This window comes from Cryptomeria japonica, chromosome 4, assembly GCF_030272615.1.
Source record: "Cryptomeria japonica chromosome 4, Sugi_1.0, whole genome shotgun sequence".
NCBI classification, from domain to species: domain Eukaryota; kingdom Viridiplantae; phylum Streptophyta; class Pinopsida; order Cupressales; family Cupressaceae; genus Cryptomeria; species Cryptomeria japonica.
The window spans coordinates 325939135-326011223 of NC_081408.1; the positions used below are offsets into that span (position 1 = coordinate 325939135).

General features: G+C 35.4%; 1 protein-coding gene across 2 annotated transcripts; it reads right to left on the reverse strand.

Moving 5' to 3' along the window:
• Window positions 1-11217: 11217 nt before the first annotated feature.
• Window positions 11218-35133, reverse strand: LOC131063563 (phosphoenolpyruvate/phosphate translocator 1, chloroplastic). Of its 2 annotated transcripts, XM_059219811.1 has the most exons (10): window positions 34928-35116; window positions 34449-34844; window positions 22450-22572; window positions 22214-22366; window positions 12893-12978; window positions 12551-12635; window positions 12231-12350; window positions 12048-12116; window positions 11709-11838; window positions 11218-11583 (listed from the first exon to the last, which is right to left on the reverse strand). In XM_059219811.1, the coding sequence occupies exons 2-10, from the start codon at window positions 34761-34763 to the stop codon at window positions 11501-11503; spliced, it is 1164 nt and encodes a 387-aa protein (XP_059075794.1). In that variant the 5' UTR covers window positions 34764-34844; window positions 34928-35116; the 3' UTR covers window positions 11218-11500. The 2 variants fall into 2 exon arrangements, with proteins under 2 accessions (XP_059075794.1, XP_057853395.2); XM_057997412.2 differs by having other exon boundaries at window positions 34449-35133.
• Window positions 35134-72089: the final 36956 nt, after the last annotated feature.

Below are 72089 nucleotides of genomic sequence, written 5' to 3' on the forward strand. Positions count from 1 at the left end.
CGGATAGATTCCTCACTCGAGGAAATCATCCCTCCTAACCCCAAACACACATGATTACACCTATATACACAATGAGCGGTATAAACACTACACAAAGTAATACAGCTTCATGGCACTTTTTACACATTTTCTTAACAATAATTTGCAATCACAATGCACATCCAACTTAAGGAGGAATGAACAGCCTACCTCAAGAGTCCTCCCTATTTTTAGATGGAGAATGAATTTGTACCAGCTCTTTCCAACCTTGTCTTCTCAATTCTTTCCTTTTTTCTTCCCAAAATTCTCCCTTTCAATTTTTCTCTCAAGAATAATAATCTAGAACCACAATTTTTTTCTCCTTTCTTCTTTCCTAGCCTCCCTCCTATTCTCTTTTCAAACTACATATATTCCCCTTCTATCTTCCTTCTTTCTCTTATGTGTGAGTAACCTTCCACTAACACACACCAACTACATGATACCCTCAAGAGCTATCATGTGTCCCACAACTCCCATGCCTCATCAACTGAACTTTGATCACATGACAAAATTCGTCACTTATGAAAAAGAGGCTAGAAAAGCAGTTAAAACTCTCATAAAACTAGGCTTGAAGTTTCTAAAAGACTTTCAGCCCATAGTGCTAAGACTTGGGGATTTAATTTATGCATGAAATGATGAAAATATTTCATTGAATCCATTCCAATATTGGAAAACATGAAACTTTAAAATGATACATAAATTGACACATGGGGAACTTGGTTTGTCCATTGTTACATAACACAAAATTGCACATAAATTCATGTCATAACACAAGGATACAACTCACTTTACATAACAATTTCACATTACAACAATTAACAATGAACAAAGGATCTTAGCCTTTCCAATTAGGCTAGATCGACTCACTAGTATAATACATAAGGTCATCCCATTAACTCCTTGCCCCATTGGTCACAACAAAACCTGCATACTAGATACAATGTTAGCTTGACATAATAACTCATTTAATCAAAATGATCAAGTAATACAGATGATAATCACATAATTGTATTCATCTAGTGTCGTCATGCACTATCATCCATAATTAACTTTAATTAAAGATTATTGTTGACATAAGGCATACATTCATATATATCCACAAGTGATCATAACAATTGTTCATGAAAAAAAAAACACACGCACCATAATAATAACCAAATCATATTCACCATCATAAGTCTCTCAAAACAATAGCCTCATAAAAGGAAGAGTTCTCGCACGTCATGTCACAATGATCAAAACATCAATAAGAGTAGTCTTCCTCTAGCAGTTAACGTCACAATCTTGTCTCCTTATTTCTTTGTTGTTCTTGTGCTTTCTATTTGCCCTCTAGATCTTGGGTGGCTACCTTCATAGCCAATTCTTATAGGGTATATCAAATCATCCATGTCATTAACTTGGAGGAAGGATACTACAAGTCCTAGAATGATGGCATTTTGAAGAAATTTTGATGGATTTACTCTTTTGCCACATATATATGAACTTGTTCCTAAACCAAGTACTTGTCGACTAAAATTTGGAGGAAATACAAATAATTATTTGTTAGGGTTAATTGGTCTTAGTGTTGGTGACCACACATTGAATGCCTTCACACTCTTTCAACCACACCATGAAAAACGTATGGATATCCCATTAAACCTCTATTCTTAGATGATCTTTCTATGAACATGCTTCTTTTCCTTGATGATTCTGAAGATCCTTTTTATGAAAGTTATTTTGAAGAGGAATTTTTTTTATTGGGAAATTTTCAAACATTCTAATGACACATACCTCTCTTATTGCTTCTCCTCCTCCACCACCTCCAACACTAGCAATTATGGATCTTGACATTATGATTGAGGAGACATCTATTTTCTTTGATGATAAATCACGTAAAGGGATAAAAGTTCAAACTTGTATCATAGTTTTCAAAAGGAAATGGCCAAACATAACAAAAAATTGTCAACTTCAATTGCATAAAAGTGGAAACTACTAAAATGTAGAAATATTTATAAGGTTTGTGCTTGTAATTTTTTAAAAATTAAAATTTTCATTTGATGTGTTTTTTTATAAATTTAAGAGAAAAAATTGAATTGCTAATTTTTTATAGAAAAACTAAGGTCTAGTAACATCACAAAAGAAATATCAAAAAATGTTGGTTTTTCTTGTTTTTTTGTTGTCAAAAATAGATAACTTAAAAAGCTAGTGTCTGGAAAAACAATTGATGAATATTTTTTTTAATAACATTTCAAAGTCAAACTTATTAGAATTTGATGGTTTTCATTTAACGTCACCTTTGCCTAATTTTTTTTATTATTTAAATAAAAAAATAAATTATTTCCTTTTGGAGAGAGATCTCTCTTATAATGAAATATATATTTTTCAAAAAAACTGAATATGTTTTAATATTTTAAATTTATTTTCAAATCAGTATCATCTTTTATTATAACAAACTACTTGCAATATTTTAAAAAAATACATATTAAAAATAATCAAAATATAAAACAGATATATATATTTGGATTGTAGACTCCAATTGATACAAAAGGGTATTTTTAAATTTTTTAAAAAAACATTTTGACTAAAAAAAAAATCAATTAAAGTGGAAAGGTTTAGAAAAATCTGAAAAATGATGAGATGACTGCCAACTAGGCACCCACATAGATAGTTTTGGGTGAAAGGTTTTCAGAAACTAGTTTTGACAGAAAAAATTTCACCTAAAACTAGACAAGCAAATTTTTCATTGAACCAAATTTTGTAATAAAAAAAAAAATTGACTTTGAGTTTCAGTTGAAACCCTTTCACCCAAAACCTGGTGGGCCATATACATGCCACACGGTTTTGATCAAAATCCTTTTGACTGAAACCTTTTCAACTGAAAATGTTTGCCTAAAGTGCGACACAGGTTTGTGCTTTTACCCAAAGTTGTATTTTCTATTTTGGATACTTTTATTCTCCCTCTGCCACATCATGCTCCTATCTTGATACATTTTGATTCCTATTAGTTCATGTCTCACTCTTCCATGATCACTATTCCCAAATTTGGTATTGGCACAACCATATTTTAACATCAACATTGAGACATATGAGCACTCCCAAAACCATACATCCTAATTCCTTCCTATATTCCACCATTTGAGTGGGAACTCAATAGTTTGACTGGTCTATGATCCTTTCTTTTGAACAAAGATGCACCATTTGTTGCAAATGGACCACCTACAACATTCACCATATGACATTTTGCATTGACTTTATCTCTATTCTTTGTAGAGGCATACATGGACCTTACCTTGCAAGAAATTCAAAACTAACACTTCTAAGGGGGAGATAATATCCTCATTTTCATACATTAAATAGGATGGAATTGTCTTACAAGTTTTCTCTTTTCTACTTTGTGGATTTACACTCACTTTGTACATTGGATTTTTTTATATTGTAGATGGGTAACTATTATGACTAATTTTACCAAGGCCTATTTCTTTATTACAGCAGTTGTATTTAAGGGGGTGGTAGTGTAATTAATTATTGTACTTTTGTAGCGTCGTAAATTGTACGCACTTGCTAAAGCAGTACAATTTCACACCTAGTTTAGCACCCGCCTTGGCGCATTTTGCATTTTGCATTGCATTTCCCCTTTAGCACTTAATTAATCAAATTAATTAGGTCTAAGGTCCTATTTCATCATCTTCCAATTGGGCCCTTTCATTAAAGTGTGCCCCTTTCCTTTTATTCCTCTAATACATCATTTAATCAAAAACCCTAATTAGGTCCTATTTTGAACTTGGGGGCTTGATTTCAGGGGTCAAAACATCTCGAAATCACCTGTAACTTTGAGATTCTCTCTAAAATCATCATATCCGACGGCTCTGAAAATTTGGTGAAAAGTTGTCGGGACCAGGGCGCCCGGAGTGCACACGGTCCCGGACATTTTTCCCGAAATTTTAGGAGCGCGATCCAATCATTAAATAAAGCTTAACCCCAAGAAATTGGCAGGAGATTCAATCTCTAGGTCGGCCAAAAGTTGAAATTAAGACCTAGGGTTTCATATATAAGAGCTCTCTTTCTTCATTTGAAAGGATCCGAATTTTGGTTTCAAGGGACCTTCTATGCAGCGAAAGAGAAGATCTTTGAAGACTTCAACAACATTCGACATCCACCCATCAAGAATTCATCAATTTCATTCATCCATTTAGGGCTTTGAAGACATTGAAGAGCAATAGGGGATCACCGACTGAAGATTGGCTTGTACCCCTCCCTTGGGGTTGGGTATGATTTCATGTTATTTTCATGTCTTTGCATAAGCCTCATTATATCATTTGTATTCATGCTTTAGATCACTTTGCATCTTGATTTGGAGCATTTACATTATCATTTACAAGCAATTAGGGTTTACTTTCTAGGTTGCTCTAGTTTGCTTACTTGCATTTTAGGATCTTGCACACACACAAGGTCTGCACACACACTACTTTTACAATACAACTTGGCTATTCGTGGAGGTGGAAATCACCAAAGCGGGGGTTTGACTAAGCAAAACCCTATATAGCCGCCCACCATACCTTTTCAGATATAAGTGCAAGTTTCGGGATTCGAACAACGCCGCAAGTTGCAGATCCGACGGAAGCGGACCGAGACAGAACTTCACACCAAATTTCAGGGCAAAAGACCAGGACAGGGGCGTGGGGCACCCTAGTCCTGCCAGGACAGAGGCGCTAGGCGCCCTGGTCCCTGGGACAAGGGCGCTGGGCGCCCTGGTCCTTCTGTCAGACAGCAAGTTTCAGATAACTTTTCAGGTTACCAAACAGTAGTTTCAGAAGCAAAATCAGGACAGTGGCGCCTGCGCCCCCGTCCCGAACATTTTCACTCAGATTTTAACTCCGGGTACGCATCTGCATTCTTGTCTTGCCCTTGTGTTTACAGCTTTCCATTGTTTAACTTCAATTTTGCAATCTTATTATTAGTTCATACTTGCACTTTGGAATTGAACTTGCATCATTTTATCTTTCAATTACAACAAAGGAATAGAAACCCTAATAGGTAGCCCGTGGCTCTCTCTTCCACAAAAAGAAGTAGCCAATTGTGTGATACCTCTAGGCTCTTTCGTATTCCACAATGTGTGTCAAATGGTAGGATTAGAGTATGTTAGCCTAGTCTCGCTTTTTCCCCTACACAACTTCATATTAAATTTACTAGGTAATTAATATTATCCACTTGAATAAATTAATAAATAAGAGCATGTGTCATCTCCTTGATTGATGGGAGCGTATACCACCTCTATCTCACTTAACTTCTTGGATGATGGGGGCATATGAGACACATTCCTCATTAAGATTGATCATCTTTAATCCTATTGTTGATTCATCTCTAGTTTATTGCTCTCCTCCAAGATACTTAATCACCTTGATTTGTGCAACCTAGAGCTAATATATTGTAGATATAGATATTGAAACTCTATCAAATTCTTGTCTTTTATTTGTTAAAAATTTATATCATTATTAAAAAATAAAATTAAGAAAAATTAATTTTATAAATCCTTACTCATTAAATATAACACATAAAATTCCTTTGAAAACAAAACATTTATCTATCTCACAATAATAAGATGTTCTTATCTCATTTTGTTTAATTTCCTCCTAATCGTCCCTTGAAAATTGGGATGTCTTTTATGATTAAAAACAAGATTACCAAACACAAGCTATGTATATTAGCATTAAACCTAAGCAATTAACAAACTTCGTAGTGTATGATGAAATAGAGAAAAATCTTTCACTCTCGCTCATTTCAAAGGCACTCCTACTTTGTTTGTTCCCATCTGGCACAAGCATCTATGTATTCACTCACTCAGGCCTCTAGAGGTTGTGTTTCTCACGTCGTCTTTTTTCTTACAAGTGTTGACGCCCTCGGTGCTTTTGGGCAATGCCCCTATTGGCCACAAATATGGTGTTTACAATCCTAATCTTTCTATGGGTCATTTTTTGTCGGGTGCTAATACAAATATTTTCCAATTCTTATCGCAAGCGTATGCCTTATTGTAGATTCGCCTCTACTTTGGATTCTAACACACTATCATTTGCCCCCTATTTGTGTCGATAGGCATCAACCTCAAGTTTGACCTCCTTGCTAGTGTTGGTTTGGATTCTAGGGGCAATATAGGTGCCACGACTATAGGATTCTCATATTCATTATTTTGTTGATGTGAAGTTAGCAGCTTCAAATTCATATAGTCAACAATCCTATACAACCATTGTGGGTTCTAAGGTTGATGCACACCTTCTATAAGATAATTACAATACCTCCCCTATGCACTATCTTCCCATGCGATGATTTGAGGATAGGACATGCTTGAAAATAAAGATTTTCATCTTCATAGGGGCTTGGTTTGTAGATTCGGTAATTTCTAGCATTCTCTTTTTAACTTATACAATTGGTGGCTTCGGTTCCTACTTTTGCTTCCTTACAACAAGTCATTTTAGTTTCTCATGGGGTTCAAATAGATGATGAAAAAAAAATAGACAGGGTGTTATTTTCTAGAGGTTTACCCTATAGATGAGCTTATTGGTTGTCTCCATAATTGATTTGGTGAATTTGTGAAAGTATTGGCAAATTAGAGCTTTTGGATTCATGGAAGCATCCCATTGAGGGTAAGATCAAGCTTTTTCCTTATACCAAAGGCTTCTTCGTAGCATTGTTTTCCTTTTTGAAGGACAAGGATTTGGTGCTTGAAGATAGGTTATGGATATGGGGAGAGTACTCTCTCAATAAAGCCTTGGTCAATCTCCTTCAATCCCCTCATTGAATCTCTCAATGATAGACATGTTTGGTTCAACTTCTAAATCTCCCTCTCTAGTTCTAGGAATATTCTTGCTATAAGGTCATTGGCAATGCAATTGGTCATTTTTTGGAGGTTGACTCTACCAGTTTCGACATGGGTCACTCTACGTTTCCTTATATTTTGGTGGACATTGATATCTCTAAGGCTCTTCACAAGGATGTTGTTTTGATGGTGGAGGATAGGCCTTGGACACAAATGCTTGAATATGAGAATCTCCCCTCTAGATGGAGCTATTTTTCATCAACCATTTGGCTTCTAATTGTCCACTCTCTCAATGTAGAAGCATGACTATATGGTAGAGGAATGCCCATGAAGATCAACTACTAGTGCTTCCAACTCTATTGTTGATGGTCCCTCACAAGATGGCAAATCTTCTCAAGATGCTATATTTTCTCTTCCCATTCCTCGTGTAGTTCTTGAGAGGATTTCTCACATGGTTTGTAGACTTTAGTGAGTCCTACTCCTTCAACTCCTATTGGGGAATCCCACCCACCTTCTACTTCTATTTCTTAACTAATGCTCCATTGATTTTGATGTTTCTTTTTTCAGCTCTTGATGTGATTGTTCAAGATTTGGCTACTCCACCTATATGTTCCTTTGTTTTTGTTGTGCCCTTGGATGGGTCCTTTAAGGTGAAACTTCACCCCTTCTCCCAAGTCTAAGGATTTGGAAGATAAAATTTTATAAATGATTGTGCAAAGGCAAAAGAAAGGTCTTTCCAAATTTGTCTCTCAATCTCACACAAGAGTGAAGTCCATGTAAGATTGACTAAGGTGGATTCAACATTATTTAGGTTGGCTCCTTAGGTACTCTTTTTGCGTTGTGCATCTTGAATGTAATTTTTTTATATCTTACAATGACATTAATAACATATTTTTCTCATTTTATCTCTTTAGTAACTTCTATTAACAAAATAAATTTGAAATGTCTCTCCCACCCACTATAAACACCCTCACATCAAATTTTCCTATGCTCTCTCCAATGCAAGCCCCTAGTGGTCACATTGTCTCTATTAACATTTTCCCTTCTAGTCCTACTAATGGCAACATGTTTGCTTGCACTATGACAACTACATTTGGTTTGAACGGTAACTTGTACAACTATGTCAATGGTGATTGTGAGGCTACTATTGTTGCCTCACTCATTGTCAATCTCTTTGATCTTATATATTTAGGTTGTGTTAATGGTGAGGTTGCAATATTGGTCATGTTCTAGTGGTTGTTGACACACGAGAAAATCTTGTACAATCCTATATAACCATGGCTACTTCAATGGCTCCTAAAGATTCTTCTTGCCTTTGTCAATGTGGAAAAGCTTGTCCCCTCTCTTGTTCACATTCTTCTCCTATCATGATATGTGGGTAAGATGTGATTGATAAAGACATTTTTTATGCTTGTTAGATTTAATCGCCTTTAGCCTTCCCTCTTGAGCTTGCATAAGTGAATTTTGGATTCCTAGAGGTCTTGAATTGGTGACACAATCAAGCTAAAATCCTTATGTTAAGGGTTTCTGTATCATAGCCCACAATCTCTAATAGGTTTGGAGTTTGTGTTGAATGGTAGGCTGTGGTTATAGGGCAAGCAATTCCTCTCTCAAATTGTGGTTAGCTTCTTTCAACCATATGACAAAATATTTTAATATTAATATAATTTTGATGATGTTGCCTACCCTACCTCTTCATTTGGGGAAGTTTCTTGTTTTGAGGATATGAGCAATGCTATTGGCAGTTTTTTGAAGGTTGATATAACATCTAATATCTGCCTTCTAGTTTTTTCCATGTTTGGAGGACATAGTCATCTACAAGACTCTTCAAGGAGATGTTGTCTTGATGATTGAGGATAGGACGTGGATTTTGTTGATGGAATATGAGAGCCTACCATTCAATGCAAATAGTGGTTCACTATTGGCTATCTTTCTTTTAAGTGTCCCCATTCTTAGCATAGAACTACAAGCTAAGCTACTTGGTAGAAAAATGCCCTTCCTAATCATTTGATTGTGAATGATTTTGTTGAGTCTAACTCTCAAGTCAAATTCTTATCTCGTCTTGCCTCCTCAATAGTGGATCATGTTGTTATCTTGAAGGTTCCTCCTAGGGTTGGTATAACCAAAGCAACTTTGTCATTTCCTACTAGGACTTGTCCTCCATAGCCAATTTAACCATCTCGTGTCTCTAAATCTAAAAACTTGACAATGGACTATGTGAGGATTCATGCTCGTGCTCAATTTGCAAATTCAATGTAGCATACAACAATTTTGGTTATACATTCAATGTGAGTCACGCCTCTACTCAATCTGCAAATTTGATGTTGCTTAGGACAACTTTGGTTGGACATTCTTCCTCATCATGAAAAGTGACAATAGATGAGGTGACAATGGAAGACTCCCTCCTCTCTCTCCATGTTCAGTGGAGTTTGAAAATGATGTCTTGGACGATTCTTCAAAGAAGGAAGCGAGGTTTTCCAAAATCTATTTCAAATTCTCATCCCAAGTTGAGGGTTTCTAGATTGCAAGTATGCAATATCACATTGTGTAAGTAAGGTGAATTGTAAAAGGTTTCAAGCCCTTCCAAAACTTGTTGGAGTCATTAGTTGTTTGGTTTAGAAATTTATCTTGACAAATTGATATAAATAGATTTTAGAAGCCCCATTAAACCTATTTACTCTTCAATCAAAAACATTTTTTCTCATTTCATAATTTTATAAATATATAAAAAGACTATCCATTGGCAAAACTTGTAGAACACCCTGTCTCACAATTCTTGCCAATATGAAACTAACACTATAAAATCCAAAAAAAAAAAACTTAATGTACTTAATGTCACAAAATGGAAATCCTCATTTATGTTTATAATAGTTAACCAGAAAATTGAAACTTCTTGTGAAGCAAATTTCCTGAAAACGTTATACTAAAATTTCAATAGTGTATTAAGTTTCCCTACAAGATTATAAGAATCTCAATTACACTTGCACTCGTATCAACCATCGTGACGTATTTCCTCAATTATGTTGGTGATAATTAACAAAGCAATTGAAACTAGTTGTACATTTTGAGATTTGGTACAACCTTAAATAGATTTTTATTTATTTGCAAGCCTTTGAACCTAATTTCCTTACCATTGAGTCTCAATACCAGTTAATCTAAGATATGTCCGAATCAACTTTTACTCCACCTCAATTATGTGTAAATTACCTATCATTTCCTGCAGATTATAAAGATCCCGGTTGCACTTGTATCAACCATCATAAACACATGGTAAATACACCAAGTTCATCACAGACTGCAAGCTCTGGAAATTTACCCAAATACAAGATTGGTGCTAAGCAATACCCAAATACAGTATTGCAACTTCTGAATGATTTGGCATAGGAAAGATATTGACCATTTTCAACTCTCGTCAAAAGTTTTCTGTCAACGGCCTTAACTAAAAAGAGGAGATAACAAGGTTAACTTGATAACATATTCAAACTACGGCTCGGCAATGCAATTCTTCAATATTTCCAGCAAAAACAAAAATCAACTAATGATGATACAACTAGAGTTATTCCTGCTGGCCCAATAGGTGAAAATTAGGATTGAATCATCATTAAAATAAACTGTTTGCCCAATTATTGCAATTTTATGTGCCATGTTAAAATTGTCGTAATAAGATTATGATACACTTTGCAGGACGACGGCCACTGATGTTATCTTTTCTCTACCCTACCTTTATTTAGTTAAACTACAGGGTAGAATAACGAATCACTAATAAATAAATACTTGTGATCCACACCTGCAAGAATTTTTTCACACGTTGGCAACACCAGAAACAGTTTTAGTAGTTATTTTAGTGAATAGTTTACTCATGCATTTCCCTCAATTCTGTCATTATTATTTTTTGTTTTTCATTAATTAGTAAATACCATATTAAAATGATGGCCATTGATGCAGGATTGCCAAATTTAGAAAAAAAAATTAGGAAGATGTTGAAAAATGGTTCTAATGTATGATGTAACGGGAAAATCCAAGTTTGTGAAACAATTCTAAAAATTCACTGCAGATGTATTCGACCAATTAGGCATTTCAAAAAATATTTTGACTACAATAGGATTTGGAACTCATGACATCATTTCAATAAAAGAAATTGTAGACAAAGTGCTGCTAACATTTGGTGGAAACTGGAAATCAAAATTTTAGTTCCCATCTGTGCAGTGAGATTTTATTTAGTTTGTATTGTCTGCACAAATGCCAGTCAATCTTATTGAGTGTCAAGGTTTTACATATTATATATAATTTGTTTTTAACTTTCGCAACAACCAATACTTACAGCTTAAAAACCAATGAATTAAATGCTCACTCTTAGCCATTCCCAAGGTACTTGCTACAAGGATGAAAAAAAAACATGTAGTCACAACTCGTGAAAACACTCTTAATCTTATTCATTATTGTGACAACATGGCTCTCAAATTTGACGAAATAATGAATCCTCTGCATAAACAAAACATCAGGAAGAGTCTACAAGAAAGAGTGAAATGGGTATGCAGTTATTTGCTAAAATGTGAACACCAGAAATTATTCATTGATTTCAAAAGCAACATCAATTTGAATTCCAGAGATAGTGTACAAAACTCATGGCAACTGTCACCATGCTCAACCTATCACATCAAAAACCAAGCTCACTACCAGTTTCAACAAACCTTACTCTGCCTTCAGTTTAGGCTTTGGTTTCAGTTGCTTTATCCTTGAATATGCAAAAACTCCAGCCAGAGCAATACTAGTTCCTGCAGTTTGTAATAAAATTAAGCTTTCGAAATGGAATCACACTGATATAAATAGTTCCAGCATCTCCAATGAATTTCTTAATGTTCCACTTTCACGGGCTAAATGTTCGTCAGAAAATGCTTACCAAGTGCATTTAATGAAGAAACGGGTGTCCTGAAGAAAAGAACTGAGGTCACTATGACAACCACTCGCTTAACACAGTTACCCACAGAATGTGTAACTGGAGATACTTTCTGAAGTATCATGTAGGATACCTATTATAGATACATATGTAGTAGAGCATTTTTCAGTAGTCATGTCCATTGGTAACTCAAAATACTATAAGCACCAAAAGTAGTTTAAACAAAAATGATTTTACTATTAGTTCACGCCAATATCAAGTAGTCATCCAGTTACTCAATCTGTGATTAGAAGAATTCAATGAATAATCAAACAAATAGGAATCGGAGTTCAGAAGCATGACCTGCTGATATGAATGAAAGCACACCCCTGCCAGCAAAGCTCTTAAAGCTATCACCTTTACATCTAAACCCTGCCGTGTTGACAAATTCAATCAAATAGCCACTACAACATTACCAACTAGATTAGGTTTGGCATGTGATCTCGAAGATAATATATTACACAAGTTAATAAAATAAATACTCACCACAGACTGTATGTAAGAAGGTGTAAACTTTACACCTTCAAAGAAAAGAGTTACTGGAGCAAGCAAGAACAATGACATGATTGTTATTATTGAGAATAAATTTATATTGTCGAGAGATTCCTGAAATGGAAAAGGTCTGAAACATCAATATATTTGTCTTGCTGCACCAATCTCATTAAATAAGTAAAAAAATATCAAAGATGGGACCAAATTATTAAAACAAGGGAGATGATTTAACGCATATCATAGAAAATCATATCAAATAAAATAGAATTCAGTACACCTTATAATTTATAACAAGAAACAGGAGGAAAAATCACCTCTTTCTTCACCATCAATTTCTTGCTAAGAACATTACGAGATTGAAATGTCACATTTGAAGCCATTGCACTCCAAAATCCCGCCCTGTAATTCCAAAATAGAGAAGTGGCTAAATGAATTGAACCACAGGGTGCCTAATTATGCTATAGTTTTATGAATCAAAACATTGTCCTACACAAATAATTGGATCTAAGGTACAAGTCTATTTATTATTTATTTTTCCTTGGATATCTGATTCATCAGCTTTGGCCATTTTGGGCTTCAAGGATAAAGCTATATCATAAAATCTCAAATTACTAAGCAGGAATACAATATGAATTTAACGGTGTACATTCACTTACCAGTTAAAAGAAGCCTCTGTCATAGATGCCAGTGCTACTCCACCAACAATAGGTGCAAGAGATGCCACGACCAATGGATTTGGTACCTGCAACTCCATGTAGACCTTGTTAGGTAACTGAATTTTCACTCAAAAGACAGAATATTTGCTTGACAGACATATATCATAAATGGAAAAAAATTGTATAAATCATGTATTCTGGAATGAGGAAAGAAATCTGCAAAGCTTTTAAGTCATACATTGCACTTCAAATAGACAAACAAACATAGAAATTTTTAATTTAAGGCGGTGATTGTGTATTGTAATCTTGTAATTCTGATGCAGGAGCATCTGAGTTCACATGTGATCCTGCTTGCCTAACAACAGTAATCATTCAAATTTTGGTTTTACTTCAATTTTGTGGTGTGTTCCAGGTTGGTTGCTTGTCTTTTCCTGTTCGCTGCTATTTGGCTTGGAAGATCATATGGGGTCCACATAAGACCTGGCTGGATGGATTCCTGCTGATTTCTTGGGACCCACCTCACCACCTTAATTATTTTAAACTCCTTCATTCTGCTTGTACCTGTTGACGTGTTTTTTCTGACTACATCGAACACTAAATAAAGTTACCAATGGTCACCTTACTCTATCTTGATCAAAGTGTGATTGTGTGCTAAGATTGTGGAAAGTTCAGACAATCGACTCCAAGGTTCCTTAATGCAACGGATGTGACTCAGTTGGCAGATGTGATATACTGGTAATCCAAGGGGCCTTACATATCCTCAAAGAAGATTAGACAATTTTGCAATTTCAAGGAATAGACTCGCGAATGATTTAGCTTTGAATGGCTTGTTTTTAGGATTTTTTGGGTTTAAAAATTTGCCGAAAGTAAATAGGGAAGGGTTTAGAAAGCTAAGCTAACTGAATCTAGAGCTAAGAACAAGGAGACAAGGATTGCTCAAGTAAAACCAAACCACATTCTGCTTCGCCACTAGGAGACAACTACACAGAGGCAGTGCAATCTTCAAAGGCTGAGCAAAATATTTTCAAACCACCAATGAACACCATCAAAGAACAATGTCCACCGATGATTGAAGTTAAGTTTCCACGTAGAAAAAGCTCAGACTAACCTTGCACAATTAATAACAATCAGTTACCAACCAAAGGTATGAGCGAGGGTCTACACTATGAACAATCTCATCAAATCCTGTTCGTCTAACAACTTCAAAGCAAATCTAATCTAAGTGAAGAGAGTGAGACCAGGCAAGTCACAAAACAGCACAAGAATACACCAACAAATTGAACAATGTATTAAGTTATCTACTTCAAAACTTATAGCAACAATCTCAAAATCAATCTCTCCTCTACTTACAAATGAGGGGGGTCGCCCCTTTATATAGGCTTCAAGCATCGGCTACATGCAAAACCCTAATTAGGGTTTCTCCCTAAAAGATTCCCCACACATGATGCAACAAGGTGGGAATTGTTGTTTGTAACTAGGTAAGATGGGTTCAGATTGCCTTAAGGCAACATCTGAACCCATATAGGACTGGGTCCTATCCTAAAGGGGTAACGTGCCCCCAAGTTGAGCCCAGCCCTATACCTACACGCCACCCTAAAACACTCCACGCCACAATAAATAAATTGGCGCCAAAAGGAGGAAGGCCGACTTGGAGTTAATAAAGGTTAAGGACTCATATAAATTAAGTGAACTTGCAAATACAATTCAGTCATCCATGAGATCAGCGAATTAGCTCTGCAAACAAGAGGTGCGAAATCACCAAAGAAGATTGTGCGAACTTGTCCAAGGATTGGGTGAACTTTTCAAGAGGATATAGGGCATTTTGGTGCAGACTTGAAGTATGCAAAAGGGCAGATCTGATACATAAAGATCAGATTCAGAAAAGCAAGCTAAGTATTGTATGTGTGCAATAAGAGTGAATACATAATCTCACCTGTGGGTCTTTAATGCTGGGTTTTTCCTCCTTGGAGGTTTTCCCAGGGTATTTGTGTTTGTCTCTTGATTCCTTGTTTCATTCTTGAATCTACTTGATTATAGTTGATTGAATGTTACAAATCTGATTACTGTTCTAGGGCACGAATTACAATTACTTACATTCCTGCCAAAAATGGCATCCATTGTGCATTAAATGCACCACTTCTTTCAAATTTGCCCAATGTGCATTGAATGCACCATTACTTCCAAATCGGTTACATGCAAAAGATGCTCCACTATTGCATTAGTACGACAGTTGCCATGCGAAAGGAATCTGTCATAATGCCTTAAATGTGATGACTACATGCAAAAAGGTGTTCCATTAATTCAACATGCGCTAACATGGCTGCCACTTGGTGAGAAACCCCTGGAAAGAAAAAATTTCATTTGGGATGAATTTTCTTTGAAGTTTCGAATTTTCCTTGTTTTAGAGAAGATTTTTCATCAATTTTGCACATTTCCTATTTTTTAAGAATATTTTCAAATTAGGGTTCTAGGGTCTAGGAGAGAGAAAACTATCTCATGAATCCAAACCTCATTTTGAAATTCGGATGATTTTTGTTGCTCGAAAATGGATTTTTAGAAAATTTTGCCGAGGGGAATTTCTTGTTCAGTTCATCCTTGAATCCTTCCTTGCCTTAAAAATTTTATCTTCAATTCATCCTTGGGTGTGATTTATTCCTTTCTTGGAATACCGTCTTGAAGGAAGGAATTTCCAACACTTAGTCAATTTTTCACCTTTCCTGTAATTTTGACCTGAAGGAAGAAATTTCCAACACAGCCAAATTTTCACCTTTCCTATTTTTAGGAAATTTTTCCATTTTTAGCTCCAAGATTCAAGTTAGAAAACTTCACTCACTTGGCCAATTTTTCTTCTCATCTTGAAATTTCTTTATTCTTTGACAAATTTCCATGCCAAGGAGGGGAATTTTGAATTCTTCCTTAAGGGGATTTTCCTTCTCTCAATTTCTTCCTTGCTCCTCAGTTTTCTTTGCCTTGGAAAATTTCTTCAATCTTTGACTTGGGTGTGGAATCCTCATCATGGAGGAAATTTCAACTTTTCAATTTTTTTCCTTGATGCACTCCTTTTGGCGCCTTCAATCTTGCTTGGGTGCTAATTCACCTCTGCGAAGGAATTCTCAATTCTCTAAGTTTTCCATGACTTTTTGATTTTGGTGCCCTACCTGGTTCTTGGGCGCTATTTCTACTTGGTCAAGGAATTTGGCATTTTAAACTTTTTCCATGCTCACCTCACTTTGGCTCCCTCTCCTTGACCTGGGCTTCAAATTGCCATGTAGGAGGAATTTCTACATTTCCAAGTTTTCCATGGCATCTCGACTTGGGTGCCATTTGGGCATGAGGAAGGAATTTGAACATGATTTCATTTTCCATGACTTAGTCATTTTGGCACTCTTCTTTGTCCATGGACACTAATTTCACTTTGTGGTGGAACTTTGGCTTTTCCTTGAGGACCTTTGTTTGGCGCCCAACCCCTGACTTGGGCGCCAAAATCACTTCATGGAGGATCTTTACAATTTCACTCTTTTCCAAGGCACTATGGATTTGGTGCCTGCCTGACCCCTTGGGCGCTAAAATCACTTGGGCAAGGAATTTTCACTTTTTGGACTTTTCCATGCCTTATCTACTTTGGCGCCCTGTCCAAGACTTGGGTGCCATTTTACCTATGCCAGGGAATTTGCATATTCTGGATTTTTCTTGATCATCTCAATTTGGCACCTTGACTTCTTCTTGAGCACCATTTTACTTGGATGAAGGAATTTTGACTTGCTTTTTCCGGACTTGATGAGTTTCAAACTTTTTCCACAATCAGGATAACATTTTGGGGAGTTGAAGCGATTTTCCGAACTTAGAAGATTTCTCCAACGTTTTCCACTTCTAGAATGGATGCTCACACTTAGCCATTTTATTATCAGTTTAGCCTGCTTTTTGACTTTTCCGGATTTAGAAATGTTCAGGAATGCTCAGTCTTCAGTGTCTGCCTGTGAGGAACCTATCAGAATAGACTTTCCAAAAATATAAAGTGTTTCAAAATGTCATAGTTAGGGCAAAACAAGACGCAGAGACACTAAAAATAGAAACTTACTAAAAAATAGAAATTACTAAAAATAGTAAGTTTGATTTTTGGCAAAATTAGACCAATCCGGGAGGCAGTGAAATCCCTTAAAAATAGGAACTTTCTAAAAATATAAAGTTGCTCAGAATTCACTCAAATTTCACATGCAGGTTCCTTAAAGGGCCTTGGTTCCAATGCAACATTTAGTTTTTGCAAAACCCTAAAGGAAAGGCCTCAAATTCGACTCTGAAGGTGAAAACCCTAAAACAAACAAAACAGGCTCCAGACTTAGCCAAGTTTGCTCAAAGGAGTTGCAGACATGATCAAACTGACCCCCAAACACTTGCAAACTCAGAGGACTGATGAAATGGCTGCGAAAAGACCCAAAAACCAAAACCAAAAGACCGAGAGGGCCTAAAAAGTAGGGGGTCTCCATTTGCAAAGGGGTGATGTGTGAAAACGTCACAACAGTACCCTCCAAGTATGTTAGGCATGAGGACAAAAAATAAAAGAGTTAATTTCTTCCGCTGAATGGGACCTGCAACTCTTTTTGTCTTGGCTTAATCCTCAAAACCTGGGGCCTGCCATATCTGTTTGCTAGCAATAGAATTCAATTCCTAGAGCTACATAAGAAACATCTAGAAATTAACTGCTGCTGAAGCCCACACACTCACTGACTTGGTTGGATTCTTTTTGCTGTGATTCTTGATTGCTGCTGGGACACACCAGAGTTCTTTGCGCGTTGAAATCGTTTATATCCCTCACTGCTCACTGCTGACATGGCTCATATATGATGACAAAAATTTTGGCGGTTTCTGCTATTCTGGAGGTGTCTGTTCTAGCAATTACATTTGCTGGCAGCACTCGGAACATTTTTGAACATGGTACCTCAAAACTGGCGAACATCTGACTGATGTCGTCAAGCAATTATTATAGCAGTTACAAAAACTTAATAGCACCCACTTCCCTGAATACTTTGCCAGTTATTGTAGTCATGGGCAATTGTTGGGCACTTAATCTTTAGTGGTTATTTATTTCCTGACTGATGGCTGTTGGCAGTTACATTGTTGCCTCCTTTTACAGCTACTGCTCCTTCTGTCAGGCCTTATTTCTGGCACTTATACCTGAACATACCAATTAAGTGAGATGACAGCTACCTTGGCTGGTGGTTTTTCCTATTCTAGCGTCTGATGCTTTTAATCATAGAGGCCTGTATCTGTAGAAAGCTAGTTAGGGGTGTAGTAGTGACTCAAAAGAATACCTACCTCCTCAGACAGAAGATAACAGATGAAGATATAAAAGAATGTTTGCAGATTTCATGAGAGGTTGCAGTAGAATAAAGCAGAGGTTTTCCTTTCGTTGACTATGTTGAAATCCTGTTAGTGCTTATATATGAGGTACAAAAGAAGGTTGTAGGTCCTTTTTACTGGACTATGTGACTGCAAGACAGTAGGTGATCTGATTTTGATACTAAAAAAGGTGTTTACCGTTATTGCTTCCATCATGTGTGTTTAAACTGGGTACAAGTTCTTGTCATGCTTGGATTAACTGGTGGCTCCAAGTAAGTGGATGCATGTTCCTGCCAGGAATAACTGGCCTTGACTGGGTGTCACATCCTGTAACTAAATCAAATTTACATCATGAAGAAATATTGTTTTTTAATAAGTTAACCTGAGAACAAGAAATAGGCAGCAGCATAATGTGCCTCACTGCGAAGACATGCTAAAGAAATCAGGAGTAGAAGGTAACCAACGTGATTGCTGATATGAGGTGAGAGCACTGTATTGTATTTCTAGATTTTATGTGTGCATTATAGATTATGAGTAGCTATTTAATAGTTGTCACCTAATTTCATTTCATGGTATCCTAGTTATATGGAGAGTCTAGTTGAGTGCTTAGCCCTGCATATTTGTGCTTTACAAAGTACAATTTTTTCTGTGTGTGAAAGCTCTTAGTCTGTAATATAATACTACAAACACAAACAAGAAACCACAAACCACGATTTATGCATTGGCAATGTCTGGATTGTTCCTAAGATTTTTTATGTCCAAAATTAAACCATTATATGGGTAGAATGGAACTAAAAGTCCACTAGACTACACGAGGGGTTCCATATGCATACTTAGGATGCTTGCTAAAACTTAATCTTATAAATCTCCTCTTCCTTTTCCCTACAAGTCTCTATGCAATCCTACACAGTCTGAAGTTAGCAAACATTACATAATGGTGCATCACATGCAGCCTGGCTTATGAACAAGAATTGAATTGATGCGACCTTGTAAATATTGCAAACTCAAATACAATAATTTACATAGAAGTGACATGTCAACATAAAGCCAAATTAGTCTATCTGATACTACTAGATAATATGGTTGAGGAGAAAAGAGACCACATTAGTAGTCACATTGGTACTCACATAGCCACACAAGCAACCAGATAGTAAACACCTCTGTATACTTCTGACAACACAGGAACTAATACAAGAAGTTGCCTTCAAAGAGCTGTTACCAACAATATCAGCACAGCCTTTGACCATATCATTCCCCAATCAATAATGATAAATAAATATGGTTGGGCCATATAAGAAGAAGAAAGGATGTAAAGCATTCATGAAAGCAATCCCCGTCATCAGTCATCATCTTATGCTTCTAAACTTAAAGTAGTATAACAAATAATTAGAAATCTAGAATTTAATTCTGCAAGGAAAGCTACTTTCTGTGTCTTAAATACACCAGATGATTTTGTATACCGAATTTGATCTATCATAACTTGGTCCATTTCACAACCAAATGCTCACAATTTTGAGGCCCACAAGCATTAATAAGGGAAATCCTCTGATCTTCAAGGCATTCAGATTATAAAGTCCTTTTACTCTACAATGGCGTTAATTCCATGACTTCCTCAAACTTGTTAGTTCTGATTTGATTAATTTAGAGGGTCCCCAGAGACACTGGTTTAGTGAAGTCCCGAAGCCTCTCTGAGCATTGTGATTGTTGTACAGTTTATTTAATATACTTGATTTGGGATAGATGGCTGAGAAAATTTGGTTCGAGACCCAACTAGTGATGCCTTAATGGCAATGAATGTCAAAAAGCATCCACCTTTGGATGCAGTTTGGTGATATTCTCGCTCCATAATACAGTGTATGCATTGGATTTTGGTTTACTAATGTCTGTGAATTGTGTGCAAGTCTCTTTTGGGTTCCTGAATACTAAAAGGAACATACCGTTATGGCTGAGAAAGTAAAAGTCTGAAACTTACATAGGACAAGTTGAGACTCTTCAAGCAAGAGTTAGCTCTTACTAAAGTAACTAGCAAAGGCTCTTTGTCCGTCAAGTTGCAGACAAAAGTGATTTTTTCCCTAGATTTTATATGGACAAATTTTCCTGGAACTCCTCTGTTCAATTACAGAAATTTTCTTGTTTTTCATGATATAAGATACATAATTTTTTTTAACCAGAGAGCTATAAAAATCACATGACAATGTAATGTCTGAAACCTGACATCTAAAACTTAATACATGACTGAAATATGACTGTTGGAAATCAGAATATGTAACGTCTGAAAAACTGAAATTTAAACTGCTGATAAATAAACTGCACCTATAGCTGTTTAAATAAAATGAACTATGAACTTTAGTTTTCTCTAATGACTGGTAAAGGAAACTGAACTATAATATCACAAAAAAAATTAAAATAGAGAAGAGATCTGTCCTGAGAAGGTATGGACACCAACTTAGGCCCATATATCCAAGGTGGTATGGATGTTGCCATTGTAGACTTGTGGACAACTTCTATCCAAAGTTCCAAACACAATCACACTTTTTACACACCTTATATCTAATTAAAAAATGTGGATATGAGTTTCATTTCCAGTAGCGTATATCGGGCACTGTGTTACAACATACTATAGTTTAAGCAAAGGTATTGCACAACTAATATAATTTTTTTCTTATCTTTTAGGGCAATGTTGTTATTATAATTAGGGAATGGCGGATTCCAATTGCCTTGGGCAACATTGGAATCCGCCCAAGGGGGCCAGCCCCTTCCCCAACATGTAGGGCTGGGCCCTATACCTCACGACATCTAATAAAAGACCCCACGCTAAACTCCACGCTACATACAAGCCTAACACGCCATCATGATAGGGCCAACCCTATCCCATTATATTTCGCATTAAATAAATTAAAAGGTTTTAATTTATAAAGCAAGCCGACATGTTTAGGAGTATTGCTCCACATATAAATAAGCATAAACCTCACATCACAATTCATTCATTCAGTTTTTCCATCCATGCGAAATATATGTGCCTACCAATGCGAATTCAAGAGGAAGACTACATCTGCAATTAAAGTGAATTATCCCTGTCATATCAGCGAACTACACATGCCAGTTGAGGTGTGAAATTCATTAATGAAGAGACCGAACCAAGGGATAAGGTTGCTGTCCATCAAAGAGCAAACTTCAGATCCAAATATTGCAGACTTAGGGTTTGTACCTGATGTCCATCAAAGAGCAGACTTCAGATCCAAATATTGGAGACTTAGGGTTTGTACCTGATTACTGTCTAAGGGGGCAGGCATGTTAATTTGATGCTTGTGAAAGTGCAGCCTTGTGACAGACATTATCAGCACTAAGTGCAATCACCTTCAAGTACTTGAGATAAGTGTTGTTACCTTCATATGAATTCAATCCATAATCAGATCTGAGGATCTTTTCTGGCTGGGTTTTTCCTCCTAAGAGGTTTTCCCAAGGTAATTGTGTCTTGTGTTTATTTTGTTCTTTTCTTGGTTATGCTTAAATCTGGAAAACTATAAACTATTCATTTAATCAATTTAACTAGTAATTAAATTCTGATTTTCTGAGTTTACATTAATCTGAAAGTGCTAAATCTAACAAATGTCACACTCCAAGCATCCTTGAATCTCCAATCCCACTCCTAGTTTTTATTGTTAGAATTCCAATTGTCACTAAGCTTCTGTGTGTAGGCAAATAAAGTTTTAAAAGCAGTTCTATATTCATAATAATAACATTCAAATTGAGAATTTATATACAAGGATAAACAAAATATATCCCTTGTACAAGTTTCCACAAGAGAAATTGCTTTTGAATATTCCACCTTCTTTGATATTTCATATGTATCTTATCAAACCATTAAAAAATTTAAATCTTGAAAAGGATGCAAAAAGTATTTTAAATTTAAAGATTGATCTAGTTCATGTCCAGCTATCAATCCAGAAATCTTTAAAGACTATTAATCATTTATGAACTTACGTCGCCAAGAAATAATGCCGACAAGAGAACAGAAAAAAAGGGCTCCATGGCTTTAATTGTATGTGTGAAAGAAACAGAAACTTTGCCAAGGCTCATGTTGGTAAAAAGATTTCCCATGGTGTGGACACATGCCAAAGGTAAAATTGCCATTAGCTGAAAAACAAACACTGCCATTTGTCAGTTTTCAAAACCAAATATCAATAAAGGATCATCAAAGGAGAAAAGCTCGAGTTTACCTGTGAACCAGTTATTTTAGGTCTCTTATGCAATCCAGTAGACCACAAGAATAATACCATTACAGTTCCCACTACAAATTGGAAATTTGTGATTGTAATTGGGAAGGAATATGCCTTCAGAACCTGCAAAAGGTAGAATTGATTGAGAGATGGATTCTAATGGTAACTAGGGAATTCTGCCTCAGCATTAAAAAAGTTTTTCCATTATTTCAAAAAAATCTGAAACTAAACACAGCAGAAATCAATAAGGTTACTATTCATTAAACCATGCAAATTCAATAGTGAGAATTCAGCAAAGAAGCGGAGATATCATGTTGTCCGTCTATCGTAGTTACATTTATTTTTTTGATGTTTTGACACATAAAAATTCCTCGCAAACTGTTTTCGAGCATTTCTTTGTAATATAAACTTTAATGCTTTCGCCATTTTATATACAACCACAATATGAGGAGTGTTTCTATTGCATCAACTTTGCATCTGGTCTTATTCATACCTATTAGAGAGATTTGAACCTAGGTCATTGTGTTAAACTGTAAAATAGTTTGATTGCTTGTAACTAAGCACTAAACCACACACATTTTCAGGTTTTAGTGTAATTAAATATTATTTCGTAATTTGTTTACATTAATTGATATATTTTTCTTTCTACTTATTTAGAAGCTCTTTTATTCTTTATTAAGAAACACTTCCCTTGAAACCTAAACATAAGAAGCAAAGTGTGACCTCCAATAATCAGATTATAAAGTACAAATTCAACACTTGATGATAAGATGGTTTGGGGAAGCATCTCCACCTCTTTTTTATAAGCTTAATTAGGTTATGGACACACCCCTTCATCTTAATTAAGAGGGATTTGTGTTTGAGCTACTATTTATGTTAAGCATGCTACAAGTACTTATCTTATTACACTTAAGAATATATGATATTAGAATCATAACATAATTTTTAATCGTATATCGTATTGATCCAACATACCTCATTGGAAAGCATTATAACTATTAACCATCATAACCTACATAAGAAACCCTTTTATTGCAGGTGCTGCATAATCATCATTGCAACTTCCACAAGTATCTCCCTTGGTGACTCTGGAATCTGTACATTACATCATACCTCCATGGCTGCATGATGACTATGCTTACCGCCTCACATCTATGGTCTCTACTACAGTAAAATCAATAATAGAAGAACCCATGCTAAAAGGCATGAAAACTCTTCCTTTCTGCTTAACTGGATTTTTCTCAATTGTTGAAAAAAATTCCTTATACTACCCAACAACAAATCAAACATGGATATATATAAATATGTTAGAAATGTTGAATGCACAAGTATATGCACCTTATGCTGAATGAACAAATGTAAGTGCAAAGCACTATCGTGGGTATCATCAACCACTTGTCCTATAGAGTGTTTCTAGAAACACTCAAAAGACCCTCAAGATGCCAAATCAATGGAAACTCATGTGATCATCAATAACTAGCCTGTTAAACATAAAATTAGTACCCCCGATTTCATATTCAGTTCACCAATTCATTGTCCTTCACCTCCATGTCCACAATGCCTGTCAATGACTGACAATGAGAGAATTCAGTCCACAAAGATCTCCTTATTATTTTTAAGGAGAAGTAGCACAGGATACTTGTCCCGATGCCTTACTATGAAAGCCATAATCTTATGTGAATGCAATTTATTATTTTACTCAAGCACTGCAATCTTACTCTAAGTACTTGCAGCAGTGGAGTAGCCAACTTAAACATGAAAATGTCTTGCACCCACATCTCAGAGGGATGGTGAGACAAAGCATCTCAAAATTTCAAGGTTGAAGGAACTGAGGATTATAACCACCAACCCACAAAATCCCACAGTGATATGCAGCTTTTGACTATCATAGACACTCCCAAAGGAAGTGATCCATTCTATATTTCATCAACCCTTCCATTATCATTGAATGTGCACAACAGCTTTACGTGAAATCACAAGGCCTTCTGAGTAAGCATAGAACTATGCTCCCTGCCAAACGGCTCCAAACATTCCCTCTTCACTCTTACCTGTAATTTCCTTCATTGCCCAAGGGCATGAGTCTAAAAAGGAGCACCATCACATTGCACAACCCATGGGGCACAAAATCAATCTTCTTTTGAATGTGGCTAGTTGGAACATAAATGGTTATAAAGAGGGGTTGGCACCCAAAATGGTACCACCAGACCACTGGCTTTTGTTACCAGCATAACTCCAAGAAAATCTCTCGTGTTATGCAGTCTTTCATGTCACATTGACATAACAATATCATATTTCACCTTGCATCACCCTCAAAGCCCTAGGCTATTCCCTACAACTAGACATTTATGGATGCAGCATGCCTATCATGCATCCATGTCTAATATATGCATTACAATACTTCACAAATTCAGCATTACATGCCTAACAAAATAACAAAATATCGTTACAACCAAAAACTCTTTCACATCATGACTAAAATCAAAGTTTAAAATGATTCATAAAATTAAAATCTCTAATAGAATTCTGGAATGAGAATTGTTCCATATAAATTAATATTTCAAAAACCAAGGGATCTTTCCTGCATCAGTTGATGTTATAATAAGATCAGCACATATAAATTTATAATATACATGAGTACTTGTAAATTACAAACTATTTTCTCAAATGTTTATATTTGATTTTATATTCCTCTGACTTAGGAAGACTCGGAGAAAGAAAAAAAATTGCTAGGAGGAGAGTTGTGCCCCAATAATTGAAAAACTCTAATGCTGATGTCAGACACTAATGATGATGCCTGTGGCTACCTTGGAATTGCAAACACTTGAGACTCGGTAGAGCTGCTTGGCTTAGCTGCAAGCAAAGTCAGGTCCTGCTTGGTTTTAGAAACACAAGAACCAACCAAACTTGCACATTTCTTTTGGGAAAAAACAACATTGCCCTTTCTTCATATTTTCACTGAAGTGAAATTTAACTCACTGCCTTGCCAAACAGCTTGTCTGCTCAAATGCTTACAATGGATTAGGTGTCTTTGTTGTTAAAAACTCACAATGTTGAATTTATCACATCCTAAAAGATGTCTCATTTCTGATGTATTAACATTTGTCTATACATCCATCCCAAACATGAGCTTTCATCAAACTCTAGGTTCAAGAAGAAAAATATGATTGCTAAAATAGAACTCATGAGCAAAACCAGCAGATTAAAACATAGAAAAACCTTGGGATGAAAATATCTATAAGTTGTGTGACCCAAATGAAAAAGAAGATGATACTCATTTCACCCCAACATGACCATTATTTAATGATACAAGGCATGCTTATGCTGGTATCTACAATTCTAACTTGGTTCATGAATTCCTAAATCAGAAAAACCAAACGAATCTTGGAGATCCAATTTTGAACATGCATGCCCACCAAACCAACCATCTACTCAAGAAAAAATAGTTTTGGCTATCCAAAAAAAAATTTCAACAAATTAGGAGTTAAAAGTAAAACTAAATCTCTGTAAAATTTGTTCTGATCTTGTGTTTATTATTTAAATTATCTTGATCTGCTTCTACGTCATAATTTTTTTCTGAGGCAATTCAATTGGGATGAGCCCACAGATAGTCAAGGCAATTATGTTGGGAAAAACCCAATGATTGCGAAGGTTGCAAACCAAAGACAACAACAAAATCAAAACTTGTAAAAAGGATTCAAAACCAATTACATTGAATACACATTATTTGGTTCTACACATCAATTTGGCCTAAAGGACACTAAAGTCTAAAATGGTCTTTGTCGTCATCATCTATATGGTGTTCTCAAATATCTTTACAGTTAATTTGGAAATCAGTTTTGCATGTCTTTTGTTATTTTCATTTTATGTATTCAGTGAGAAAAGCATTAAGGACTAAACTACAAATAAAATCCTCTAAGCTACTCATCAACTATAGCAAAATCCCATTTACTACTGTGCTTCCACAAACCACAGTATCGATACCAGCATTCCACAATGATGTGTCCCCAGGGATCTAGGTGATATCCCCTACTTCCTAAACATATCAAAGACTTTAGAGGGGACACCCCCTTTTCTTAGGACTGGACAGCATATCTAATTTGATGCATAAATAATGGAAAAAGTAAACATTGTTTAAGGAAAAAAAAAAAGTCAAAATGTTAATAGCCCCCTAAAAGAGCTAGAAGGGGAAAGGGGTGGTGGGGGGAGAGCGTGCAGAGAGGGTAGGTTGTCATAGCAAAATCAGTATACTGAATTTACTTTTTTTTAATTTCAGCTGCTTTTAGCCTATTTAATTCATTTTGATATCCATCACACTACCATACCAAAAACTCAGCAAAGTTTTTGCTAGATATCACGACCCTCCATCCCAAAATCTAGGAGAAACACTGGAGATTACTTTGTATTCAAGTGCACACTATCAATACCAGCATTCCACAGTGATGTGTCCCCAGGGATCCAGGTAATCTAGGAGAAACACTGGAGATTACTTTGTATTCAAGTGCACACTATCAATACCAGCATTCCACAGTGATGTGTCCCCAGGGATCCAGGTAATGTCCACTACTTTCCAAACATATCAAAGATTTAGAGAGGACACCCCCTTTTCTTAGGACTGGACAGCATATCCAATTTGATGCAAAAAAATGCAAAATATAAACTTTGTTTAAGGAAAAAAAATATCAAGATGCTAAAAGCCGCTAAAAGAGCTAAAAGGGGAAAGGGGGATGGGGTAAGGGAGTGCAGTGAGGGTAGGTTGTCATAGCAAATTCAGCATATTGAATTTACCTTTTTAGATTTCAGCTGCTTTTAGCCTGTTTAATTCATTTTAATATCCATCACACTACCATCCCAAAAACTCAGCAAAGTTTTTGCTAGAAATCGCATCCCTCCATCCCAAAAACTTGGAGAAACACTAGAAATTACTTTGTATTCAAGTGCACACCTCCCTCCTACTTTCAGATTAAGGCTTCTAACTACTTTGTAGCCTAGTTTGGATGAGTTACTTTAGTGTAAGCTGCTTGGAAGAGGTTTCATGGGTTGCACTGAAACTATGTCGATTGCCTCATAGTTATGGGAAACAGTGCTCTATATTCCAAGAGTTTGTTCTGGGCCTTTAATACCTCATAATGTAAGGACTAAATGTTTGTCCCAACCTAATAATTGCAACATTGAATGAAGTACTGAACACTATGGATTCCAAGTTTAAATCATAAATGTTATTGTCACCATTCCACCCTGATTGCTGTTTCTGAAGTTGGTAGCTCAGAAATAGTATGTGCACTCTCAGTTGCACTGCCATAGTGTTTGGTTCCGCATTATACCACAGCTGAGTGTTATGGCTTGCGGTTTGCAAGTTATGTAAGACTACATATCAAGTATCATATTCCAAAATTTCAAAGGTTTAGCTTCAGCAAACAGAAAGTTAGAAGTGAAAGAGTGTTCACTGTGCTAGTTAGCTGACTGTGCTGATGTTGCGCATTGATACCCTAGAGGATTGTAAAGTGCATTAGCCAGAGGTAGCATGTTGATGTTCATTGGGGCTAGTAGAGTGTGATAACATGTCCCCACGCTTGGTGTAATGTGTGGACTTTAGGACTGAGCCTATCACACATTTGGTTTAAGGTTTATTCTTGAGGCTGACTTGTGGATATGGTAATCAAGTTGTAGGCTGACTTGTGAATGTAATTATCATTGTAATACATATATATATTTGATCTAGGTTCATTCCTAGTGTGTCTGTAAGAGTTGATGTGCGAGTATGTGGATGATGCTAAATGAGTAGCATGATTATTGTGTGTGGCTTCATTTGAAGATCTTTGTCATGTCCTATTTTGTTAAAAATTGGATTATGGTCAATATTAACCCATTTTATTCTTCCATGGGTTAATCAGACAAGCTTAGGGAAAATAATTAATTTAATATTAATGAATGTCCAAATATTTTCAAAAGGACATTTAAATATTAAATTAAAATATTTGGAAACAATCAGTGGGTGTTGGATTTTGTGCCATTATGGGAAGTTTGAAATATTTCTAATTAATGACTTTCCCACCAAGAATAAAGTAGGAATTGAAATATTTCTAATTAAAGAATTTCCCACCAAAAGAAAATTTGGCAAGAGTGGAGTGGGAAATTAAAATATTTCTAATTAATGATTTTCCCACCAAGTGCAAATATGGAAACTAAGAATGCAATGAAAAAAAGTAAGATTTATAATTAATGATTTTCCCACCAAATTGGCCAACAACAAAATAAATACAAGTATATTTGGGAAAATGGGTCTTTATGCCAAATTCTACTTCTCAATTTTTCATTGTATGAACTTAATGTTCTGCAAAATCCTTCAATGGACGGAAACCCATTGGAGATTGGAAGCTTGTAAATATAAACCCATGATTTTCAGGAGGATAGTGAACGAAACCCCATTGTTCACATAGAGAAACTTCATCCAGAGTTGCAATGGAGCTTCAAGATTTCAGCAGTCTTCCATTGTTTGTGTTCAGGGCTTTATTGATGTTCTTGCAGTGATTCCAATTTGAGGGATTTGTTGCTGATATTAATCTTGTATCAGATCATATGTATATATTTATCATTTGGAAATCAATCAATATCAATTTGTCGTGTTTACAGTGCCATTAATGGTATTCAGTTGTAATACTTTTAATGAGTTTTGCTTATAAATCGGAGTTTGAAGATATTTACTTTGCTGCTGTTGTAAATCAGATTTCAGACTTGATAATATGCTTTTGGATATCATAAAATACATTTCAATGGTGTTCTATGAAGTTTCATTCAATTCAATGTCCTTATATGCAATACTAACTGACTAGTTTTGGTAGTTTTAGTGAAATTTGGTATAATATTTGTGAATCTATTTTCCAGGTTTGAAAGTAATATTAAATTTTGGGTTGAGGACATTACGATCTTATGCATAGTGTAGGGATGTTCTGAAGTTGATCTGATCAAAAAGAAGCTGAGTAATCAACCTTGAAGGTCCACATCATATATCTTTGATAATCTGTTGAGATTGGTGTCTCACATACTGAGTTGGAGCTCAGATCTTGGATTAGAGGATGTGTGTCACCTGTAGGTTGATGCCTACAAATGTAATTGGAGATTGGTGTCTCTAATAGGTTGGTGCCTACTACATATTGTAAATTCTTCATTATATCTTTGAGAGGCTGGTGGTTTTTCCCTTTTGGGTTTCCACATAAATCTGGTGTTCATTTGTGTGGATGTGTGTTCTTTGATTAGTTGATTCATAATTAAGGAAAGACTAGTAAATGCTTCTAATAATGATTTACGTTTGAGAATGATTGTGACGCTTGGAGAAGTTATTAATGATAATTAATGTTCAATCAGGTGTCTCCGATAGGTTGGTGCCTACTACATAATTGTAAATTCTTCATTATATCTTTGAGAGGCTGGATTTGGGTAGTAGATCCAAGCAACTATTTTCACCATGGTTTTTCCCTTTTGGGTTTCCACATAAATCTTGTGTTCATTTGTGTCGATGTGTGTTCTTTGATTAGTTGATTCATGATAAAGGAAAGACTAGTAAATGCTTCTAATAATGAGTTACCTTTGAGAATGATTGTGATGCTTGAAGAAGTTATTAATGATAATTAATGTTCAATAAAGTTGAAATTGGCATATACTAATTTTTCCTGGAATATACTCGTCCAACTAGGTTAAGAATTTGTGAATAATCTCTATTGCAAGACTATAAAGAGCAAAATTCATAGTTAAACATAATTCCACTGCATTTATCTATGTACAATTCCATAAGCATCCCTCTTTTAATATTATTATAGTCCAAGCGAAATTTCTTTTAACTATAGAATTGTAAATTATACTTTGTAATGTACCCTAATTGGGGTATACCTGATTTTTGTCCAAAGTAACAATTCCACAACATAATTTGTTTTCAAATAGTATTCTATAATTAAATCATATAATAGCTATTGAACTTTTAAAAGTAAATAAGCATTTAAGTTGAATAACATCACCTATTTGGATCTAATTTATAGTTTCAATTCCAATAATCAACCATAGAAGGGATTGGCAAGGAAAGCACGATAGAGTGCCCGGAAAACATTCACCGTAACTAAGCCCAAGGGCATGTAACACCCCTTGGCCCACAAGTGGCAGGAACTCCCATCCATCCAACATGGGGTGGTCTACTTAGATTGGACAACCCATCTATGGGCTCTCCAAATCATGTCTCCTTACTAACTCATACATAATTGCTTCTATTCTTTAGTTTCACTTCCAACAATCAACCATCGTAGGGATTGGAGAGGAAAGCACATTAGGGCACCCGAAACTATTCGTCACAATTAAGCCCAAGAGCGTGGTATAACACCCCTTGGCCCACAAGTGGCAGGAAACTCTGCCCATCCAACATGGGGTGGTCTCCTTATTGTGGGAACCCATCTTACTGCCTTTCCCTAACGTGTTTCCTTGCCAATCCATTCATGATTGTTTGTAGGAAAATAAATAGATTAAATCAATAATTATTAGAGTCGAATTAGATGAGCACTTCCCATTAATAACTATATTAGAGGTATGGGATTGACCCCACAATGCAACGGTAAGTTGCAACCCACTGTTGATAGTGGTTCTATCGTTCAAGTCCCTGCCCGAGCGCTTGTTTGCTGAGACCCCATGTGGGTGATCATGTCTTGTCGTACCCCTTTGATGGTGACTATGCCCTGCTGTGTTCCTTGCCCGTCAAGATGTTGTAGCATTCAGCCATGAGGTGTTAAGGCCTTTGCTCTTCTCCACGAGGATTGACGAGAGATATCACTGCCATGTGATCAATGTGAACTAACCCCTGCGCTAACATGGACGATGGTAGACCCGTTCTGACTTGCAACGCATCGAGGTGTTAAGGCCTCAAACATGGCTAGCAGACGTGTAGCAAGTGGACGGCGGCGGGTTGGAGGAAGGATAAGTGGAGCAATAAGGAGGAATGGAGAGATAAGGTGAGTGGAGCAATAAGGATGAATGAAGAGATAAGGTGAGAGGAGCGATAAGGATGAATGGAGTGATAAGGTGAGCAGGGTTGTCAGATGGAGTGATAAGGAGAAGGATTGGAGTGCTAAGGTGACTGAGTGGAGTGATAAGGAGTGGAGAGAAAAGGTGTGCATGGAGTGATAAGGGTGAATGGAGTGATAAGGAGAGATGATTTTAGAGAACAAAAATGGAGACGTTAATACCTCATCATACAAGATAGTGTACTCGGGGATGGGGTCCCCCATTGTGACCCCACTGGTTCAAAGCTCTAGTCAAAGGCAATTACCGATAAAAAAAAACTATATTAGAGATAAGAGATCTATTTTAAACAATATATATATTCAATACTTTACATACCAATTACTTGCTAGAACACAAATCTGCTGTTTTCTGAATGCAGGCTATGCATTTAAGATTTGATTTGATTTGATGCTTTTCTCTCAATTGATGGTCTGCCTTATATATCTTCAAGAGAGGATGGAGAGTCACCTTCTTTACTAAGCATCCCATCCCTTAGAAACGATATGTCTCTTCCTAGTTAATAGCTGCTCTTCACTTACACTCAATGCCCCTTCAATGGTGATTGCGGACCTTTCATCTAATCGCTTAAGTTAAAGAACTTGCTAAAGATTAATAGATCACCAATTCAAGGAAAGAGTATTATTAATATCCCATCGCTGTAGCATATCGGTCTTCAATATTAGAGAAGATTGTGAAATCTTATTAATAAGACAATTTTCTGAGCATTGGTGTATATATCTAAATTCACTTATTATTTTTATTTTCTTTCAAGGACGGTGTGAGAATGCTTCATGGCAGGGGCATGACATACTTACAAAATGGTTAATCCTACTTAACAACCCTCACTTGAACCAAGCTATGTTAACTCTAATTTCTTGATTACTAAATTAAAATATTTATCAACTCTTGAATTTTATATTGTTCCGCATCAAAGGCAGATGCCATAAAAATCTAACCATCCATCATATTCCTTATTGCATAATTGATCGCATAAATTCCACATTTCAGATGCTAAATGCAAATTCTATCAAAATCATGAAGCACTCCAAATAAGAGAATGCATGTTGTATTTTCCATTTGAGTTCACAATAAAAATAGAACCACATAACATCCCGCCATATGATATAATAGTTTTAAAAAATTATTGTGGTCCAAAAATTTAAAAGAAATTAATTGTTTAAGTACCTCATAGTTTATGCAATATGAAATTTCAATTTTACCTAAGATTCCAGTTTGAGTTCCAAAAAATTATTTGGGGTTGGGTTTGTTTTGGGTCTGTACAGACCAAAAAAATCAATAACATATTTGCAGCCTAAAGACGAGGTACTAAGTTCAGAATACCACATTACATGAACTAAATAAACAAAACCACAATAAAATTTAAACATACTACTTCCATCTCAATTTTTCAAACTCAAATTTCATTATAGATATTCATTGTTCAGTATTAAAATAATAATCATATGAATCTTCATAAAGATCAGTATCATCATCATTAATTTTAGGGTTAGGGTTTTCATTTTTAGGTTGAAAAGTCAAATTATGAAGTCAAAACAGAAAACATAATAAAACGCTAAAAAAATCATCTTGGACGTCCAGTTCTACCGGGCCTAGGGTATTCCCAAACACACCTGGTTTGCTCAGGTATGCTGCAGAGAATACCCAGGAGCTGGCAGAATCCAGGTTTGTTTGGCAGGACCCTAGCCCAACAGGGAAACTGGACCAGTACTGAACCGGGTACAAACCAGACCCTGATATGGGCTGAAACACACGTGAGCCAGTACCCCAGAGAATTTAAATTTTCATTTGGGAGTCCGAAAGCATCAAGCCCACAATGGGGGCATATATTATTTACCAATAATATTCCAGTAAGAAGCCAAAAAGATTCATTTTATTTACTAATTAAAGACAGAATTGCAACTGCGTCATTCATCTAGTGCTCAGTAATTGCCATGCAGGGGTGTAAGGATACAGGGGTTCACTAGAAAAGTATGTTAGCTAATTAATTTTCTTTTCCGGATATACTAAACTACATATAAGGGAAGAGGAAGGTGATTAATGGACCTTATATGTGACAATACTTGAAAAAATAAACAATACGGATTTCAGTCAACCACAACCTATGTGAAATGAAAGGCCAATGGATCTTAAGGGTCTAAGTTGAAGCCAAAAGGATTCAACAGAAAAGCAAAAGCGTCTTGCGTACCACCAAAAGGAAAAAAGAGCATCAAATATGTGTATGAATATGTGCTAGTCTATGAGAAAGTACCCATTCTGCCACAGCATAATTTTTTATTTATTTAGCTGCCCAAGTGCTGCCAGAGTTCTCCAACAGGTGATATATGCAAGCTACTTTTGCGGGCAATCCCAATAACTCGGGTATTGCACCTAATCCCAGCATGAATCATCCCAACCTTGCAAATGGTAAAATCCCAACAGTCTGGCGTCTGTATACCTGACAAGAGATTTTTGCCACCCAAACGAAATTATAAAGATACTTCACAAGACTTGGGTGTTTTGATCCCCTGGGATATCAAATATGGGTTTACACGAGTACATGCGAAGGATTAATTTAAAAAATGTTGTAGATGGGCATTTTCACAATAGTTGAATTTCTTAATCCACAAAAAGATCATATTTGGGTTAAGAAAGGCATGTGCTCATCTATGTGACAGAGGACCAATTATGTCAATCGTGACAAACATCTTCAACTAGACTAGGTGTCCAAATCATGTTTCTTCATATTTAGATCGAATCAAATGATACGATAGACTTTGAGGCCTTAGAGATCAATGTTGGGTTCAAATGGGCATGTGCTCATCTATGTATCAGAGGACCAATTCTGTCAATTGTGAGAAGTGCACATCTTTAACTAGACTTGGTTGTCTTAATGATGTCTGTTTAATTTTAGATCTAATTGCATGATACATTAGACTTCAAGGGCTTAGAGATATGCATACCTGTTTGTTATAAATGTTGAAATAGATATTGAAGAGATACCAAAGGCCAAATAGAGATCCCAACTGCAAGGTCTTCATAAGCTTACCCTTTGCATCATCATCAGCAGCAGCAGATGGTATGGCCCCATCTTGTTGAGCTGCCCCTGCTCTAACACAACCATCTCTGGAGGCCCCGTTCCCATACTTGGTAAGAGCTGAACCCAAAACAGAACATGAACTTAATCTAGCCTCGCTTGGCTGTCTGAGAAAACTGCAAATGAGGGGTTTAGCTGATTCCAGATTTGGGCGGAAGGGCACCTTGGAACGTAACAACATTGGATGAGACCGAGGACCAGTGGTGATGTTTCCAATGCCATGGAAGCCCACTTTGCCCGAATAGTTCAGAGCTGCAATGCACTGCATTTTGACTGAATTTAGTGCACTACAATTTCTGAATCAAGAAGAAAAGAAAGACAGACCAAATGGTTTAGAAGATCCACCTGCCCCGATATAAGAAACAAATAGATATTATTGTTTGGTGGCTATAGACTCCCTCTGAATCTCTGGGTCAAAATGGTTTCGTTTTAAACAAAACCTGCGGCGTTAATGTGGAAATCAACTACCGCGGTTTAAATTATTGTCTATTGCGCATTGGAATCGAAGTTGATAGTTGTTAAGCTACCAACAAAATTTTAGGCTACAATATGCTTAAAAATTTGGTAAATATCTTATTTGTACAGTACTTGAAAAGTGGCTTTTAATTAAAATTTAGTTTAGTTTAATGTGGATTAAAAATTCATGAATTAATTAAATTTTTTTCTTAAATAAGAAATAATCATTTATTGCTGTAAAGAAGGAAATATTTTAATATTTATTAGAAAATCTACCTTACATTTTTAAATGAGTTTTTCATATGTAAAAGATTATATTATATAAGTCTTCATGACGAGACTTAAAATATACTAGCAATTGTATTTTGGTGTGTGATGGGTATGTCAAAGAGGTTTTGAAGGTTAATAAGGAAAAATTTTGGTGTATTAGTTGCATAGATATGTATTGTATATGATAAATCGATAGGCTATTTAGAAAATTATGTTGTTTGTGCAACAAAGTGGTCAATGGAAAACAGTTAATGGAGAAGTGATATATTCAAATAGTCTATACATCCACTTGCAAGAATCCAAACATGATTGAAACAAATTCTTTGAATCAAGAATATAATCTGGCTCCATTATCAAGAGACTCATGTTATGTTTGTGATAGGGAGAGAAAGAGAGAAACTTTGAATCAATAATATAATTAGGTTGCCCATGTTACATTTGTAATAGAGAGACAAGGAGAGAGGGAGGGGGAGAGAGATAGAGAGTTGGATGGATAGAGAGAGGGAGACATGCATAGAGATAGAGGGGAAGAGATGGAGATATGATTGAGATGAACATATCAAGCGAGAGAGAAATAGATAGAGAGATAAAGAGAGGTACTTGAGCCAAAAAGCAACACACAAAATTCAATGATCTTGAAAAGAGTTATTTTGAATCAACCAAAATATCAAACTTATGATATTATTTTTAAAAAGAATTAATAATTTACATGATATAAAATATAATATATAAAAATACAATTTAATTTGTATTATATAAAAATATAAATTAGTTATTAGTTATTAGTTATTAGTTATATGTTATAATACAATATATAAAAGTATATAATTTAAATTAAATGAAATATTATAGAAAATATTAAATATAAATATATTACATGTAATTTAATTTGTAATTGATTATAATAATTATAGACTATAATAGTATTCTCTTAAATAAATCATATAAAATTGATTTAACCAAATTATCAAAATTTTATAAATTTAGCCTTATATAATTAATTTTAATGCATGATATAATTTTAAAATAAAATATATCCTAATATTAAAAGAAAAAATTTAGACCTAATGTAAGTTTAAAGGCAAAAGTTAACTTACTATTACTGTATTTAAATATGTTTACAAATAAGAGCTTATATTAAAGCCCGACAATGCCTATCCACCACATTTGGATGTACATTTGGTGGTTGTCTAAGTTTTTCCGCTTTTTTCAATTTAACAACTTGTCAGATCATGGAAAAGGTAGACTAAGTGAAAATGTGAAATTGATTTGATTTAGAGGCAGAGAAAAATCACAATGAAAAAATCAAATCGACGACTATAGACCTTGCAATTGTCTTGCATGGCTATCCATGAACATGGACTATTGATTTCAAATGTTAGCTCACCCAGTTCATATAAATGAAATGCCTTCAGCATAGTTAAATATAGAATTACTAAAAAATCGCTAACCTATAATAATTTGCTAACAAATCATCTCCAATTTATCTCACCTTTCAAAAATGTTTAGGTGTTTAGCATAGCCTTGCTTTTTTAATGTGAAATTGATTAGGAGGTGAAAAAAATAAAATTGTATCGATGTAAAGGAAAGGGCCCAGTTATTGTCCATTTTCCAATAATCGCTCACCTCTTGCTCACTGAACTCCCCAATTACAAACTTTAAAAAAACCAAAAAATAATTATAATTAAAAACCCATTAAGATATTTCACATGTACCAATAGCTGCCTACTTGTACCACAGTAGTTAAAATTTGATATTTAATTTGAGTGGTTGTTTAACTTACCCATAACACACATTTATTGGGACATTTGTGCACAAGTATTGGTAAAAACAATTATTAGAGGAAAATATATTGGTTATTAGAGAAATATTAATGTATTGGATTAGTTGTGCAAATTTTTTAGGTAGTTGTAGTGCACAATTATTGGAGCATCTTTAAGTAGGTATCGTGTGTCACCACTAAATGACCACTTTTTTACCTTTGTGCACATAACAAATCATCTTGCACTTTTTGTAACTACTCTAAATCTAAAATAATAGCTTTAGGCTCTTAAGTAACATACATAAACAATCAAAAAAATTGTCAAAAATCAGTGTACCATTTAGGAGCTTAGAGTGTACAAAGTTAGCTATAATAGTTATTGGTTCCCTTCCTTTATATATTTTTACTTTCTTCCTAATTTGAATGTATTTCATCTAAACCTTCTATTATATATTCATTCAAATTATGTGTGTGTGATGTCTAAATGAGAATAAAGGGATATATGAATAAAAGAATAAGAAAATGAATATAATATGTAAGATAGAATATATGTAAATTCATATATATTCTAAAAAATTAAATACTAATACATGGAAAAAGGTGATTATATATGTGTGTGTGTGTGTGTGTACATGCATACATACATAATCTATATATGTACATACATACATATTTATTAAACACACACACACACACATGTATTTAAATATGTATGTATGTATATATATAGATTGATATAAATACAAACATGTGTGTATAATTAATTGCATATAATTGTGGCAAGGGTGGAGATGGGTCCTGAATTGCGACCGCATGCTCGCATAGAGAAGGTGATGTGCATATTGGTCAGGTTCAATGAGGAGAATTTGCATGATAGATAGGGGTTTAGTTTATATTTTCTGGTCAATTCTGATGGGTTCTAGGAGGTGATAGGGGTTAGTTTTCTTTTTGCTCTGTTTAATGTTCGGGTGAAAATGTGCATATTAGACTGGTTTGTTTTGCTTCTCGAGTTTTGTAGTGTTTCATGGTGGCTTAGACTGGAGGCGTGTTGTATAAGATATTTTGACTAATGCTTATCTGAACAATGTATATTTTGATATTGCATATTAATATAAACATAAATTATTACCAACCAAAAAAAAAATTAATTGAATATAATTTTATTATATTCTTATATTAAATTATTCTCTTTTTATTCTTGAATATTCTTTTCCTACCACTTATATTTGCATATATTCATTTCTCATTATTCTTATATTATTGTATGTATGTGCATATATATGCATACATATTTGTGTATGTGTATATATTTCATATGATTAAATCGCGCCATTGATTTAGTTATTCAGTTATTCATACTCTTCTTTTTTGTTTAAGTTATATTTTTTTATGCCACTTTTATTCTATATATATTCTTGTGCATTTTTTATGGACTTGTTTTTTCTTTTATATTGATATATTGATTTTATACATTTATTAGACTTATATTCTTGTGCATTTTTAAGGACTCATTTTTACTTTTATTTTGATATATTGATTTAGTACACTTATTAAACTTAGAAATTGATTATATATATTTACTATTATTTTTGTATGATATATATGAAGTTACATATATATGTGCATTTTCATTTATATATTATATCTTTATTTTTAATTCATTATTTTATATATTTTTATTCTTATTTAGATATGTATTCAAGTTTTATTGGTCCATTATTTTATTTCCATATTTTTGCATATTCATTTATATGCTTTATCTTTGTTTTTTATAATTATAATTATATTGTCATATTTATTTATATTCTTCATATAATCTTATAAACGTGTATATTATATTCATGTATTCTCTTTAATTATATATATATATATATATATATATATATATATATATATATATATATATATATATATATATATATATATATATATTTATGTATTTATAATTTTTATATCATTATATATATACTTATATAAAAATGATGAATATAAAAGAAAAATATATTATAAATGAATAAAAGTAATCTAATAGGTATTTATTTTATGTCATTGTGTTTCTTTTCATGTTTGATTCCTAAATCTATATTATTATTCAAATATCTTTTTTTGACCTTTATAGATCATGCTTTCCTCTTAGACGGAGTTTTGATCCCACAAAAAATTATTTTGAGACACTTAAATTAGGAAATAGTTATCTCACTTTTTCTCTATAAAGCCACTTGGCTTGGCTAACTCCAATATTTGAATCTCACTTTTCAAGACTCTTGTTCAATTCTATTTCTAGTTTCCCTTGTCTTTCTTTGCAAACCTACATCCTTTGTGAGTGTGGTTCTTCCATCCACAATAGTCTTAAAAAAAAGGTAGCACCTATTCTTCTTCCTTGCCCATTGCATCACAAATTACATTTGAATGTATCTTGATGAAAGGGAAAGGACCAATTTTGAACACATCCATGGACTTCTAAATAGTGAAATTTTTATATTGAAGGAGCTTCATTTTATTGGGTTGCCCTTTTACTCTTTTTTTACCCAATAATAACCAAACTTCATATCTCACCTTAATTTTTTGTTCCTTCCTATGTTTTTGATTAAAGTAAAAGCAGGTTTTGAAGGGGCCCCGAAACCCTTTACAAGCAGAACTTAAACAGCATAAGCGACGAGAAACAAAAAAGAACAAACCAACCAAAAACCAGCAGAAAACCAAAGAAAACTAGAAAAAGCCCCACAAAGCCAGCAGGTCATCCAGAGTCCAAAAGAGAAACTAGTTGATTTTTTCCAGAGCTTTTGCCAGAGTGTTGCTAATTTCGTGCAGCTCTTTGATGTTATCCCTGAGATTAGGGAGATCCTTTGCAGAAGCAACCATAGCTTTCTTGACACTAGCCCTGGTCCTCTTTGCAGTGCCACCCACCGGAGTAGCATCACCGCTACCAGTTTGGATGGTCTCTTCATCCAAGTCAAGTTCCACAACCGGTTTTGGAGAGCAGGTTTGATCAAAGACCTTAGCAATATCCTCCAGGTTTTTAATGACAGCAGAAAGGAATTCGGGATAACGCCCATAAGATTTTTCATCACTTCCTTCCCCATCTTCAAGTGATTTAACCTTATCCTCCATAGTCTGCTTCCAGTTAATCTGCTCTCTGTTTTCATCCTCGCTCTTCTCATCCATATTTTTCCCCTTTTTTTCCAAGTTCTTCAGGAGCTCATAGGTCCATCTGTCGTAATCCATTCTCGCCTCAGAGAGTTTCTTGAGGTTATCCAAGATTAGCCCTTTACCCGCACTCTCCTTATCCTCACTAACCCTGTCCTTAGTCAAGTCCTTCTCAGAATCTTTGTTCATTTCCCTCTCGAAATTCACATTAGTTTCCTCGTTATCCTTGAAATCCACTTCCTCCATTAGGTGGTTGTTGTCCTTACTAGGGCAATCACTGAGGATAGGGCTTTCATGACTAGGCTCATTATCACCACTTTCTTCCTCATTACCCAACTCCTCATCTTTCCAGCTGTCTTCACCGTTGGAGTCATCCGTCTCCATTCCGCTGCTTTCCTTTTCGATTTCCTCTGTTTCCAACCCAGGGGCACTTTTCTTTTTTTTGCTAGAGGATGCCTTCTCCTTGATGGAGTCTCCTTCTTCCATCTTTCTCTTACCCGGAGAGGCAGAAATCCTCTTATTTTCTAGCAGGGTGAGGGTTTTGCAACGCTCATAGATGAGCAGCAAAAGCCCGCAGTGGAGAATCGGGTTGGAAGGGTTATTCCTATGTTTATTGAGGGACCTGGAAAGAGACCTAAAAAGGTAGTAGGGCAAGGATACCTTTTTGTCGTGTCTGAAATGGTTTAAGAGAACGAAGTGGTAGGTGTGGGCCCTGGAGAAATGGCCTTCAACCGTGATGTATTCCATAATTGCATTCAGAACCCAGCCCCAAAGTTTCTTGATGTTTGCAGCTTTGTAGTAGCCCCCAGTAGTTTTGCTGATTTTAACCCTTTCTTTCTCTTTCCACAGGAACAGATTGACCGTGTTGTTGGAGACTTTAAGGTCTCAAAAGAAATTAAGCCAAGTGTGGGGCATTCTAGTTACAGTAGATATGAGCCCAGCGTCAAGCTTAAACTTAACTCCATAGATTTTAAAAGAGCCATTAGACCAGTTTTCAGAAATCTTGGAAACGGCGAGGTTAACCCTACCTTTGTCATAGTCCACGAGCTTCTCCATGAAGCTGGTGAGAGAACCCTTTTCCAGTTTCGCCCAGACTTTTGGTATCGCTTTCCAAGTTGACGTATTGTCTGGTTCCTCCCACCTCAGGTCACCTCCCATTTTCGGATTCAGGCTATCTGCTTTGTTTCTCTACAAACTAATTCCTTCTTTCCCAAAGTTGCTTGAGATTTTGAACCGGGTTACCCACAAAGCGTGCGGAAAATTATTAAAGATTGTTGGAGATCTGCCACTTTGCCAAGTAATGATGACCTTTCCAACAAGGCATAAATAATTCTTTTTACCTGTCATGATTAAACTGTCCTTCTCTCCCCATATAATGGTCCTTTCTAAGGAACTCTTTAATGTTTAAATTGAGATCCTCCTCATGCCAAATCAACTGGGAGTCAGAGTTAACTCCTATATTCGCTAAACAATCCGCTACACTGTTTTGCTCTCTGAAGGCATGTTGAATAATAATTTCTTTAAAACTTGCAATGATCTCCCTAGCTTTCATGATGATATTTTCAATTGACCAAGAAGGCTCCGACTCCCCCTTTAGACACTTAATAATGTTAAGTGAATCTCCCTCAAGCCATAATTTAAGTCTTTTCTAGTTGTTCTTTAACCTATGTTGACATGGCCCTCTTTGTATGCATTTTAAGTCTTTTATAGTTGTTCTTTAACCTTGTACTATATTTTCTTTATCTTCTAAAAAAAAAAAAATTAACCACTTCTAAAGTATGTTCTATTTCATCTTCTTGTTTTTCTAAAGCCACGTCAAGTGGACATGAGAGCAAGTACCCCAAGTATGCCTCAAAATGTGTGTTATGTAGAAGAATGGATCTTCTTTCTAAAAGAGTGTTAAATGTAAGGAAGAGATTCATCCCAAGTTTTGGGACCCTTCTTATTATATCATCTTATGAGTTGCACCAAGCTCATGTTAACTACCTTTGTTTTTCTATTTATGTGAGGGTGTAAAGCAATGCTATTTTAGGTTGTGTATTAGCTATGCTCCACAAAGTGGATAAAAATTTGTTAATAAGTATCTATATCTAAAATAGTGAAATTTGAAGCCCAAAGTGCACCATACATTAGCAATGAATATTTCAATAGATTATTTTGTTATGATGATTTTTTTGTAACAAATTAGTATTATAATATGATTATTATATTCATCAACTACAGAAACAAATTATCATTCTTGTATCTACTCATAAGTAATCCTTCTATAAACTCCATGAGATATTTTATCATGGCCTTGTGGTCGAAGAGAGAATCAAATACATGTATACCTTTCTTATGTTAGATTTGCTCTAGTATAAAACAGCTCGTAGCCTCTAACAAAAAGATCTTATAACTTCTTGCTATATTTGGAGCCATCTAACATATATCTTTGTAATGAAACACTAATTTTCCAACATGATCAAAGTGACCCACTAAGTTGGAGGCATATGTTCACCCCTCGCATGGATGATTCTTTGTGTTATTAACATACATAATTTTCTAGCTTTACAAACCAACCAAGTATTTGAGATAGAAGTTTTCATCACTTTTATAATGTTTGGAGCTTAAATCTCTTTGAAATTCCAATTGAAGTCTTTATTATTGTAAAGTTTTTTAATATAAGCCTCTTTTATGGAAGTTTCAACTATGTAATCATACTTATAGTTAAAATTTAAAATTAATATAAATACCTATTGTCTCAATATCATACTACTACCACATTAGACTTTTCTCTTTCTAATATTTGAAAGTTAAATAATTGTTTTGTAAGAATCCCATTCATTTGTAGTGTCTTAATTTTACAATTTTAATATTTGGTTATGGAGATAGACACCAAAGACCAAGAGGCCTAATGGAAACCATAGATTAGATAGAAGACCAACATAAAAAGATAAAATATATTCTCTAAAATAGATGCAAATGGAATATCTAAGTACAATGAAAACCCCTATATGTGTTGTTGTAGTAATTAGGATAATTGCCTTATTAATTATCTTTACTTCTCTTATTGCCTTATCCACTTAAGCTAAACTTAGGAACATTTTTTCTTATTAGATTAGGTTATTAATAACACGTGTCTCACTGCATAGGATGTGGACACTTGTCACGGGTTAATTTAATCTTTCTTTAGAGTTTATACATAAGGTTTCTTTATCCTCTTTATAATATCATCTTAAAAGCAATAAAAAAAACATAGATCAACTATCATTTTCACTACAATCTGAGCGGTTGATTTTTTAATATTTTTTAAGGTACAATATTTAAGGCAATCTCTAGCCTTAAGTGAAAAACCAATGTATCTTGGGGAAAAACATACTTCATCATCATGTTTGTAGTATCTAAAAACCTAAGGACCATGTATTATTTTATGAAAATCTAAGCAATTTAATTTGAGGCAAAAAAAATTGGTGGCATGCTTTCTTGTATAATTGTATATATCTGTATGGTTGTATGGGTCATTTCACCATCTAACATAGGATCTACATCAACCCTGTGTAGTTTAATCATTAACCCTACGCAATCCTAATGCAAGAGTCCAAAAAAACTAGTAACATCGATGAATTTTTAAAAAAAATTTGATGCCCAAACTTAGAATATTTATTTGGAATATTTTAAAGAATATTTATTTGGAATATTTTGAAGAATATTTTTTAAGCAAATTTCTCATGGATCCTCACCCTCACATCACCCACTCATCCCCACTCTTTCACTTGGCCCACCATCGCATTGCTTGTGTTCAACCCACACCCCATTTTTGCTAGGACCTCGACCTTGTCATTGATCGACCCCGAACCCCCTGGTCACTAATACAACCAAGGGATAAATTTTTAGCCCCTATTTTTTCCTACAAGCTATATTGGAGCACTTTTATGAAATCGAGTATAACTTGAGCCTGTGATTTTTATTTTTTCACAAACAAGATATTGTTGGAAAGATGGTTTCAATCTTGATCTAGTGGTGTAGGTTATTTTTATAGATTCTACTCACAGAGTTAGATCTAACTGTTTGTGCATATAGGGCCCTAACTTACACATCCAAAATCTATCTTTCATGATTCTTGCAATATCAAAAAATAGTTTAGTCCTCTACTTAGATCTTGAGAGGATTTTAGAAAATCTACCATCTATAATGTTGTATCACTTAATTTCTATACTTTTTTCATTAGTTCATCATGGATCCAAATCACATTATTTCCCTCACTTGAATCAACTACTATGGTTGTCATTAGTGATTGGTTGGTATAAGTGTTGTTGAGTTTTCTATGCAGTTGTGCTAAGATATTTTCTATATATATATATATATATATATATATATATATATATATATATATTCTTGTGGTTTGGATATGTTATTAATCCATGTTTAGAGATTCTATATTCTGGATTTGGTGCTCCGAATTGCTATGACAAGGAATTTGAGTTGACTAATCTATTTGACAGTGTTTGACAATGTTTTCGTATGAAATGCATGCTCCTCATTTCTCCACTTTATGGCTTCTACAGTTGCGGTTTTGGAGTTAAGTTGATAATGTCCTTAGCTTCATTCTATTCAGTTGGCACATTTTATTGGGCTTCAGAAGCATGGTTTCAAGTTTGATGGTGTTTACTCTTGGTTTGATCGACCTTGGGTGTTTACACTTCATATTTTTTGTTGCTCCAATGATTATGTATTGTTGCATAACGTGTTTGATAATTATTTTGATCTTAGTTGAGATGTGTTTGTTATCATTACGCTACGTGTTGTCATTAATGTCAAATCCTATGGTCTAGATGTGGTATGTTGAGAAGCAATGTTTTTATGAGATATTTTGGGCGTTTGGAGATTTCTTGAATGTCTTGGCTTTTCAGAAGATGTGTTATTGATACTACTGTAAAGCGAAAAATCGCGAGCGAACCCCAAGTGTTCCCCCCACCACTCCGAGGAGAGGGGAAGGAGGGGTCACTTAGGATTGTCGGTTTTTCACTTAGGAGAGACTTTACATTCAAAAGAGGGGTTGAAACCCACAAGATCCAATCCCACACAATGCGAGATTGGATTCTAAATGAGTTTCAAGGGTTAAGACAGCAAGGCTACCCTCTTTTGTAAAGAATGTGGATAGAATGATTAAGCTAGGAATACATAGAAAGTGAGAAAGATTCGCTTATAAACTGAGATAGGGATATAGGATGAAGCTGCGGACCTGGAATTAGCAGTAAAATGTCGAGACGGTGTTGTCCTGCAAATTTGAGCAAAAGTTGAGGGGACGATGGCGCCCGGTGTGCACACGGTCCTCCGAAAAATCCGCGAAACGAAGGGGGATCTGTTCATCTCTGCACAAGGATTCTAGATCTTCAATTTCAGCCGCGTCCCTGCAACCTACACACAGAAAAGCGAAGACAATTGGGGGGTTAGGGATTAGGGGTTTGCCCTTAGGTCAAACCCCTATTTTGGAATTAACCAAGAAATGAGAAATGTTGTAAATGTTTGTAATGTAAAACAAGTACTAGTACCTTGTTGTAAGAATGTTTGTATTCTTACATGTGAAGGCGTAGATGTTGTTGTTTGTTGTATGTTGTATGTTGTAGTATGTGATCTCCTCTTCAATGGTTGAATCCTTGTCTTGAATGCAACACCTAGCCTTGAATGGAGACTTAGAATGATCAATTGCTTGAAGGAATGCTTGAATGCTTGAATGTTTGGATCTCGTTTCCACCTTTTTCCATCTTTTTCAAAATGGGAGAGGAAATGTAGTTTATATACTTGCCATTTAGGGTTGATAGACTGATTTTTCCGACCTTAGGCCGACCAGGAAAGGTTATTTTCCAATTTGCAAACTTAAAGACCCGAGGTCCCAAAAGAGACCGGGCCCAAAATAGGGCCAGGGACCAGGGCGCTGGGCACCATGGTCCTGGGGGATCAGGGCGCTAGGCGCTCTGGTCCCACCTCCCGGGACAGCAGGGTGCAAGGAGGGATCAGGCAGGGTGCTGGAAAAATGCAGTTTTTGATGTTGTGGACAAGTTTCGGGGTCTCCATTCAGGTTCAGTGTTGCGTCGCCATCGTGAAGACCCAAATGCGGTCGAAATTGCAAGTGTCACAATTTTAGGACGCTACATTTAGCCCCCACTTTAGCAGGAGTATAGGCATACGCTCATACTTCCGGTAAAGTACAAGGACACAACATTGAAAGACTTTCACCACGTCAAGGAGGCAAGACACACCAAGCCCCCAGTGGACTAAGGATCTTACGACTTTGATTGACAAAGTAAAAGGGAAGATCACGAGGGAGAACCATGACTGTCAGTAGTAAGGTTCCCTCACTATGAGTCATGCAAGAAAGATATCAAAAATTTTCAAGGCAAAGCAAAATTTGTCAAGAAATTTTCAAGTATCTTGAAGAGATATGAATGGGATGTATGCCCCCCTACGTTAAAGCGATCGCACACGCCTCATCGGGGGTGATTGCTTTAAGGTAGTGACACATATAGGAAATGAGAAGGAAAAGGAGCACGTTATCGCAAAGATTTAGCCCCCAAGTGTGAGATAAACCCAAGGATAATAGACACAAAACACAAAGCACGAGGTGACTTCACTTTCCTCGGGGTCAGTATGTTGTATGATAATTCATGTATATCATATGTATGTATGCATAATTGTTCTTCATTCCCCAATCAAGGAAGGTCACCTAGAAGAAGGGAACACATGTGTCTTTTGAGTCAACATGAGAGAGACCAAAAGAGATCTCAATGCTTTGCATCGTCCTCAAGTAGACAACACTAAGGACAACAAATAGAAGAATGAGGATAACACATAGAAGAAGTAACAAAAGAGAGGAGGAGAGAATCTGCTATGCTAATGAAAATAGTCTAGCACGTCATCTACCCCCCGATCTTGCTGATCAATGTTTCGGGAAGGCAGGGAACACGCTAGAGGAGGAACATCCAACACATCAGATGGAGCTATCACAAGATCCAAACAAGGGCTATGTTCATGTTCCAAGCCACGTTGTTCTTGTCTAGGAGCTAGGATAAGTGCTTTAGAAAATTCATTAGATAAATGGTTATCAATATCAACAAGTTCATATTCACTATCAGAAGCAAGAGAAGTAACATTTTCATCATGAATAACATTTTCATCTATATCATCATCAAGATTTATAAAAATAGGATCTTTAACTCGCACAGGATCAAGACCATCATGCATCTTATGTTTAGGAGATTTTGGCTCAATTTCCGGCTAAGGAGAAAATGGAATAATGCTTGTTGAAGGTGTTTTTGGAGATTGCAAAGTTTGAGAAGCAGCTGCTTGAGCTCTAAGACGATGCTTTCATCGGCATTCACATGCAGAACGGTTTCGTCTAGTCTTAGTAGGAAGTTGAGAAGATTGAGGAGGAATGTTCTCATCCTTATCACTTGGGTGTTTAGGTTGTGGTCTCTTAGGTTGGATAATAGGAGAAGAAGAAGGTCTCTTCTCTCTATAAAAAGAAGAAGGAGGAACTTCTCCATATAAAGGAAGAATTTTTGGTTTAGGAAGGAGACCAAGTCCATCATGACGAGGAGGTATAGGTCTACCTTTAGAAGGTTTATTAGGGATAGACATAGTCACATCCATAGGGACAGGTTGGGAATCTTCTTGAGGAAAGACATTAGTTTTATCTTTCAAAGGAAGAACTTCCTTCTCAAGAATGATAGGAATATCAAGTTTGGGTGTTCTAGGTTCACTTAGAGATAGGATCATATCTGTTTTCCACTTTTGATAAGATTTGAAAAGATGATCACTTCGTGGTGGAAGGGATTGGAATTGTTTAGGCTAGAAATAATCAATAGGAACGCTAGAAGTTCTTTCAGTTGGTTTAAAGAGACTATGATTGACAGTAACAACTTCACCATTATGGGGAAATTTCAAACACTTATGAATAGGAGAAGCAATAGCTTTCATGGAAGATAGCCAAGGATAGCCTAGCTTCACACGAAATTGTTCAGATGAAGGAATAATAGCAAAGTTCACATCAAGGGTTTATTATGGACCTCAATAGGTAATGTAATAGAACCAATTGCAGGAGAAGAAAATGCATCAAATAATTTCACAACCACATCTGTTTTGTCATAGATCACTTGATTCAATTGCAAAGTAAAAAGAAATTCTTCAGTAATAACATTAACCATGCACGAAGGATCAATAAGCACTCCACGGCAAGGTGTATTCTTGACTTTTGCAACTATGTATAAAGGACCATCAGGTGCCCTGATAGTTTCACTAGAATCAAATGTGATGGAAGTTTCTTTAGGGTTTTCTTGCTGCTCTACAAAGTTAATCACATTCGGAGTCATAGACACAAGACCATCAGATGAGAAAGAGGAATCATTAGTCTCAATCGCATTAGAGGCATGAGAAGGTAATGGATCAGTGAAAATCTGAAGATTTTGGTTAGGAGGAGCTACAGATGTATTGCCTTTATCATTCATTCCAGAAACAGAGATAGTATTATTATCAATCAAATCTTGAATTTTACCCTTTAAAGCAAAACATTTTTCAATATCATGCCCAGGTTGACGATGGAATTGACAAAAAGATTTGTTATCAAAATAAGGTGAAGTAATCTTTGCAGGATCAATTTGCCTTATAGGAGGAAGAGTAAGCACATTTTGTTCCAATAACTTATTCATAATACTATGCAATGATTCATTCAAAGGAGTAAACTTTCTTTCTTTCTTGAAAAACTTAGAAATAGGAGGCACACCTGATGCTGCATTCACATTGTTGTTGATGATGTTTTCAATGGAATTTAATGGACTCTCTGTTCGGTTTAAACTTCCCAAATGGTTGTTGACTACTATCACCCTTATCACTCGGAGCCATAGGATGTGAATGTTCCATTTGACTCACAGTTAGTTGATAATTGTGAAGAGTTGCACACAACTGGTGGAAAGAAGTAAACTCAGAAAATAGAAGTTTATCTCGAATATCTTTTTGTAAATTAGAAATAAAGATTCTTTGAATATCATTGTCAGGCACTGGAAAAGAAATTTGAGCATACAAATGCTTATATCTACTAATGAAATCAGTCACTTTTTCTTTAACACCTTGTTTACAATGCATTAAATCGATCAAAGTAACTTTAGGACTTATATTGTTTTGAAATTGTTGAATGAAAGCATTTGCAAGTTGTTCAAAAGAAGTAATAGAATAAGAAGGCAACGAGCAATACCATTGTAGGGCTTTATCTCTTAATGTTCTAGTAAACAGTTTTGCAAGCAACCTTTGGTCATAAGCAAAATCGGTACATATTGTTTGAAAAGTCTTAACATGTGTTAGAGGATCACCTTTACCATTATAAAGCTCCAAATGCGGGATTTCAACATGTTTAGGAGGGATAGCTCGAACAATGTCAAGAGAAAGTGGGCTCGCAACATCAAATGTAGGCACACTAAACTTAGATTGATTCATAGAGGCAATTTGTTGCTGTAAAGAAGAGACAGTTTGTGCAAGATTGTTAATGGTCGCTTCAGTCGAAGAATTCATATTAGATGTGTTAGATTGAGATGGAGGTGTTATGTTATTGAAAGAAGGTAGAGAGTAAGGTGGCGGGACACTATGATAATTAGTCATAGGAGAGGATTGGAAAGGAGGAACACTACAAGGAGGAATGGAATGGTTAAACGAATTGCCCCCTTGCGTCATGTTCATTTGTGGAGATGTAATAGGAACACTCATTGAAGGAATGAATGAAGAAGTCGGATTGAATGAAGGAAAACGGTTAATTGAAGAGGAAGGATTGCCCCCATGATTAGTGATCATAGGAGGAATGTCTTGTATTGAAGTAGTCATTATGTTTGATGTAAAAGTAGGTATACTAGCAATAGAAGTTGTCAAAGGAATAGAATGATTGACTTGAGTAGGAGGTTGTGTATAACCTAAAGTTTCAGCACAACTCTTCATAGGCATCACATTTGAATCCACAATGTGTGCAATACCACGCAAAATATCAATTCCATTCTTATCACTTTGAAGCATATGTTTTAGACCCTCAATTAAAGGAAGAGCTTGACTATCGGGGTATTCTTGAGACATCCACTGTCGAAAATCGTCAAATTGGTTATCCAATTTTGAAAGTTGTTCTTTAGAAACCTCATGGAGAGCTTCTTCATCATTAGGAGGATTAGAAGAATTACCCGTGTCCTCGTTAAAAAGGCCATTCAAATTAGGTTCCATCTCCTCAGTAATTAAACCTTGGAAAGACTTAATTCTAAGGCTTCGTCTAACGGGAATAGTGTAAGTAGGGCTTATTGTTGTAAAACTCATGCACTAGAGAGGGAGAGAAGATTTTGAATTTTTAGAGGTAGCAAATTTCAGTAAAATCAGCCAATCTTCTAAATTTAAGCTGTTAAATACAATCAGGACAATCTCCCGAAATTTCGAAAAAAATGTTAGGGACCGTGGCGCTCAGGGTGCACACGGTCCTCGCAACTTTTTTCGAAATTTGCAGGGATGAAAGTTATAATGATTTTAGAGCTAATCTGAAAAAATTGAGTGATTTTACGATCTGTAGATAGGCCAAATTAAAGTTGCAATCTCAAAATTGAACCCTACCCAGATTGTCAAAAAATGCAAAATTTGAATTTTGAAAAAGAGAGGGAAACTGAAATTTTGAATTTTATGATTTTAGAGGGAATGTTAAGAGCAATGCAAGTTTTGAAATTTAGAAGTTGACTCAATTTCACGCAAATTCAATTTTGAAAGTGGAAATCAAGGTTGTTGCAATTAAACACTTAATTTCAAAAGTCACAAACTGCAAAAATTTGAATAAAGCACTGAAATTTCGAATGAATGCCAACACACTTTTCAGATTTAGGATAGTAAGAAACACAATTTTGACATGAATTTCAGTTTCAACAATTTTTGAATGATTAGAAGCCTTAATCCAAGCAATCGCTAGACCAACTTTGACTGTAATTTTGAAAGTGTTAGAATTGATGAAATCAGCCAAAATTCTGGATTTTAGCAGAAAAATACAGTAAGATCTAACTCCCGAAATTTCGGAAAAAATGTCGGGGACGATGGTGCTCGGGGTGCACACGGTCCTCGCAACTTTTTTCCAAATTTTCAGGGATGAGAGATATTATGATTTTGTTGCGGAATCCAAAGTTACAGCCGATTTGGAGGTGTTTTAATCAGTGAAATTATCAGTCAAAGGCTGAATCAAGAGGGTTTTAAAAATTAGGGTTTTGACACTTAACCACTTAATTTTCAAAATTAAAGCACAAATATGAATTGATAATTTGTAATAGAAGGGCAGATCTGAAACAAGCATTAACAATTAAACATTTCACAAGCTCAATTACTAAAAAGAAAATTTAGGGTTTTTATGCAATTAACCTCTAAAATTTTGCAAAAGATCAAACATGGAAATGTAATCAAGGAATCCAATTTTCAAATCTAACCATGAATAATCAGAAAGGATGTTCACGTCGGGTTCACCAAAATGTAAAGTGGAAAATCACGAGCGAACCCCAAGTGTTCCCCCCACCACTCTGAGGAGAGGGGAAGGAGGGGTCACTTAGGATTGTCGGTTTTTCACTTAGGAGAGACGTTACATTCAAAAGAGGGGTTGAAACCCACAAGATCCAATCCCACACAATGTGAGATTGGATTCTAAATGAGTTTCAAGGGTTAAGACAGCAAGGCTACCCTCTTTTGTAAAGAATGTGGATAAAATGATTAAGCTAGGAATACATAGAAAGTGAGAAAGATTCACTTATAAACTGAGATAGGGATATAGGATGAAGCTGCGGACCTGGAATTAGTAGTAAAATGTCGAGACGACGCTGTCCTGCAAATTTGAGCAAAAGTTGACAGGACGATGGCGCCCGGCGTGCACACGGTCCTCCGAAAAATCCGCGAAACGAAGGGGGATCTGTTCGTCTCTGCACAAGGATTCCAGATCTTCAATTTCAGCCGCGTACCTACAACCTACACACAGAAAAGCGAAGATGATTGGGGGGTTAGGGATTAGGGGTTTGCCCTTAGGTCAAACCCTGGTTTTGGAATTAACCAAGAAATGAGAAATGCTATAAATGTTTGTAATGTTAAACAAGTACTAGTACCTTGTTGTAAGAATGTTTGTATTCTTACATGCGAAGGCATAGATGTTGTTGTTTGTTGTATGTTGTATGTTGTAGTATGTGATCTCCTCTTCAATGGTTGAATCCTTGTCTTGAATGCAACACCTAGCCTTGAATGGAGACTTAGAATGATCAATTGCTTGAAGGAATGCTTGAATGCTTGAATGTTTGGATCTCGTTTCCGCCTTTTTCCATCTTTTTCAAAATGGGAGAGGAAATGTAGTTTATATACTTGCCATTTAGGGTTGATAGACTGATTTTTCTGACCTTAGGCCGACCAGGAAAGGTTATTTTCCAATTTGCAAACTTAAAGACCCGAGGTCCCAAAAGAGACCAGGCCCAAAATAGGACCAGGGACTAGGGTGCTGGGTGCCATGGTCCTGGGGGACTAGGGTGCTAGGTGCTCTGGTCCCACCTCCTGGGACAGCAGGGTGCAAGGAGGGATCAGGCAGGGTGCTAGAAAAATGCAGTTTTTGATGTTGTGGACAAGTTTTGGGGTCTCCATTCAGGTTCAGTGTTGCGTCGCCATCGTGAAGACCCAAATGCGGTCGAAATTGCAAGTGTCACAATTTTAGGACGCTACAACTACTCAGTGCTATTTTTGGGTCTGGATTGATTTGAAAGTCAAGGTTTTTGGTCTGGACGTTGAAGTTGTGTAATGACAGTTTTATAGCATGTGGATAATGTTTTGGGTTCGGCTTTGGCGATGTACATAATGTGTTGATGTGTTAGATGAATAAATATTGTGATTTGGTCCACTTCTCATTCCTTCCCACCACCAGAATGTTTAGTGGTGACCTATTTTAGATCTTTATCTTGGCCAACTTAGAGGATTATGTTTTTCTAGAGACAATATATGTAGGAGTGTATCTGGATGAGTTGGTATAGCTTTTTATGTTGAAGACATGTGAGATTGAAAGAATCCAGTTGATGTGTGAGTGGTGTGTTGCGGATTGTTACCGGAAGCAGTTTTGGCAATGCAGACTGTGTTTTAGTGGTGGATTCCCTTTTATCTTTCTCTCTTAGACAGTGAACCTTTTTTGGGGCAATGAGCCCACCTGTAGTGAGCATCTTGGCAATGAGCCATCCTTTGTAAAAATCACCTTAACCGATGTTTCTATTTTAAAAATTAGCATTCTTTGTGGTTTTTCCCTTCTTGGGTTTTCCACATAAATTCTGATGTTCTCTGTGTCTGATCTGTTGCGTGCATATGTTTTCATGTTTTATCTATTTTGATTAATTTTACTAGTCGTTATGAATTTGTGAATGAAAGTGTAAAGAATTTTTTTATCGTCAACTAATTTACCCCCCCCCCCCTCTCAGTTGCCCGCATATTCAACAATTGGTCTCAGAGTTGTGGTTCCTTGATATAGAGCTTAACTACTTGAGGTAGATCTTGATTCGATGGCACACAAATTATCCATTCCTATCTTTGAAGGATCTGATTATAGTTTATAGAAAGTAAAGATGAGAGGTTATCTAGTTTCTCTAGGTTACAACACTTGGAAGGCTATGGAGAATAAGTATGTTCAACCAACAAATGGTCTTACTACTCTGGAAGAGATTCAAGCCTTTGAAGAAAATGAAAAGGCAAGGTATGATATCTTTAGTGCATTATTAAAAACTGAATTGACAAAAGTTTTCTCTTTGAATACTACTTATGAGGTTTTGCAGAAGCTAAAAGACATTTATGAAGGAAATGAGAGAATTAAGTTGACAAAGAAGCTAACAACTAAGAAAAGGTATGAAAACATGAAGATGGAAGAAGGAGAAGACATGGTAAGCTAGTTTGAGAAGATTGACAACACAGTTAATGAAATCAAAGAACTTGGAGGCACCTTGAATGATGAAGATGCGATTGAAAAAATCTTGATGACTTTACCAGTGAGTTACAATGATAAAATCTCAGCTATTGAAGAAACCTATGATCCAAAGAAGTTCACTAGAGAGCAGCTATTTGGTACTCTAACTACATTTGAAGTGAGAAAGTTTGGAAAGGACAAAGATAAATTAGAGACTGCATTCAAAGCATTTGAAGATGATCTGGATGGTGTTCAGAGCTTGGATGAGATGGAAGTATTTTTTATGAGGAAACCGAAGAAAGGCATTGACAAGTACAAAGGTATGTTACCCTTTAAATGTTTTAGAAGTGGAAAGATTCGTCATATAGCTACTAGATGTCTAGAAAAGCGAACAAGAAATTTTTTTAAGGAAAACAAGGGAAAGTTCAATAAGAAAGCCTATTATGTTAAGGATGATGCTAGCATTTCAGATGATGAATCAGACTATGAGGAAGGTGATTGTTTATTTCTAGTAGAAAAGGATGTTCCTAGGTTTGATATTTCTAAGACTATTGTTAATGTATTACATGTTAGAAGAGATAGGAATGAATGGTTGATTGATAGTAGATGCTCAAATCATATGACTGGTGATAAGAGTAAGTTCGTAAAGCTTGAAAAGTATGATGGAGGTTCTGTTAGGTTCAGAGATGATCAAACAACACAAATTGTTGGGATTGGTTCAATTACTTTTGATGGAATACATAAAACTAATAATGTTTACTATGTGAAGGGTTTGCATCATAATCTTCTGAGTTTTGAATATATGTACGAAAATGGATATAATGTTGTTTTTGGGATAATGGATGTGAGATTTGAAAGGAGTTTGAAATGATTATTACAGCTGGAAGAAGGACAAATGGAATTATGTATCAGCTCGAAGGAGCTACAAGATATTGTTTAATATCACAACCTGATGACATCTAGCTATGGAACTGGAGGATGTGTCATATCAACTTTGACAACCTAGTGCAGATCAATTCAAGGAGTGTAGTGAGAGATTTACCAAAACTAACTAAACTAGAGAATAACACTTGCAGCGAATGTCAATTAGGAAAGCAAACAAAGAGCACATTGAGAGGAAAAGAGTATTCATCCACCAAATTACTGGATTTGGTTCACACAAATCTATGTGGTCCGACCAGAACAGGGAGCTTGCAAGGTGAGAGGTTTTTAATGTTACTCATTAATGATTATTCAAGGATGACTTGGATCACATTTTTAAGAGAAAAGTATGAGGCATTAGAGAAGTTCAAGATTTTGAAGGTGAAATTTGAGAACGAGGTTGATAGGAAAATCAAGTGTTTAATATCTAACAGAGGTGGAGAATTTATTTCTAATGAGTTCAATGATTAATGTGAGAAAAATGGCATTAGAAGATAGTTATTTGCCCCCTGGACACCGCAACAAAATGGTGTAGTGGAAAGAATGAACAAAACTATACAAGAGGTAGATAGAACTATGATGAAAGTGGTAGAACTATCAAAAGTTTACTAGAGAGAAGCAGTTTACACGCAACATACACTCTTAACAATATTTTGTATCGATTGAAATATGGGAAGACATCCTATGAAATTTGGCATGGTAAAACTCCAAGAGTGAAATATTTCAAAGTATTTCGAAGCAAGTGCTATATCTGGAGAGATGACCTCAGATAATCTTGAAAAGTTTGACAGCAAAGCAAATAAAGGTATATTTTTAGGCTATTCAACAAAGACCAAGGCATACCAGTGTTACAACAAAAGGCTGAATAAGATTATTGAAAGTGCAAGTGTGAAGGTTGAAGAAAGTACTTCAAAAGACTCAAAAATAGTAGCAAGATATGAATCTGATGAGTCCAGAGAAAAAGAAGAGGAAGAAGAAATCAAAAGTGAAGAAAAGAATTATCAAGATACTTTGATATCTACATCCAAGACTCCAAGGTATGCTCAGAAGAATCATTCATAAGACCATATTATTGGAGATAAGAGAAAAGGTATCATCACAAGAAGCAAAGTGGCTCAAGAACAAGTTTTGTTGTGTTTACTATCTAAAACTGGGCCAAAAATAGTAGAAGAAGCTTGTAATGATGAGAATTGGATGAAGGCAATGAAAGAAGAGTTGGATCAAATTGAGAAAAATTAGGCATAAGAGGTAGTCAATAGATCGAAAGACAAGAATGTAATTGGAACTAAATGGGTATTCTGGAACAAGTTGGATGAAGATGGAAAGGTTGTAAGAAATAAGGCAAGGTTGGTTTGTAAAGGCTATACTCAGATTGAAGGCATTGACTTTGATGAAACTTATGCCCCGATTTCTCTAATGGAGGCAATCTGGATGTTCTTGGTGTTTGCAGCATTTAAGGACTTCAAGGTCTATCAAATGAATGTGAAATCAACATTCTTGAATGGAGAATTGAAAGAAGAGGTTTATATTGAACAACTAGAAGGTTTCAGGTTGAAAGATGATTTGAACATTGTTTGCAAATTGAAAAAGGCTTTGTATGGACTGAAGCAATCCCCTAGAGCCTACTATGGAAGACTAGACATGTACCTGACCGATCAAATATTTCAAAAAGGTTTGGTTGATAGCAATTTATACTTCAAGACTGATTCAGATAAAATCCTAATTGTTGTAGTATATATTGATGATATAATATTTGGAGGAAATGAAGGTATGTGCAGAAGATTTTCTAATGAGATGCATAAAGAATTTGAGATGTCCATGATTGGTGAGTTAAATTTCTTCCTCAATTTGCAAGTTAATCAGAATGATAAAGGAATTTTTATTTCTCAGTCTAAGTACATCAAAGAGTTGCCAAAGAAGTTTGGGTTGGAGAATTCCAAACCGATGTGTACACTTATGACCACCATATGTAAGTTAACCAAAGATGATAAATCTCCTAAGGAAGTTGCAAGTTAGTACATGCCAATGATTGGAGGATTGTTATATTTGGCTACTGCCAGATCGGATATCATGTATGCAGTTTGTTTGACAGCCTAATTTTAGCAAGAACCAAAAGAATCGCATGTTGTGGTAGTAAAAGGATTTTCAAATATTTGAAAGGCACATAAGAGTTTGGTTTGTGGTATCCTAGGATCTCAGATTTTACCCTAACAACTTATATAGATGAAGATTGGGCCAGAAGTGTTGATGGCAAAAAAAGTACTAGTGGAGGAGCATTCTATCTTGGCTCTTGATTGGTTGCTTGGTCAATTAAGAAGCAAGACTTTGTCTCTATCTACAATTAAAGTAGAATAAATTGTAGCATATTCATGTTGCACACAAATCTTATGGATGAAGGAGACTTTGAAGGACATTGGCGTAAAGTTTGATGACCCTATATCAATCATATGTGACAATACCAATGCAATAAATATTTCCAAGAATCTAGTACAACATTCTAGAACAAAGCATACATCTATTTGATACCATTTCTCGAGGGAAAAAGTGTTGGACAATGAAGTCAGACTTGAGTATGTACCTACAAAGGAGCATATTGTAAATATCTTTACTAAAGCATTGTGCAAGGATACTTGAGTATCTTTGGCAAAAGTTAGGGGTATTACCCCTTTCTAGTTTGAACTAATGTGAATTTTGATGTGCATTGGTTTAGTGAGTGACTTGCATATTCTCATCTGGACTGATGCTTGGGTGCTTCCTCTTAGGGGGAGCAAGAGTGAGTTTCATAGGGGGAGTTTTTTGCTCGCCTTTGTCATTATTGTCAAAGGAGGAGAGAGTATGTTTATATGTTGATTTGTTGATGTTGTTGATGGATGTTGTCATCAATGACAAAGGGGGAGATTTTTATCATTATGCTATATGTTGTCATTGATGTCAAATCCTATGGTCCAGATTAGGTCTAGATGTGGTATGTTGAGAAACAATGTTTGTATGAGATGTTGTTGGGTGTTTGGAGATTTCCCGGATGTCTTGGCTTTTCAAAAGATGTGTTGCTGATACTGCTCAATGCTATTGTTGGGTCCGGATTGATTCAAAAGTCGAGGTTTTTGGTCTGAATGTTGAAGTGGTGTAACGACAGTTATATAGCATGTGGATAATATTTTGGGTCTAGCTTTGGCGATGTACATAACATGTTGATGTGTTAGATAAGGAACATTGTGATTTGGTATAATTCTCATACCTTACCACCACCAAAATGTTTAGTGGTGACCTATTTTAGGTCTTTGTCTTGTCTGACTTAGAGGATTATGTTTTTCCTAAGATAGTGTATGTAGGAGTATGATCTTGATGAGTTGGTATGGATTTTTGTGTTGAAGGCATGCAAGATTGAAATGATATAGTTGATGTATGAGTGTTGTGTTTCATATTGTTACTAAAAGCAATTCTGGGAGTGCAAACTATGTTTCAATGGTGGATTCTCTTTTTGTAAAGCGGAAAATCGCGAGCGAACCCTAAGTGTTCCCTCCACCACTCCAAAGGGGAAAGGGGGGGTCACTTAGGATTGTCGGTTTTCACTTAGGGGAGACTTTACATTCAAAAGAGGGGTTGAAACCCACAAGATCCAATCCCACATAATGCAAGATTGGATTCTAAATGAGTTTCAAGGGTTAAGACAGCAAGGCTACCCTCTTTTGTAAAGAATGTGGATAGAATGATTAAGCTAGGAATGCATAGAAAGTGAGAAAGATTCGCTTATAAACTGAGATAGGGATATAGGATGAAGCTGTGGACCTGGAATTAGTAGTAAAATGTCGAGACGACGTTGTCCTGCAAATTTGAGCAAAAGTTGACGGGATGATGGCACCCGGCGTGCACACGGTCCTCCGAAAAATCTGCGAAACGAAGGGGGATCTGTTCGTCTCTGCACAAGGATTCCAGATCTTCAATTTCAGTCGCGTACCTACAACCTACACACAGAAAAGCGAAGATGATTGGGGGGTTAGGGATTAGGGGTTTGCCCTTAGGTCAAACCCCGGTTTTGGAATTAACCAAGAAATGAGAAATGTTGTAAATGTAAATGTTTGTAATGTAAAACAAGTACTAGTACCTTGTTGTAAGAATGTTTGTATTCTTACATGCGAAGGTGTAGATGTTGTTGTTTGTTGTATGTTGTATGTTGTAGTATGTGATCTCCTCTTCAATGGTTGAATCCTTGTCTTGAATGCAACACTTAGCCTTGAATGGAGACTTAGAATGCTCAATTGCTTGAAGGAATGCTTGAATGCTTGAATGTTTGAGTATCGTTTTCACCTTTTTTCTTTTCCCTCCCAAAATGAGAGAGGAAATGTAGTTTATATACTTGCCAACTAGGGTTGATAGACTAATTTTTCCGACCTTGGGCCGACCAGGAAAGATTATTTTCCAATTTGCAAACTTAAAGACCCGAAGCCCCATAGGAGACCAGGCCCAAAATAGGGCCAGGGACCAGGGCGCTGGGCGCTCTGGTCCCACCTCCCGGGACAGCAGGGTGCAAGGAGGGATCAGGCAGGGTGCTAGAAAAATGCAGTTTTTGATGTTGTGGACAAGTTTCGGGGTCTCCATTCAGGTTCAGTGTTGCATCGCCATCGTGAAGACCCAAATGCGGTCAAAATTGCAAGTGTCGCAATTTTAGGACGCTACACTTTTATCTTTCTCTCTTCGGCAGTGAACCTTTTTCTAGGTAGTGAGCCCCTTGGCGGCGAGCCTTTCTGGACAATGAGCCCACTTGTTGTGAGCATCTTGGTAGTGAGCCATCCTTTAAAAAAATTCACCTTAATCGGTGTTTCTATATTGAGAATTAGCATTCTCTATGGTTTTTCCCTTCTTGGGTTTTCCATGTTAATTCTAGTGTTCTTTGTGTTTGGGCTGTTATGTGCATATGTTTTCATGCTTTATCTATTTTGATTAACTTTTCTAGTTGTTATGGATCTATGAATGAAAGTAAATAAATTTTAGTTTCAACTAATTCACCCCCCCTCTCAGTTGCTTGGATATTCAACAATTTTGTGGTCCACTTTACATTCTTTTCGACCATGGGGATGTTTAGTGTCGACCTTGTTTGAATTATGTTCAGTTAAGTTTCTTAGCTAACCTTGGAAGAATTTTCATATTTGAGGATGATATAAATAAGAAGAGGATGATATGTGTGTTAGTGAAAGAAAGTGAAATGTGATGAAGGTGTGTGGAAGAGGATCTATCTTCTTGACGGATTGATGACTAGTGTGTTGAGTTGTGTGAGCTTTCAAGTGCTAGTTACCAAAAGCAGTGAACTAAAGGTATCTACAAATCTTATGGTTGTAGAAGTACATTAGTGGTGGATTCTTTCTCTTTTATTCTTCTGCTTTCTAGCAGTGAGCCCTCTTGCAGTGAGTCTCTCTTTCTTTCTCTTAGGCAGTGAGCCCTCTAGTAGTGAGTCTTTCTTTGTAAAAAGCACCTTAATCGGTGTCACCCTAACAGGTGTTCATATATTGAGAAAACTTCTTTGTGTCTTTTCCCCTAATAGGGTTTTCCACATAAAATCTGGTGTCTCATTGTGTATGATGTGTTTTGGTTTTCATGTTCATATCTTTCTATGGATTATGTGTTAAAATTAAGTTGTTGCAAATCTGGTAGATTAAAGATCTTATACAATTGATCCACCCCCGCTCTTAGTTGTCTTGTGTGTTAGAATATTTCAATATTATCTAAAATCAGGGTTGTACAAAATGATCATGAGTACAAAAATTGAACCTATAAGTGCTACAATGAAGAAAAAGTGGTTTAACATTTGTGATGAAGCTTTTGGGACATTATGCATGTCTATCTCTTTAGATATTCTCTTTCATATTGAATCTTGTGCCACACTTAATCAAATATAGACTCAGTTGTAGTCCTTATTTGGGAAATAGAATACCTTGAGATGATTTTAATTATATAATGAGATTATTGGATTGAATCCTATAGATTTTAATAGCATCCAATACTTCTTCACCAAACTCAAGTCTCTTATATTACAATTGCAATAGTATGGTAGATGGAGAGAATCAATCGAGAGTTCTCCTTCTAAATGTCATGCAACTCTCAATTTATTATCTCCATCCTTTCCAAGCTTGCTCCCATCTATTCAATTTTTGTGTCTAACTTTTATGTCACTAGATATGCACTTGGTACTAGGTTGAGTAGGCAAAGTTGGTATAGATGGGTAGATTAATATCTTCTAAATCATATGCTCTTCTTGTATTATAAGGCATTAGAGGTCATAAGGCTTTAAATGTAAAAGGCAAGAAACAAAAAAACAAGGATTCTAAGTCACTTGATCAAGCCAAGGAATCACATTCACATGGTACTTTAGATTCTTCTTCCTCTTCCATGGGGGGTTCATTTATGAAGGATAAATTGAAGTGTGCATATTTTAATTGGACATGATATGATGAAAATTAGTGTTATATAAATTAGATTGATGATCTAAATTAATTCCTACAAAAGAATAATGTTCAACTACCTTCGTTATGTTCATAATCTTCTTCCCATCAGGGTTAGTTTCTATGGCACATGGAGAAGACGAGATGAAAATCCATTCTCTCTTTGTATCCATACATCTTTAATCCAACCAATGGCTTCTTGATCCATGTTACTCTTATCATATGGATTCATCATTAGGTATGTTCTATTTCATATGAGCCTATTAGTTTACCACATATTTCAATGTATCCATATTTGTACTCATCATTATTGCTATAGTTTCTCCCTAAGTTAACCTTATGGGGTGTTGGAGTAATTATGATAATCAACTAATTAATTATATCTAATTCGGCCCCTTATTACTTTTTTCACTTAGGCTAAACATAGGATTGTTTTTCTTTCATTAGATAGGCTAATAGTAGTACATATTTTCTCATTGCATGTAGTGCCCCTCCTTGGTTCATCACTTTTTGTAAATCAGAGGATTATATTGATCTACCTTAGTCTACTTTATGATGATTTGTTGTTATCATGCTATATACTAACCCTATTTCATGATTGAATTGGATATGAAGATGGATCTATATTTGATGTTTTATATGTGTTCATTATTCATGATGGATCATATTGCTTATGGGATTTTGATGATATTATGATTACGCTAACCCTACTCTATGATTGTGATGTTTGAATTGATGCTACGATGTTTGTGATTGTCTTCTAGTGTCTTTGTGATTAGAGACGATGTCATACCACTAATTGCGAGCATGATATGATGTTGCGATTCTCTATCACTTGCCTGATCATTTATGATGTATATGTGTTGTATATATATTGCATTGTGTGTAGTGGTGGATGCAGGATAATAAGTACTAGACATCGACTCCACCTGGTCTCACAGGTCAGAGTGTGTCTTATCCCAATGGTAAGTTGTTGGAGATGGCATGTGTTTCCCTCACACACTCTAGGCTTAACTTGTTCACCTTATTAGTTGTGTTGTGGCACAAGTTGGTTGTTAGAGTCTTATGTCGGTTTTGACCCTTTGTCAAATTGCTTGAGGTTTTGTGAGTATGTGATTTATATGTAAATCGATATTTGATTAGTATAGTATTAATACTATAATTGATTTATTTGATGGTTTGATTATTTGCTTATTATTTGGATGGTTATTTAATATTTATTTCTATTGGCTTGGTTAATGATTAATTGAGCTTGATTTATTTAATTAATCAACTTATTGTTTACTACCTATTTATTTATTTGGTTTATTTAGTGTTTAATTGATTATTCGATATTTAATTTATTATTGATATTTTATATTATTTAATTGAGAATAATTTTTAATGGGTTTATTTGATTTATTGCTCAATCGATTATTTTATTATTCATTTATTGTTTAATGATTCTTTATTAATTATTTAATTGATTTATTACTTATTGTTTATGCTTTTTTTTTGCTCGGTGACATGGATTTTTAGCCTGGTCCAATCACCAGGTGAGGCCACAAACTGGGGGGCCTCATCCCCAAGTACATTATGATGAGGTATTGTTGCCCCATATTCGACATACCTAAAATTTGAACTTCAAATTGGTCTCAATGTTGAATGAAGACCCAATATGTGTCTATGCATAGTGAGTGAGCATGTGATCTAAGGTCGTTGTCATTCAAAATATGAAAAATGGATGAGTTTTGAAAATTAAAAATAATCGAGGGAAATAATTTGATAGACATGTAATAAGAATAATTTTGTGTCATGTGACCAATTTTCGCTTGAACCCGGTTCACAGTTTGCCCTATTTTAAACTTTCAAATTTTGATGTCCCTCGCCAAAAAATAATTAAAATCTCTCATCATAGGTATCTTCATGAGGAATAAATGATGATGTTTTCTCATTTCCCTACCATAAATATGTGTTTCAAATTTCAGATCCTAACTCCTTACCGTTTAAAAGTTATGGCCGTTTTTCCTAAGTTTGGGCATTAAATTGAAAATATTTAAATTATTTTTCAAAAATAATTTAATATTTTAAATTGGTTTTATTATTGTGATCATTTGAGAGAAAAAATTATCTAAAAATATCATTATTTTCATTTCCCCTTTGTTCCCCTTTCATGGTCAATGGTTTCTAGAGGTCAAAATTGTAGTCCTTGAGAGAAAATGGTTAGGAATGCTCCATTTTCGAGAATTCTTAACCCAGATTTATAACCTCAAAAAGAAAAGGTTAGGAATTCTACAAAATGGGGCATCTCTAACCTTATTTCCTAACCTTGTGTGGACCTACTTTTGCATAAAAAGGTTAGAAATGCTCCGTTTTGGAGCATTCTTAACCTTTTTCACAAGATGAATATACAAAAAATGCCTCAAACGACATGTAGTCTCATGGTGTTATATAGTTATAAAATATGCACAAAATGCATTTCTTGAAAACACTCTAGAAACTATTAGGCGGATGCCATTGGCAAGTGTAAGGCCAAATTCCACAATCTTCGCAAGTATCCTTTCAGTCTGTGTAAAATGGCAGTCTCTGTAACAAGTTATGGGCTTGGGTCAAAACATATTGGTTGTGCACCAAATGAATATGTTGAAAATGTTTTAGGAATTCTCAATGGGAATGCAGTCTGCTAACTTATAAGCGACTTCTAGAACCTTTACTAGCCCCCTACCTACCAATTCAAAGTGAAAGCTTAAGAATAGTGTGATGAACATTAATCAAAGCATAAAATAATAGAGGAGGTTAGTCCGATGTTGAAGGTGCAACTTCTCTAGAGACATGAATGCAAATTGTGGGAGAAAAGACTATGTCGTTGCAGCTGCTCTGGTAGACATGAATGCAAATTGTGGAAGCAAGACTAAGCCACAAGCTGTTTGGTAGACATGACTGCAAATCGTGGAAGCAAGAATATGCCGTTGCAACTGCTCTGGTGACATGAATGCAAATCATGGAATCATAGCCAAAGCCGTAAATTACTTAATAGAATAATGTGTTTGTAAAGTTGCAAATTGTGAAAGCATAACAAAGGTGCAACTGCTCCGGTAGACATGACTGCAAATCATGAAGCATAGCAAAAGCTGCAACTAATTGGTAGACATGACTGCAAATCATGAAGCATAGAAAAGGTGCGAATTGTTTGACAAAAATAACGTGGTAGACATGTATGCAAATCATGGAAGCATAGCAAAGCATGAGACATGTTTGACAGAAGGTGCATGGTGAATGTAGAAGTTGAGACAAGCCGTGAGAAGTGTTTAACAAAATCTCTAAGCAATGTCATCCCATCAAAGGCAATGATTGTAGGGGAAGCATGAACTGCATTTAAGATGTTTGAAATTTTTAAGCTAATGCAATTGGCAGATGTATAACCAAATTTCACGACCTCTTCCAGTAGACAACAAAGGAGCTTCGAGCTGCAGAACGTGTAGGCATAGATAATGCATGCAAAATGTTTAATGTAGAAGGTGTGAGCTGCCAAAGGAGAAAGCAAAGACAATAACATTTCAAAGGGGGTATCATCTCATGGAATGTTTGATATGGAAGCCTACGCGTATAGTCCGAATCATAATGTGAATGCATAGATAGAGCATGTGAATTGTTTGACAAAGTGTCTCAAAGCAAATGACAGATGCAAATTTAAGTTCCACAACCTTTTCTCATATCCTTCTCATTGTGTTAAAACATGAGTTTTGGGGCAACGAATGGATATCCATCAATGCAAAATAGCAAGGTGTGCTTTGTCAAGTTTGCAGATCTGTGTCAACATCAAAAGATTTGGTGCAAGTTATAAATGTCCATCAAAGCTTTCCATGTCAATATTTCTGTTAGTTGTTGTAATTGCAATCATCTAGTAGAGTGCACATGCAAAATATGAAATTATAAACAGTAGCATATGAACCATTTGACAACCTACCTCAAAGAGATATGGGATCATATACAATAGTTGAAAGCACCATCGTGTGTACATAGTGAATGGACACCTTGAAATAAGTTATAAACATCTATCAAGCATAGAGTGTGAGCAACTATTGTGGCAATGATATGACATGTGTCATTTTGATGATGTAAATTAGTTACAAGCATACATTAAAATAGGGCTGAGTGAGTGATAGTTTTATTGTCCTAATGAAGTATAAGTTTCATAGCCCCGATTATGCACCCATTCTCAAATGCACGCTTCCAAACATTGGTGATACTAAATTGGGAAATGCGAGTCTTTCTGATTTTTGGAAATCGATGGAAAGGAAAGACAAAACTTTGACAGCTCAGAGGTTACTAGACAGTGGATTGGCACATGCAGCAGGATACCCCACATCAGTCCAATGCTCGGAATTAATTTTGGAATGCATGAAAGCATTTAATCCGGATACAAAAGAAATTAGGACAGTAGAAGGCAATGTGGTCGCTAAACTTGATCCAGTCTCTATTGCCATAATATTCAGATTGCCTTTCAGAGATCAATTCACAGAGGTAGACAAAGAGTATCCAGATAGTTATTTTATTAATAATGAAGCCTAGTGTTTGAATAATATAGCTAGAAAATGGTTGGCAAAACCAAGGAAAGGAAAAACATATCTTTCTAAAATAATTCATAGGTCTCTGTTGATCGAGGATATAGCTAATATGGTTATTTTCTTGAAGTGGGTCACAGGAAATGAGGACTCAAATGACTTGGAGGGGTGGATGTTTTTGTTTATCAATATCATCTATGAAGGCATATAGTTTATTAATTGGGCTGAGATTATTAGTAATAATCTTTGTGATCAACTACTCAAATTGAAGAAAAACTATAATTTCTATATGACATCATATCTCTTCTATGCCATTGTTGGGATGAAGAAATGGCCAGGATTGAATGCTGAAGGCATTTATGATGATGTAACTCAGATTTATAATTACCATCCGCAACTGCAATTAGAGGAAAGCTATTTGTATACACATAAAAATGGCTATGAGTGATTAAATAAATATTTTATATTTATTTAATAATTATTCTTCTATTTAATAGTTAATTTGAAAAGATTAATTTATTTAATTCATTTTTCATGTCTTTCTATTAATTAATTTAATTGAAATATTTTATTAATTAATTCATCTATCCTATTCCTCTAATTAATTAAATATCTAATATTTAATTATTCTTCTGATCAATTAATTGAATATCTAAATATTTAATTATTTCCTTCAATCATTTGAATATCTAATATTTAATGATTATTCTTCTATCCTATAGTATCAAATATTAAATAATTTCTAAATTATTTAATCTCTTTTCCAACTCATCCTGCCATCTCCACTTCATCTTCCCTTTGTCAATTCATCCATCATATGGCTAATTCCCTTTGTCAACTCATCCATTATGTGGCTAAGGAAATTAATATTTCTTAAATATTAATTCATCATTTATCTTCAACTTCCAAATTTAATGAAATATTGTGTACGTACACATATTTCATAACCTTCTTCTATATTCTCTCCAACATCCCTACATCTTAGGAAGGACTTGAGTCCACTTGTCCTCTCATGCCTACATTTTCTCCAACCATCCCTAGATTTCGTCAGTCAGCAACCCAGTCAAGGTGAGATGAGTGACACTTGTCTTCTCCTTCCCCCTTTCTCTCAACCTTCACCTTTGCTCACAACCATCAAAATCTACAGATCTGATCATGACCATTGATCTGAGCCACATCATCTTATGCTCTCAAAGTCTATAAAATCAAGAGTTTGAGTTGAGAGAGAGCTAGTCTTCAAGTTAGTTTTCAAGTGAATTTACAAGAAAATCATTTGTGAAAACTTATGCATCCGTGAGTTTTAATATTGAAGTAATTAGCATTTTAGCATAGTCATTTAGCATTGCATATGATAGTATCAGTTAACTATCAGTTATCAGTCCATTCTTCATATGCCATCTTGGAAGCTACCAGTGCTTGTCTGAGAGCACACCATCTGCAACCAAGAACAATGGAGTTAGGACACAATGAGACATAAATCATGAAGGTAATAATAGTATTTTTATTTTATATATATTTCATGTAGTTTCATTGGTTGAGTTTGGATTTCTTGTAGCATTTCCTTTGTATTTTATGAAACTAACATGTTGCAAGTAGCATTTTGAGGATGAAATTCAAGTCAACATATTTTGGCGTCCACCGTGGGGCTTGAGGACCTTGCATATACTTTTAATATTCTTGCAAAAGCAAATTTAACGCATTTGTAATGCAGATTCACACGTGTGAATTCTGACAGTGCTTTTGTTTAATAGGTTAGCGCATTTGTCCTTTAGGTTAGCGCATTTGTCATGTAGGTTAGCACTTTTGTCCGAGAATCCATGCATTTAATCTTCAGGTTAGCGCTTTTGTCCTTTAGGTTAGCGTCTTTGTCCTATAGGTTAGCGCATTTGTTAGTTTGGTTAACACTTTTTTTAGAGAATTCTCACTTCTTAGTCCACAGAGTAGGGCTTTTGTAGTGCAGGTTAGCGCTTTTTCCCTGTAGATTAGCGCTTTTGAGGTGAAAGATAGCACATTTGTTAGAATAGCTCTTTCATTTGCAACTGACAGAATTTCCTTGCAGGTTCGAATGTCCAAGAGCTTAAATTTTTCAAATTACTAACATGCATGTGCAGGATTGTGTTTAAAGCAAATTTTATGCATTTCCTCACCTAGTTAATTAAGAGCTCTATTTTGGAAAGTAACACATCATGTCTTGCTCATTTAGTTTAACTAAGGGGATGAATTGACAACATGCAACTTGCATTTTGAGTGACTTCTTTAAAATAGTTGCACATAGAATTTAAAAGGTTAAAATAAACTTGTATTTTCTATGCTTGATAAAGTAGTAGGTAAGTATGCTCGCACCATCATACGGTGATCAGAAAACCATACCTACTTTCTTTATGTATAACCTTTAGAGGGCCTGCCTTCTCGAGATGCCTTGAGGGGGCCAGTGAGAGGGGAACGACCCAAAGTGAAAACAAGCTAATACCGAGTCCTTCCAATCCACTCTAAATAAATCATGTTTGTGATGAAAGTCCCAAACAACATGTGCTGATAAGTTCATACCGACACTATGTTTCCCCACAAACCCTATGGAGCGTAACCTCTATAGGTTGGGAACCTTCTGTATTTACACAACTAAAAGTGTCGCATGTATGGCCACATGACCTGAAGCCTTTACTAAAAACCACTTGTACTAGTTGCCAAAATCCTTCTAGTTGTTGGCGCAGGAGATCGAACCTCTAAAGCGGCTCACACACATACGATTCTTAGTAGAGATATAAAGTTTTCCATGGGGAGTTTTCATGGAAACTGGTGCTTGACTGCCCTAGAGAAGTGAGTGTCGAGGGTGGAGCCAGTGGGGTCAAGCATCTAAATATCCACTTTGAATAGCGTAGCCTCGGGGGAAACCCCATGTGAGATTCAACAATTATTGCCTCAGCCTGCCATAAGATTTGTACTTGCTTATGCATTTTGTTTCTTAAACATTGTGTCTTCTATGTCTATAACATGCTCCAAATGGTCAAAAATTGAAGAAAATTATCATCTAAGAGTGAGCAAAAATCCAACCAATTGTTGGAAAAATTGATCAAAAGGGTAGTACAAAGGCTTTCCAACATTTAAACACTAGATCAAACTAAAGTTTCAAAACATCAGTATCAAAACACTTCTTGAGTAGATTTGTCTCTAAACCATCATGCATTTTCAAACTAGTTCAACAATAGGGTCACTAATCCAACAGGCTATTCCTGAAAGGTTTCTATAAGCATAAACATTCAACAAGATATTGATTCAAACATATTAAGTGCAAAAGATCAACATCATTGTCAAGTTTCTCATCAAGACATATCAAATCCTCTATCACGAAGCTTGATCAATTTATCATATATTCATAATCTTGGATATATCTTTCCTATTTTGAAACTAGGTGATATCAAAATCAGAATTGCACCAACATTGGAATCAAACAAACTTGTAAACTGTCAAATGCTTATATGACTTTTAAGTATCGCCTTAAGAAAAGAAAACCCAGATATAAAGCTACTCAAAAAAGAATAAGATTCTTGTATATCAATCACAAGATCTTATTAAAACATAGGACATTCCTACACTGTTTTCGTCACTATTTACATGACTGCGAGATAGAGTTTGATGGAGAAATTTTGCAAGGACGTGCTTTTCAACAAAGAGACGCTTTATCACAATGAACAAATAGTAGTGGTAAAATTAACAAAGAATATCTTCCTAAAGCAATAATCACTTATTGATTTTGTCCTTTGGAAATTTCAATTTTTTTGAAATAATCACATGTTAGTTTGGACTAGAGCTCAATACAAACAACTTAGAAAACAACAAAAACAAATGGAGGAAGAAGATAATCCTGTATTCCAAATTTTTGGGTATACCACTGTTGATGAAAAAGTAGTCAATAATACCATTAGAGACCTTGAGCAAGATTTCAAATTTGATAGGCTAATGGAAAAATTGTTGGCAAAACAAAAAGGGAAATATCTCTTGATGTTGGCAAAATCTGGAGCTAAATTGCCACAAGATTTTAACATAGAAAGATTAAAACAAGATGCGAAGACAAGTAACACCCAAAACATAGATGATTCAAACAAGAAGATCTAAACAAAGAAGGTTATGAAGAGATGAGAAAAGAACGTGATGATACAAGAAAAGAGCGTAGTGATAAAAGAACTTACGAAGAAATAAAGAGAAGTTATATGAATAATCTATTGTTAAACCTTACTCAACAAATGCAAACTCTACAACAACAGATGCAAGACATGCAAAATGGAACAAGCTCCAAGAATTCTTCATTGGAAGATATCTGCCCATATCCTTTCGATAAAAAATTGAATATGGTACCATTTCCGCAACATTGCGAGATCCCTAAATATGACAAATACAATGGAAAATCCGATCCTCAGGATCACATTCGGGAGTTTTGTACTATGAGTATGGAATTTTCCCACGATGAAACTTACCTGATGCATCTTTTTCCTAGGAGTTTAAATGTACAATCAATGGAGTGGTTTTCAAGATTACCATCTAAAATCAAATCTTTTGAAGAACTCGTGAATAGATTTATTTCACAATACTCCTACAATGTAAGGAATGAGATAACAATGTTGGATTTATGCAATGTTAAACAAAAGAATGGTGAATATTTTATAATCTTCTTACAGTGATGGAAACACATGTTTAATAGGTATCTAAGAGATGTGCCTGATCAAGAAAAAATGGACATATTCATCGATAATCTTATCAGTGAAATGAGTTATCGACTAAGAATGCAATGTCCTCCCTCCTTTGCCAAGATGATTGAGAATGGTCTAAAAATAGAGAACGTGATGGTAAAGAAAGGAGAGCTAAAACTTTACAATAATTCTTACAACAATAACAATGGCAACAATGACAAACCCAAGTTTTGGTCAAAGAATAGGAATGTCAGCAATGGAGGAAATGACGATAATAGTGCTACAAAACAACAACAACCAATTTTTAATCTATCAAGTCAAATCGCAAGCAATAACAATCAAGAAAACAATAAAACCAAGTCCTTCTTCTCCAATCCTCGGAGGAAATTCACAAACATTGGAGAACCATTGGAATCAACTTTAAAAACTTTTCTTGCCAACAAACTAATTGTGTTACCAGAGCAAGAGGATATGAACCACAAGTCAAGCCAAATTGGTGGAATGACAATCATTTTGGTAATTACCATTGGAATAAAGGACACCAAACAAATGATTGTCAAAGATTGAAACACCTTGTCCAAGATCTAATCGATAATGGAACTATCACAGTGGATAGTCATAAGACAAATGAATCACACCTAGCTTTCAAAACTCCACTTCTGAATTATGACAAAGGTGAACCATCCCAATTAAAAGATGACAAAGGAAAAGCCAAAGTGAACTATACTTATACATATGATGATGTGGTAAATGTTATCATTGTTAAAGATAATCCACCTTCAGAGCCAATCAATGTTATTACGAGAAGCAAAGAAAAGGTTACCTTTCCAGGTATAACAAAAGACCCAACATCTACTTCACAACAATACAATTTAGTAGAGCAATTACAAAGAATACCCGCTCAAATATCAATTTTGGAACTTCTCAAAGCTTCACCTATGCATAAGGAAATTTTGGAAAAAGCTTTAGTGGAAACAACAGTTTCAAAAGATTTGGATATAGATCGGTTCCAAAACATGGTGAGACACCTTATAGCTCCTCATTGCTTATCATTTTCTAAAAATGATGACGCATCCTTACAACATCCTCACAATGCTCCCTTACATGTTGAAGTCACTATTAATATAACACATGTCAAACACGTACTCATAGATGGTGGAGCCAGCTTAAACATTTGTGCATTAAGTTTGATAAAAGCTTTGGGATATTCAGAAAATGCAGTGGATCTAAAGAAGAAAATAACGATCAAGGCTTATGCTGAAGCATAACGTTCTTCTAAAAGGAACTATGGTGTTACCAATCAAAATAGGACCTATGGAAAGGAATACATTATGTCAGGTTTT

Excerpts from the sequence above, each read along its gene's own strand:
- LOC131063563 (XM_057997412.2), bottom strand. The coding sequence starts at position 34,850 with ATGCAGTGCATTGCAGCTCTGAACTATTCGGGCAAAGTGGGCTTCCAT. Across the intron at positions 12,636-12,892 it reads ACAGAGGCTTCTTTTAACTG|GGCGGGATTTTGGAGTGCAA; the intron begins GTAAGTGAATGT and ends TTGGAATTACAG. Across the intron at positions 12,117-12,230 it reads CTTCTTACATACAGTCTGTG|GGTTTAGATGTAAAGGTGAT; the intron begins GTGAGTATTTAT and ends TCAACACGGCAG.